This window comes from Scardinius erythrophthalmus, assembly GCF_964197995.2.
Source record: "Scardinius erythrophthalmus genome assembly, chromosome: 6".
Lineage (NCBI taxonomy): Eukaryota > Metazoa > Chordata > Actinopteri > Cypriniformes > Leuciscidae > Scardinius > Scardinius erythrophthalmus.
In genome coordinates, this window is record NC_138226.1 from 48,513,276 (window position 1) to 48,585,364 (window position 72,089).

General features: G+C 41.9%; 1 long non-coding RNA gene across 1 annotated transcript; it reads left to right on the forward strand.

Annotated features, from left to right (window-relative positions):
- The first annotated feature begins 30,623 nt into the window (after nt 1-30,623).
- Nucleotides 30,624-35,266, forward strand: LOC308692832. Its single transcript, XR_014030378.1, has 3 exons — nt 30,624-30,874; nt 31,343-31,448; nt 33,965-35,266. It is a non-coding gene; the product is annotated as an uncharacterized lncRNA (long non-coding RNA).
- Nucleotides 35,267-72,089: the final 36,823 nt, after the last annotated feature.

A 72,089-nucleotide genomic window follows, 5' to 3' on the forward strand; every position in this document is an offset into this window, starting at 1 on the left:
ACAGGAGTTGGGTCATCTGAAGTCTTCACAGGTGTTGTCGATGTCTCTTCACAGGAGTTGGGTCATCTGAAGTCTTCACAGGTGTTGGCGATGTCTCTTCACAGGTGTTGGGTCATCTGAAGTCTTCACAGGTGTTGGCGATGTCTCTTCACAGGTGTTGGGTCATCTGAAGTCTTCACAGGTGTTGGGTCATCTGAAGTCTTCACAGGAGTTGGGTCATCTGAAGTCTTCACAGGTGTTGGCAATGTCTCTTCACAGGTGTTGGGTCATCTGAAGTCTTCATAAAAGGCTGGATCCAAACTGGAGCTGAGTTTGCAAATAGAAAAAAAAACAGAAGCAAATTGAAAATAATTAGCGAAGCTGCTGTTCATAACATTAAGCAAGAATAATCATGTGCATTTGATCTGATATAACTGTAGAAGGGTAGGAGATTCATTATATAATTGCAAGGATAAAGAGATGCGTCTATAACAGGGAAAGGCAACTTCGGTCCTGGAGGGCCACTGTCCTGCAGAGTTTAGCTTCAGCCCTGATAAAAACTCACCTGCCTGTATCTATCTAGTAATCCTGAAAACATTGATTGCCTTGTTCAGGTGTGTTTAATTAGGGTTGGAGCTAAACTCTGCAGGACAGTGGCCCTCCAGGACCGGAGTTGCCTATCCCTGGTCTATAATCTTGATTTAAACTGGGAAAGTGAGTCTGAGTCCCGAACATTATCAGGAAGGCTATTCCAGAGTTTAGGATAAATGTGAAAACGCTCTCCCTCCTATAGTGGATTTAGATATTCTAGGTACTATCAGAAGCCCAGAGTTTTGTGATCTTAAAGAGTGTCGTGGATTGTAAGGCGATAGATGATTAGTCAAATACACAGGAGCTGAACCATTTAGGGCCTTATCGGTCAGTAGCAAAACTTTGCAATTGATAAAGAATTTAATAGGTATCTTGCGTAGAGATAATAAAATTGGTTTTATATGATCATATTTTCTTGACCTGGTAAGAACTCTAGCAGCTGCATTCTGGACTAACTGTAGCTTGTTTATTGAGGATGAAGGACAACCAGCTAGTAATGCATTACAGTAATCTAATCATGAAAGCATGAACTAACTTTTCTGCATCAGAAACAGAGAGCATGTTCTGGAGCTTAGCGATGTTTCTGAGGTGTAAGAAGGCTGTCTTTATAACATATGAAATATGATTTTCGCAAGACAAGTTGTTGTCCAATTGTCCCAGGTCTTTAACTGTAGAGGATGGAGTTACAGAACATCCTTCAAAGTGCAAATTGTATTCTAAGAGATTCTGTGTACAGGTTTTTTGTCCAATAAGTAATACATCAGTCTTTGCTGAATTTAATAGAAGAAAATTACAGGTCATCCAATATTTTATATCTGTAACACACTCTGTCAACTTAGATAATTTAGAGAATTATCTGGTCGTGATGAAATATATAACTGAGTGTCATCGGCATAACAGTGGAAATTAATTCCATGTTTTCTTATAATATTACCAAGTGGCAGCATGTATATAAGAGCAGAGGGCCAAACACAGATCCTTGCGGCACTCCATAAAATACCTAAAATGCCTAATGTGTTGCACAGCTGCTCTCTGATCCCACCTCCTTTTTTCCTGGACCAGCAAACATGAAGTGTGTCACAGACATGTTATACACTTTAAACGCATGAGAAGCATCTGACTTGAGCGCCACTGACACTGCTCTCACTCCAGAAGACCTTTTGATCTTTCTAAGTCAGGAGACGGAGTTTACCAAAGTTTGATAACTTCTCTAACCTTACTAGGAGGACAAGGACTCTCAGACATTGTTTTGTTGTGAAACAAGTAATCTCTGTCCCCATCTAGTGGACACTTTGAGTCACTGGTGTTTTCACCTTCGGTAAGATAAAAATTAAAACTGTTGTGTTAATCTGTGGAAGTATAGGAAATTGATTTCTTTTCTTAATCTGTTCCTAATCAAAAATCCTTAGATTTAAGTTATTTTCAGTGTATCTTCCGAGAATCTTCACTGTGCACAGTATTTATTGAAGAAAGGAAAATATTACACAGTACTCACTTTTCATTCACTCTGTGTTGCTTGGACTTCCTCATTTTGAAGTTCAGTAGAAGATCACGATGTTTAACCCCTAACCAGACCTATTTTGGCAGTGGGCATAAATTACATACCCACAATAAAAAGGTTGCTGCTCATAAGTCATTCTGGATAAACACATAATCAACATATATATATATATATATATATATGGACATATATATATATATATAACATATATATATACAGAATATATATATATATATATATATATATATATATATATATATAGCCAACCCTTAAGAGTTAACAGTGCAAGACTTAGAATTACTCAGTCTAATATCCAAATATTATGAAATCGCAATTATAACAATAAAAACATTACAAAGTCTTTGATCTGGGTATTTGAACTGTGTCTGTGCAAAATCGTTTTGTCTCATCCTTTCATCTCTCTCTCTCTGTCACACACACAGAAGGGTACAGACAGGTGGTAAGTGTAAAACAGTATTTATTGAAGCAGAGTGGTGAAGCAGTAGCGGGAACCAGGCAATGGAGAGTGAATGGTGACTGAATGATGCAGATGGAGACTGAAGTGGGTTTCTGTACAGGTGATGAAGAAACTGGATCTTGACGACGAGTTGAAGACAGATGGGAGACAATCTCAGGTGAATGTTCGGGTAAGGAGTCTGTTTGTCATAGTAACATCGACTAGACCAGACCCAGCTGGCATTCGACTGACCTTAAACGTTTAAATGTGGTTGAAATTATGTCAGTTTATGAAAAAACATTCATTCAACGTCAAAACAACGTTGAACACTAAATGGTTGAAATGGTGTTGATAACTCACTACGTATTCAACATAGAAATAAAAATAAATTTTTGAGTTGTACTTTAAATCAACATTATTTTTTACAACCATGACTTTGAAACATTTTGTTGAAATATATCAGTAGAAAAATAACGTTCCAACATCCAAAAAATGCTGATCAATTAACTGTTGAAAAAGTGTTGATACATGAATGATACAAGTTGAAAGATCAACTCTTAATTAAATGTCTGTTGAGTCGTGATAAAAGTGCTTTCTAACATTACATCTTTTTTTATTTTATTTTATTTTAATTTTTTTATTGCATAAAAAAATAAAAATAAAATAAAAATAAATACACATCAGCCAATAGAGCTGGTAAGTCCCGCCCCTTTCGTAAAACCGCGCTGGACCTCAAAGTTGAAAAACCGTCAATGCAAGTGAATGGGAGAAAATAATTATTTTCTGATCCCGTTTAAATTGTGCCATGAATTGAACATTTCACGAGTTCACACTTACATATAATTTGAATGGGTAAGTTTAATGCGTATATGGCGTGCTGTCCGGAGGGAGGGCTCCGAGCTCGGAGTTTAGCCCGAACCCAGAGTACTCCCCCCGTATGTAAGTGTTTAGTACTAGAAGTGTGGAGAAGGGGTGGTGGAGGGATGCTGCAAAAACTGTCAATGGAATGAGGTGAGACTGCTGAGTATTTATACCTCTCACCATTGATTGCTGAGTGTTTTCCACTTGTGTTAATTATCTGAATGTGCTCCTCCCGAACCTTGTTAATAAAACATCATTTCACGAGTTCACACTTACATATAATTTGAATGGGTAAGTTTAATGCGTATATGGCGTGCTGTCCGGAGGGAGGGCTCCGAGCTCGGAGTTTAGCCCGAACCCAGAGTACTCCCCCCAAAGTTAAAGCAGAGGACAGCCGCCGGACTAAAAATCCCCCAAATGAGTGCCGAGTTGGCGGGCTGGTATCTCAAGAAGGCCTGGATGCTTGACCGGGAAGGCCCGTAATGGTGGCTCTCTGCCCGGCTGACGTCCCCTGTTGGTCTGTAAACGGGAGCGGTTGTAGTTTACGGAAACGGGGAGGTGGGTGCTTGCCTCTGAGATTTCCTCGCACTGCGTAGCTGGAAGAAAAGAGAAAACATTAGTACTCTACTGGGAAAGTTCTCACTCCGTCCACTGTGAGACCAATGCTCGCTGGACGGAAAGGAAACAGGAAAGTGAGTGCTTGCCCAGGAGATTTTCTCACATTGCATCATTGGATGAAAAGAGAAAACGTAAGTGCTCTGCTGGGAAAGTTCTCACTCCGTCCACTGTGAGACCAATGCTCGCTGGACGGAAAGGAAACGGGAAAGTGAGTGCTTGCCCAGGAGATTTTCTCACACTGCATCATTGGATGAAGGAGAAAATGTAAGTGCTCCACTGGGAAAGTTCTCACTCCGTCCGCTGTGAGACCAATGCTCGCTGGACGGAAAGGAAACAGGAAAATGAGTGCTTGCCCAGGAGTTTCTCATACTGCATCGCTGGATGAAAGAGAAAATGTAAGTGCTCCACTGGGAAGTTCTCACTCCGTCCGCTGTGAGACCAATGCTCGCTGGACAGAAAGAGGAGACAGTAAAGAAGAGACAGTAAAGAAGAGAATTTTTTTTTTTTCTCTCCTACTCGATGAGGGTTTGGTGAGCTTTTTTAATATGGAACCGGTTGGTCCTGATGTAGCTTTGGAAAGCATCGGAGGACCATCTCCCAAGGGCTTGAATCTGCTGTTGGGAGAGGCCTTTTTGGGCTGCTGAAGTTGCTGCCCCGATGCGGAATGAGTGACTTGAAAAATTCTTTGCTGGAACGCCTGACTATTGGAGAACAGATTTGAGGTGTTTCTGGAACCAAAAACGGGTCACGGGTTTTTTGGATTCATCTAAGAACAGGGGTTCCAGAGGAGATTTAGCCTGAGAACTTCTCCATTGCAGATATGCCAGAATTGACTGGTATGGTTGGATTTGCGAAGCGAGGTTAAAAATGTAGATGAAGTGACCTTTTTTGGTTTGGTCAGTCTTACTTTGTTTGATCAAATATGAAATGGTTTCGCCATCTAGTACTGATAAGTCTGAGATGGTGGGATGGATTTTTGGGTCAAATTTGGAAGTGATGGCGAGTTCTGAGCATCTAAGAAAACCGAAAAAGGCTAAGATAAACATGGCGTCGAGTGTGCGAGCGATATCAAGAGTTTGGTAGCCTGTGCGAAGGGCGCGAATACAAATGGTGAGAATGTCTAGCGTTATAGGTTGCCTGGCGTCGGGACGGGTAGGCTGGGATCTTTGAATCCCTTTAATCAGGAGTGAGGTTTGTGAATTGTTTATCTCAGAGGAGGGAGCGCCGTACATCAATTTATGAAAAAACTGGATGCCGCTTAAATAACCTTTGATGGACCCAACTTGCAGGCCCTTAGAGATATTAAGGTAAGAGATAAAAGAGGTGATTGAGAGAAGAGAAAAATCAGGGAAAGGCAAGTTATAAGAGACATGGAACGTTTTAAAACATCTCCAAGCAGAAACATAGGATTGAAGGGTCCTGGGAGATACTGCTTGGAGGATAGTGTCGAGTGATGCGTCGAGCAGAGGTTTTAACGGATGGGTTACGGGAATATTAGTTCTGAATAGCGAGGAACTGGAGTTGGGAATTGATCCGCCTCTGGAGCCAGCATCCTGAATTTCTGAAAGGATCTGTGCACGAATGTTTTGGGATACTGGTGGTGGTTCCATGGCGACTGCGTTGGACGGCACGGGCATCGGTGTTGCTGTGAACAGAGAATAAGGTGATTTTTGTAACATAGAGCTGGGAAGGGCGTGAGCCGGGTCTGCGAATGTCGGCGGCGGCCTCACGCTTGGGTGACCTGTTGTGGCTTGAAAAGGAAAGTTAGTTGCAGGATACGAAGGATTGTGTGAATGAGCTGTAAACGGAGGCGGGCCAGTGCTTGATTGAGCTGCTGGAGCTGCAGGCCACTGAAAGTGGGCGGGGTTGTAACCTGTTGGATGAGACTGTTGAAATGGATGTGCCTGTGCTGCTATCGGTGATAGCCTCGTGCTAATGTCTGCGACGGGAGCTGGAGGCCACTGAAAAGAAAAAGGGTTAGAAACAGCAGGAGTAAAAAACTGAGTGGTTGTGGGGAGGCCGCTGGGCCCGGCTACTTGCTGCGCTGTGGCAGCAGAAGCCATGGTGGAGGGCTGGGCCTCATCGAGAGGTGGGAATGCCATAGCGGAATCTGGTGCGCGGCCCAGGCTCGCTGAAGGCCTGTTGCTGCGTCTTGGTGGACGAAGCGATCCGGATCCTGTGCGGGAAGACGATAGTGGTGACTGGGCAGGCGATTTTTGGGCCCTACGGGCTTTGCTCTGCCTGTGGGTCGTCTTGGGAGTTGACTGTAAGGAAACGTACAGATCATACAGCTCCGCCTTGTTCATTTTCCGCGAAGCTTGTATGTCTGAATTCCCCAGTGCTTGTCTTAATCCGGCTACGGTCCATTTCCCGATAGGTGGGATCGTCGGGACGGCCGAGCGGTAGGAGGAAGCTGGAGAAGTAGATGGAAGTCTTGCCGGGGGCAGTGAAGACTGGCCACGGCGCCTTGGTGAGCGCAGGGCTGTTCGGGCCTGTGTGCGGCCGCGAGAAGAAGCCTGGCGCTCAGGTGCAACATCCGGCGTAGGAGGTATGGTCGTGGGACCGGTGGAATGCGCAGGTGCATCCTTGGCAAAGTTTGCTTCTTCGTCGGAGGAAGAGCTTGAGCGTTGAGACATGGCTGCAGAGCTGAGAAGAAGCTACTAAACTGCTGCAAAAACTGTCAATGGAATGAGGTGAGACTGCTGAGTATTTATACCTCTCACCATTGATTGCTGAGTGCTTTCCACTTGTGTTAATTATCTGAACGTGCTCCTCCCGAACCTTGTTAATAAAACATCATATGTTGTCTGTGAATTTTTTATATAACTTTTCATGTTACGAGTTTGACAGTATATTGTATGATTATTCGGCTAGCAGTTGTGGAAAAGACATAACGAGAAAGACTACATGTCGCCTATGTGACGTCACCTGGCGCGGATTAATGCACAGGCTTGCGTAGGCTGCAGCCTAGGGGCCCCACGTGTGCAGGGGGCCTCGGATTGGCCAGACATTTTTTTTATTTTTTTATATTTACTTAAGCGCGAACCAGGCACGGCACGGCGCCAGGATTCCAGTTTGGATGGGCCAGAGCAATTGTGAACGTTAAATTAAAAACGTTATCCAATCACTGTTTAACCTAATAAAAATTACTGACTAAAATACTGTTAAATTATCTGTGAGTATACATAATCTAGATTTTAATAGCTTGATGCTCTTTAAAAATTTTTGTTGCATTGTAAAAAAGTTTCGGTGCATAGGACGGACATATCCGCGATCGCTCTCCATGGTTCTGACCAAAGAAGAGCGCTTTGGAATCTCCATTACGCATCATTACCTGGGCTGCGTTTCCTGATAATGTTGTCTCTTATAGCGCGCTACGAAGACTCAGGTATAACTTAACTAAAGGTATACTACCACTAAAGGTATACCATTGCTAGGCGTCTTCAGGGCTATCATCCACTCGCGAGGCAGAGGCGCTGAGAGGCAGACTCTTTCTTTTCTCAGATCCTAACTCCTGCTGTCTTTTCAGGGCCATTTCCAAAAAAGTTGCCTACTGTCTGTCTGTCAAACTTCGTCCGCGCGAGCGCGAACGCGAACGCGTCCTTCGCAAAGGCGCCCGCGCGAACAACCGGCATGGACCATCCAAGAGGGTGGGCGGTACTTTCTAGACTAGAGCAATTAAATTATCTTGTTGACTTGTTCCCCCTTTTTTGTTACATATACATGGCTAAAATGTGCCTAATAATATTTCAATAGGCTAATGAAATAATATTGGCATTATAATTTTTTTGTTTTTTTCAATAGGCTATTTTTGGTGCCCCCTCAGCACTTGGTGCCCAACGCACAGTGCGTGACGCGCGTGGTGGGAGCGGCGGCGCTGAATATATATAGCAGACAATGTAATAAGGCGCCGACACGATCACTTGCAAAGCACGTGAACTGGAGGGCGCCGAAACTCAGCTTGTGCCTCACAGATTTGAGAAATATAGGCTAGCTATCTATTATAGAAAGCTTGAAATGTCTACTTTTAAACGAAAATATAATATTCAAAACCAAAATAAATAGGCTACTCTCTGAATATGCAATCCATTTGAAATGTGCATTTCTCTCTGGCGTTCATGGCGAGACCGCATCGTCAACTTCATCTTTACAGCGATACAGAAAACACCAGTTTATTAATAATTAATTAAATGTCTCCTTACTACTTTAGACACATTCATAATCATTACTTTTTCCAGTTCTTTGTGGCAAGCTTTATGCATGCGGTCGTGCGCTTGAGTGCGGCTATATTACGTAAACGCTCATTATCCTGTATCTATAAGTAATTAAATTAAAGGGGCGATTTGTCCACGAATGGCTTAAATGAACAACTACTAGTCGACTAGAAATTTTTTTAGTTGGAAGTAGCCCTTATTCCACATATTTTCGATCCTGCAGGCCATTCTGGGTTGAGCGAGCGACCCTGCGGAATGAGTGAGCGGAGTGGAATATTCAGAAATGCGCTCTCCGCTCACGAGCTCTGATCGGAACAAACCCGAACCTCACTGTCTGCTGAACTTGCGTAGAAACATCAAAATAGACATAACCAGCTTTTTAAAATTGTTTTTAAATATTTAGACTATTTTAGCACAAATTATGAGCTTATTGTCGATTTTTTATAATTAAAGAACATTTTTTGGATGGGCCTGTTGAAAAATACATAAACCTCTAACAATTACACCTCTGTTTATGTTAGTTTTGGTTGTACTGCCAGTGTTTCTTGATCATAATTAAATGGTTGATTATAAGCACTGGGCGTTTGTATTTGTGGTTTGTTTGTAATGTTCAATTTTTCATTTTACCTACGTGGTGTGGTGGTAATTGTCTTTGGTCCACCACTTGAAGGAATCTAAAGAAAACACTGTAGTGTTGGCTATCTCAATGTGTGAGTATGCCAGTTCACCGTAGTTGCGTATGGCACTAAATAAATTTTTAGGAGGGGGGGGGGGCTCACACAAAGAGCAGCCTAGGGGCCCCTGACCACCTTAATCCTCCCCTGGACGTCACACCATAAAGTTGACTTACCCGTGGTTTTCACCAACCTCAACGATTTTGTCCTCTCCCTGAAAGAAGGCGATGAAGTGCACCAAAGACACAGCCATGTTTAGCGGGATCCGTGAGCTAGTGTCCGTGTGCGAGTGTGGTGACGTTTCAAACGCGTCGAAAGCAGCGAGAGTTGTAGTCCACAAAGTGCTCTCACACAAAGTCTAACCGTATTAAACGTCTACCCGCTAAACTCTAGCATTCTTTACACGAAAAGTTATATAAAAAATTCACAGACAACATATGTTCAATTCATGGCAAAATTCAAACGGGATCAGAAAATAATTATTTTCTCCCATTCACTTGCATTGACGGTTTTTCAACTTTGAGGTCCAGCGGGGTTAGCGGAAGGGGCGGGACTTACCAGCTCTATAGAGAATTATACTTTGAGAGCAACTCCAGTCTGTGTGATCATTTTTGAATATCGTTCAATACAAGAGCTTGATTGGAGGACGTCGGTTGTCCATCACACAACTGTGATTCTATTGGCTCTGACGGATCCAGACAACACCCGATTGCGCATGCGCGAAGTGGGTCTGTGTCGTCATCGTCAGGCAGATTCTGACCTGGACCATTTCGGAATGAATTTGGGAGTAACAGCTCAAACGGTAAGCAAAGTTTTTGAAGTCACATTTTATAACTAGAAAATTCCTAAATAAATGTTGTGTGTGCCTGACTCTGGCCCATATATTAATACGTATTGTGTTAATTAATATTGTGTGTATGGGCAAAGACTAGTTTAACCGCCAACCGCCGTTCTCTCTGTGTGTGTGTGTGTGTGTGTGTGTGCGTACTAGTTTAACCGCGAACCACCGTTGTGTGCTAGGGAGTGTGTGTGCTAGTGTTAGGGATGTCTGTTGGTTGAACGTGGCACATTGACACACTTTCCATCCACAAACTTTAAAAATAAGGTTGAGATTTCACATTCGTCTTCCTTCTCTTTTCCAGAGATTTGGAAGAACACGACTTGAAAGTCTCCTTCAACGGTGATGTCCCCATACCTAACCAAACCCAACCATCTATTTGAACCTGAAAGTGATTTAACCCTTAAAACAAAAACAAAAATTATTTACATTTTTGTAAAATTTAAATACAAGTTGATGTGGAAGATATTATTTAAAAAATGATGAGCACAGCCCTCATTTGATTGAATGTTTTTATGACTTATTTTCAAATTGAATGATTTTCTTTATAAAAAATTTAGGCTTAAAAATATTTAGTATTTATATTTTACACTCCCAGATGTATCACAAAAAATGGAGATGACAAAATGCACAATTACGCGCATTGGTGGAGTCTAGTGTCTCAGATGAGAATCCAGAACTCAGCAGTTCAATATGACACTTTGCTGATTCTTCAAACTAACCTGATTTTTCACATGAGCACATGTAACACATGAAAGTTTTTTTTTTTAATTATTATTATTACAAGCAAAAAAAAAATAAATTGCTCCACTCAATCGCTTGGAGGACAAGATTGAGGGAGCAGAACTGGTAAGTTTTAAATAATTAATCTTGTAAAGTGCTGGCAAAGTTTCGTTATGACAATTGGCTTGTTCACTTTGGTGACCACTACAAACTCCTCGTCCTCATCATGTGCCTGCTTTGTGGAGGTCTGGACTCTACTGACCACTTTTCTGGTTATATTTTTAATTTCTTGTTTCTTGTTCTTTTCAGAGTAAACATCTGAAGACGTTGGGAGGCGTTGATGCTGCAGACCATGTGAAGAAGTCAATGGCTGCGTAAGTAACTGTATGTTTCTTTTTTGCATTAGTTTACAGTGATGTTCCTTGTCATATACTGTCATGCTTGATTGCTAATCTCAACTTGATTGCAATATAATATTCTAATATAAATCTGTTTTACCATGGCAGAACTATGACAAATAAAATGATGGCCATAATGAGCCTCAGAGGAAGAAGTGGGAAGGTTGCCTTCATGAAGACCCGTCTCTACAAGATTCACGAGTTCACACTTACATATAATTTGAAGGGGTAAGGTTTAATGCGTATTTGGCGTGCTGTCCGGAGGGAGGGCTCCGAGCTCGGAGTTTGGCCCGAACCCAGAGCACTCCCCCCGTATGTAAGTGTTTAGGACTAGAAGTGTGGAGAAGGGGTGGTGGAGGGATGCTGCAAAACTTTCAATGGAATGAGGTGAGACTGCTGAGTATATGAAAGCGCTATATAAATGCCTCATTCATTCATTCATTCATTCATTCATATATACACCTCTTACCATTGATTGCTGAGTGCTCTCCACTTGTGTTAATTATCTGAACGTGCTTCTCCCGAACCTTGTTAATAAAACATCATGTCACGAGTTCACACTTACATATAATTTGAAGGGGTAAGGTTTAACCCTCTGGGGTCTGAGAGGTTTTTGGGGTCCTTGAGATGTTCTGACATGCCCTGACATTTGTGCTTTTTTCAGTTGCTTATAAACATATTAATGGCAAAGGTGTAAATTCACTCTATTTAGCACAAACAGGGCTACCATAATATGTGAACAACTTGCATGTACATGTTTGTATTTTTGAGAGAATAATGTTTATGCATGGTTTTTTAAAAAACAAAAAACTAAAGTTTCTGAAATAAGGCCATAAAACACATTCTAAATATATGTAAATAAGACTTTTGACTAATGGATGTCATTGCCTACTGTTTTTTCTTCAAAATTATGTGAAAATCATCCTGCCTAATCATTCACATAACACAATACATTGATTTAAATCTTGTAAAACACTTTTTGTTTGGAAAGGCCATATGCGGGTGGGCGTGATTCACACCTGCAGAGTCAATGGGGCCCGCATAATGAGGCTGCATACGTAATGAGCCTTTCATTCAGGTGTGTGACTGAGCCACAAGAATGCAAGGACAATATATAACTGGTTTGTTGTTGTTTTTTCCACAAATTTTGCTTGCAAATTGTACAATATCCAAGGTAAACATTTCTAGTAATTGTGCAGTTAACTTTTCTCATACTGTCAGATTTGGAATATATTCTCTTCCCAAATGTGTCACTAATAAAGCATAATAAAATTATTTAAAGAGAAGGCTTATAATGACCTTTTAAGATTTTGTTTACATCTATCCTTATATATATATATATATATATATATATATATATATATATATATATATATATATAATAATACATTGTATTTATAGGCGCCTTACATGACACTCAAGGACACCTTACAAACACAAGAAAACAATCAACAGTAATCAAATACTCATTATTACAACCATGGATACCAGTATTACGATATAAAAATAATCACATAAAAGCCTGCCGGAAAAGATAGGTCTTAAGGCGAGATTTAAAAACATGAAGACTTTCACTGTTTCGCACATCCTGTGGCAGCTGGTTCCATAAATAAGGAGCTGCATGACTGAAAGCTCGGGACCCCATAGAAGTAGTGCGAGTTCTAGGGAGAACAAGTGTAAGTGAAGAAGACGATCTTAAAGTTCGAGATGGAGTATAAATATGAAGAAGGTCTAATAAGTATGACGGGGCAAGGTTATTGAGTGCTTTGTAAGTAAGAAGAAGAATTTTAAAATTAGTACGATATTTTACCGGGAGCCAGTGCAAGTGTTGTAATACGGGAGTAATGTGCTCAGCTAGGGGAGTTCTGCTGATGATTCGTGCAGCCGAGTTCTGTACTAGTTGGAGTTTGTTGAATACCTTTGAAGGCAATCCATAAAAAAGACTATTACAAAAATCGATACGGGACGTAACTAGAGCATGGACTAGAATTGCCGTGCTCTTCACTGAGAGTGCCGGACGAAGCCGATTGATATTGCGTATATGAAAATAAGCAGAGCGAATGACACTGTTTATATGTGCTTCAAATGAGAGTGTACTGTCCAAAATTACCCCCAGACTTTTAACTTGTTTAGATAAAGAGACTGGTAAATTGTCAATTATCACAGATGAACATGTAGATTTCGACAAATTGTTTTTTAAGCCAACTAGAAGAATTTCTGTTTTACTGGTGTTAAGTTTAAGAAAATTTGAAGTAAACCATTCTTTAATCTCTGCCAAGCAATCTGAGAGGACAGATGGAGGAAGATTAGCAGAAGGTTTAGAGGACAGATAAAGTTGGGTGTCGTCAGCATATAGGTGGAATTGAATGCCAAACTTCCTAAAAATATTACCAAGAGGTAAGAGATAAATGATAAATAAGAGAGGACCCAGTACTGAGCCCTGCGGGACACCTGTATTAGCATATGAGGTCTTTGAACAGAACTGCTTCAACTGTACAAATTGAGTACGGCCCGTAAAGTATGATTGAAACCAAGTCAAAGGGGTACCGATAATTCCAATAGACTCCAATCTGTGCAACATAATGCTGTGTGATATAGTATCAAATGCTGCACTTAGATCAAGCAGAATTAGTATAGATAAAAGTCCAGAGTCAGCAGCTAACAATAAGTCATTGGAGATCTTAACTAGTGCAGTCTCAACACTATGGTAAGGACGAAACCCAGATTGAAATTGCTCGTAGAGACCATTATGAGACAGATTATTCTGGACTTGAGCTGCAACACACCTTTCCAAAATTTTAGAAAGGAAAGGAAGAGTTGAGATGGGACGAAAATGATCAAAGTTACTTGAATCAGCCCCCGGTTTTTTAAGTAAAGGAATTATAACAGCAGTTTTCAATTGAGATGGGACAGTTCCAGAAGTAAGTGAAGAGTGTATGATTTCCGTAATTAAAGAAGAAAGAGAAGACAAGCAGGCTTTAACCAAGTACGTTGGAATAGGGTCCAGCTGACATGTGGTAGATTTACTCTTATTAATAGTAGGGGTGCACGATTCTGAAAATGTCACGATTCGATTCGATACCGATTTTTAGGCTCAAGATTCGATTCAAAAACGATTCTCGATTCAAATAAACGATTCACAGTATGTAAATGTTAGGGGTGGGAATCTTTAGTCACCTCACGATCCGATTCCAGAACGATTCTTTATCTACTCCTCCCCCCTCCCCTCCCTATTAATTAATTAGTTTACATAGGTAATTAAGTATTTTCTTTAAAAAATTACAAATTAAAAAAAATAATTAAAACAGTTGTATGTTAAGAATTTTAAACTAATATAACTTCAAAACATACAAGTAAGTAGCAAATAATAAAGTGGAGCATAGAAACTTCACAAACAAACAAATAGTGCTTTCAGTAGCCTATAGATTATCTGAACGTTTTCCATTCAAACGAGTGATCTTTACTGTTGTTTTTTACTATGACATCATAGACTGCGGGAGATCTATTAAGCTGAATCCACGCACTGATCTCTTTTGAAATATAAGAAGTAAAGTGGTTTGTCCTGTCCGTTTAATCCTTTAAGACATAACTGGCTGTGTTTACGTTAATTTTGCACGCAGTCGCGCAGCCGCAAGCGCGAGCATTCTACACAAACAAAGCGCGCGTCAGCATTTAAAATTGAAAGCAGCCTTCTGTTAGTGAGGTTCATATTTTAAATATACAAGTCCACTGCATTCCTAGCCACATAAATGATGACTTCGTAGAGCATTTGTAAGGAAAATAGCCTACCGAAAGGCGAGACAGCACACTTCAAGTGTAACGTAACATCAAACAAAGCGCGCGTCTCTCACAGCGCATCCTGTGCAATGAAGCCTGTGTGAATGTCCTTGTAATTCGCTTCTACCTTTCCGAATTTCTGAAAGATTATTTTACGGATAGTTTGATTGGTGTATGTATGTGTGTGAGGAATTGGAAAAAAGCATATTAGGGGTGTTTCTAAAGCAAACTCAGCGTCATCGCATATCTGGTTAAAAACTAAGCTCAGAATCGATCCAGAATCGTTGGAGAGAGAATCGCGATTCATTGATGAATCGATTTTTTCTCCCACCCCTAATTAATAGTAGTGATTACTTCCTCGATAGTTGGAAGATCAAAAGAGGAAAGCATAGAATTAAGAGGTTGATCAGAGCAAGGGTTAAATTGACAGCTATCAAGCTTTGTCACTGATATTTGTTGATGAATGTTTTCAATTTTCGTTATGAAAAAAGACAAAACTTTCACAAAGATCAGCAGAGTAAAGATGTGAAGGAAAAGAATCAGGTGGTTTTAAAATATTATTTACCACAGAAAAAAGTGTTCTTGTGTTCCCTTCACCAGAACTAATCACACTGGCAAAGTAATCAGTTTTAGCTGAAGTTACGGCAACCTTATAATTTTTCATATGCTCAGAATACAGTTCTTTATGCACCACAAGTCCAGTCTTGACATATAATCGCTCCAGGCGTCGACCTTTAACCTTTAACATGCGTAGTTCAGGGGTAAACCAAGGAGCAGAGTTGACAAATGAAACCGACCTGGTTTTTAATGGAGCACAGTCATCTAAAATCTTTTGCAATCCAGTATTGTAATGCTGAACCAGGTCGTCCGGGGTGGAATAGTGAACATTGCTACAAAGGTTGGAAAATCCTTCAGCAAAAACCGCAACATCAATGTTTTTTATGTTCCGGAATGAAATAGAACGACGTAGATTATGCTTAAAAACAGGTAACTGAACATTAAATGACACCAACATATGATCTGATAAGGACAGATCAGAAGTAGTACAATTATGGGGAGTTAAACCTGAACAACACACAAGATCCAGGGTATGACCTTTTACATGTGTAGGTGAATTAATAAATTGTTGTAAGCCAAAGCCATCAAGACATGATAAAAAATCCCTTGTAGATACACTACCAGTATTATCAATATGAATATTAAAATCCCCGAGCAGAATCACATTAGGAGACAATGAAGAAAGAAAGGTTAAAAACGCAGAGAGTTCATGTAAAAAAGCAGAGTTGGTCTTAGGAGGGCGATAAACAGTAGCGAGTATAGTAGGAATTGATCCAGTAATTTGCAATGTAATAGATTCAAATGAGGTGTATTCTGGCATAGATATTTCTGAGACTTTCCATTTATCATTATGTAATATTGCTAAGCCCCCACCACGGCCCGATGTACGGGGTTTGCAGATGTAAACATAGCCCGGGGGAGTAGAATGGTTGAGATGACAGAAGTCATTACTTTGTTGCCACGTCTCAGTCAGACAGAGAAAGTCAAACTTACGATCCGATAGCAAATCATACACAACAGGACCTTTGTTTGACAGCGATCGAATATTCCATAATCCAAAAGTAAGATCATTCTTACCGGCTTTAGTGTCAGCAGATCTGGGTAGCTTTGCTAACACATTGTGGTCCGTTGCCCGAGGATATTTCTTTGAGGGACGAGGTTTAGAAGACCAGAGAGATGGTATCACTCTTGAAGTATCAGATATGTAGCCTCGTCGGGACCCCCGATGTATGTATTTGCGTCGTGGTTGATATGCAATGTCCCGATGAAAATGTAGAGCAGGATGTGGCTCGCAGAGGTGAAAGCGCAGTTGAAACAGTTCATCAGCCGTGTATTGATGAATTAAAATCACAGGGCGGAAGCCAGAACAAATGATAAACCAGACGAATGCGATCCAGGAAAGCAATTTAGTGAGCTTCATATTCCCACTCTGCGACTCTGTCTGTGCGACAAAGCGAGCCAACAGTCAAACAGCTCCATATATTTTTTTTTTTTAAGGTTATACAATTACAACAACATTTAAAATTGTAACAGTATTTCCAGTGTAATCTTTCTTTGTATTCGCGATTCATATTAAAACAGTATTTTTGCCAGCTGTAGTAGCTCCACAACAGCGCCCATCTGTGCGTTAATTCATTCCGATTAGAACAAAGCAAACTGACCTATAGCGGGATCCGTTTGCTCCTCGAAATGATACTTCCAGAACTTCTGAGGTACATTTTTGCAGGATTATTTTCAAGATAGTATTATTCCTCACAGCATCGTAAAGTACATACGTCTGAAAGTGAACTCGCGGTGTGTGTTATCCAGCTGATGTGGGCGTTTCACAGGTTTGTATGGATCGGCTTACATTTGCGTTTGAATAGCGCGCGCTCTCCGTGGGCGGAGCACATTATAACGTAATTAGCTGAGATGAGAACGACTGACATCTCTCTCTTTGCATACATATTACATAAACTGTGAATATTTGTTTTTTATAAAAATTACTTCATTTTAAAGTAGAGAATTCAAGCTTCATGTCTGTATGCCTTTATGCCTGTTTGACTGAGTATTCGCTGAGTTATGGTTCATTTTCGGACGCGTTTCAGAATGGACTACACTGAAAGAGAGGAGGCAGAACTCGCTTCGTTTTTATTTTTCTTTATTTGGCAAAAAGCACAACACTTTGTTTTTATTGTGAGTATACACAAAAATAATACACATTTAACAGAATATATTGATGTATGAAACTCCAATGAAAAATCAAAGTCAACAGAGTATTCATGAGTTTCTTTTACACTGCTAAAAAAAGCGAGCTGGTATCGCCGGCGATACCGCCGACCTCAGGGGGTTAATGCGTATTTGGCGTGCTGTCCGGAGGGAGGGCTCCGAGCTCGGAGTTTGGCCCGAACCCAGAGCACTCCCCCCAAAAGGCTAAAGAGCAGAGGACAGCTGCCGGACTAAAGACCCCCCAAATGAGTGCCGAGTTTGGCGGGCTGGCATCTCGAGAAGGGGCCTGGATGCTTGACCGGGTAGGCCCGTAATGGTGGCTCACTGCCTGGACTGACGGCCCCTGTTGGTCTGTGAACGGGGAGCGGTTGTAGTTTGACAATGACCGATCGGGAGGATTCGCGCTTTTCCGCTAAGCCCAAATGCTCGCTGGACAGAGAGAGGAAATGGAAAAGAGGAAAATTAGTGCTTGCCCAGGAGATTTTCTCACACTGCATCCGCTGTGAGACCAAAAGCTCGCTGGATGAAAGAGAAAACGTAAGTGCTCTACTGGGAAAGTTCTCACTCCGTCCGCTGTGAGACCAATGCTCGCTGGACGGAAAGAGGAAACAGGAAAATGAGTGCTTGCCCAGGAGATTTTCTCACACTGCATCCGCTGAGAGACCAAATGCTCGCTGGATGAAAGAGAAAATGTAAGTGCTCTACTGGGAAAGTTCTCACTCCGTCCGCTGTGAGACCAATGCTCGCTGGACAGAAAGAGGAGACAGGAAAGAAGAGAAAGAGGAGATTGAGTGCTCTTTAATAGAGAAGTACTAAAGAAGAGACATCACTGCTGCGGCAGTAGAAAAAATTAGCTGGAGAAACAGAGCTCCTGTGGGAGCATAGGAGACATCACTGCTGTGACCGTGGAGAATTTAGCCAGAGTAAAAGAGCTCCAGTGGGAGCATAGGAGACATCACTGCTGTGGCAGTGGAGACATTAGCCAGAGTAAAAGAGTTCCAGTGGGAGCAGAGGAGACATCACTGCTGTGGCAGTGGAGATATTAGCCAGAGTAAAAGAGTTCCAGTGGGAGCAGAGGAGACATCACTGCTGTGGCAGTGGAGAAATTAGCCAGAGTAAAAGAGCTCCAGTGGGAGCATAGGAGACATCACTGCTGTGGCAGTGGAGACATTAGTCAGAGTAAAAGAGCTCCAGTGGGAGCAGAGGAAACATCACTGCTGTGGCAGTGGAGAAATTAGCCAGAGTAAAAGCGCTCCAGTGGGAGCATAGGAGACATCACTGCTGTGGCAGTGGAGATATTAGCCAGAGTAAAAGAGCTCCAGTGGGAGCAGAGGAAACATCACTGCTGTGGCAGTGGAGAAATTAGCCAGAGTAAAAGCGCTCCAGTGGGAGCATAGGAGACATCACTGCTGTGGCAGTGGAGAAATTAGCCAGAGTAAAAGAGCTCCAGTGGGAGCATAGGAGAAATCACTGCTGTGGCAGTGGAGACATTAGCCAGAGTAAAAGAGTTCCTGTGGAAGCAGAGGAGACATCACTGCTGTGAGAGTGGAGACATTAGCCAGAGTAAAAGAGCTCCAGTGGGAGCATAGGAGACATCACTGCTGTGGCAGTGGAGACATTAGCCAGAGTAAAAGAGCTCCAGTGGGAGCATAGGAGACATCACTGCTGTGGCAGTGGAGATATTAGCCAGAGTAAAAGAGCTCCAGTGGGAGCAGAGGAGACATCACTGCTGTGGCAGTGGAGACATTAGCCAGAGTAAAAGAGCTCCAGTGGGAGCAGAGGAGACATCACTGCTGTGGCAGTGGAGACATTAGTCAGAGTAAAAGAGCTCCAGTGGGAGCAGAGGAAACATCACTGCTGTGGCAGTGGAGGCATTAGCCAGAGTAAAAGAGCTCCAGTGGGAGCATAGGAGACATCACTGCTGTGGCAGTGGAGACATTAGCCAGAGTAAAAGAGCTCCTGTGGAAGCAGAGGAGACATCACTGCTGTGGCAGTGGAGACATTAGCCAGAGTAAAAGAGTTCCAGTGGGAGCAGAGGAGACATCACTGCTGTGGCAGTGGAGAAATTAGCCAGAGTAAAAGAGCTCCAGTGGGAGCAGAGGAAACATCACTGCTGTGGCAGTGGAGGCATTAGCCAGAGTAAAAGAGCTCCAGTGGGAGCATAGGAGACATCACTGCTGTGGCAGTGGAGATATTAGCCAGAGTAAAAGAGCTCCAGTGGGAGCATAGGAGACATCACTGCTGTGGCAGTGGAGACATTAGCCAGAGTAAAAGAGCTCCAGTGGGAGCAGAGGAGACATCACTGCTGCGGCAGTGGAGACATTAGCCAGAGTAAAAGAGCTCCAATGGGAGCATAGGAGACATCACTGCTGTGGCAGTGGAGATATTAGCCAGAGTAAAAGAGCTCCAGTGGGAGCATAGGAGACATCACTGCTGTGGCAGTGGAGATATTAGCCAGAGTAAAAGAGCTCCAGTGGGAGCATAGGAGACATCACTGCTGTGGCAGTGGAGAAGATTAGCCAGAGAAACAGAGCTCTAGTGGGAGAATAGGAGAAATCACTGCTGTGGCAGTGGAGAAATTAGCCAGAGTAAAAGAGCTCCAGTGGGAGCATAGGAGAAATCACTGCTGTGGCAGTGGAGGCATTAGCCAGAGTAAAAGAGCTCCTGTGGAAGCAGAGGAGACATCACTTCTGTGGCAGTGGAGATATTAGCCAGAGTAAAAGCGCTCCAGTGGGAGCATAGGAGACATCACTGCTGCGGCAGTGGAGAAGATTAGCCAGAGAAACAGAGCTCTAGTGGGAGAATAGGAGAAATCACTGCTGTGGCAGTGGAGACATTAGCCAGAGTAAAAGAGCTCCAGTGGGAGCAGAGGAGACATCACTTCTGTGGCAGTGGAGGCATTAGCCAGAGTAAAAGCGCTCCAGTGGGAGCATAGGAGACATCACTTCTGTGGCAGTGGAGATATTAGCCAGAGTAAAAGCGCTCCAGTGGGAGCATAGGAGACATCACTGCTGTGGCAGTGGAGAAGATTAGCCAGAGTAAAAGAGCTCCAGTGGGAGCATAGGAGACATCACTGCTGTGGCAGTGGAGGCATTAGCCAGAGTAAAAGAGCTCCAGTGGGAGCATAGGAGAAATCACTGCTTTGGAAGTGGAGAAATTAGCCAGAGTAAAAGAACTCCAGTGGGAGCATAGGAGAAATCACTGCTGTGGCAGTGGAGGCATTAGCCAGAGTAAAAGAGCTCCAGTGGGAGCAGAGGAGACATCACTGCTGGGGCAGTGGAGAAATTAGCCAGAGTAAAAGAGCTCCAGTGGGAGCAGAGGAGACATCACTGCTGTGGAAGTGGAGAATTTAGCCAGAGTAAAAGAGCTCCAGTGGGAGCATAGGAGACATCACTGCTGTGACAGTGGAGGCATTAGCCAGAGAAACAGAGCTCCAGTGGGAGCAGAGGAGACATCACTGCTTTGGCAGTGGAGAAGATTAGCCAGAGAAACAGAGCTCTAGTGAGAGCGGAGGAGACATTACTGTTGCTTCATTACCAGAGAATTTGAGCTCCTCCAGGACCAGAGGAGACATCACTGCTGCAGCAGTGGATAAACTTACCTGGAGAAACTGAGCTCCTGCGGTGTGTGGCTGAACAAAGGGAGGAGGAGAGTGGGGCTTAGCGGGCAGACGCTCGTCTTCTTGTGCTTTAGATCAAAGACGCGAGAAAGAGGAGGCGAGATGAAATCCTTGCAGGATTATGCACATTGAAATTTAAGTGACCAAGCAAAGATAACAGTTTGCGTTTAGAACAATTTTGATTGTCTGAAGTTTATTTAGTTTAGTACAAAAGAGACGGTTTATGGTAAAAGACGAAGCTTGCATAAATGTAGGCATCTTGTATTTATTTAACTGTGTTTCAATTAAGGATTACTAAACTCTTGGCATGAAACACATTGCTTGTATAGCCTACACTTTTTTTTTTTTTAAATAGATTTACGAGATTTTGCAGATAAATTGCAGGACAGTGTTAACGGTTCTTAATGATTCTGTGACCAATCTGCACATAACGTGCGACCTACTGTATGACAGTAAATCATTTGTACAGAAACAATTTAAAACGTGCATTCCCCCGATCAAATTTGTATACAGATGGCATGACTGGCTCGTGACTCAAACAACTGAAGCAATGCCAAGCTCAACCAAGACAGACACGAGAAGGGCCGAGCTGAGCACTCACTGAGTTGACCCGGCAAACGTTGAGTATGGACTGGCCGGGACTGAATCTGCGGCACGGCACGGCGCGGCTTACTTTAGGGCCTGCTGTGGCGGCCTGATGAAGGAGGAAGACCCTTTCCCTCGCGTGAAGAGGGCGGTATTGCCTTACTAACCATTTCTCTATGGCGGGAATTATTGTATGGACCGGTGTAGAGAATTACACGGAAGGAGATCGCGGATGTTTCGCCCGCGGTTATGATCCCGTTTGTTAAGGCTGACGCCCGCGATGTTGGTCAGAGGATTGCGGCAGAGGTTCTTCAAAGACAAGAGATTATTCATCGGACGGGAATTGCTCGATTCGGACCTGTTAGGACGATACTGTCTGGCTACATGCTGCAAAACTTTCAATGGAATGAGGTGAGACTGCTGAGTATATATACCTCTCACCATTGATTGCTGAGTGCTCTCCACTTGTGTTAATTATCTGAACGTGCTCCTCCCGAACCTTGTTAATAAAACATCATTAATCTGTGATGAGTTTGCTTTAACATAGTAGTTTTGTAACAGTGTTTTTTAAATAATTGAATATAGTAAGCAGAATAATAATTCATGAGAAATAAAGAAATCATTCTAGTTGGAGGACTCTACAGAGCATGCTCTAATATTATATATAATACTCTATTCTGGGCTCTAGACTAACTTCTCTACCGGCAGCACTGGTTACTACCAACTGCCTTTTGTTGCTCGCCCAAGCACATGATTATCAATGACCTTGCACATTAATAAATACTAATATACTTGAAACATGGGCAATTCCACAAAAGTTGATATTTGCAAAATATTTTAATTTGACAGGTTAACGTTTGCTAATACTGATCTGTCCCCCCCCCCCCCCTCATCAGATGCTGTCTTGAGCTCATTTGATACAACTACAACAAAAGTAGACGAATACATGGCCAAATACTTGAAATATGCACCAGAGAGGATAGGTGGAGGTGGCAGAAAGAAGTAACAAGAAGGGAAGATTTAACCAGCCGTGTTCAATGTTTGGGCCGTTTTTCTAAAGGTTAAAGTTTGACACATTTGTAAAATGATGTTGTGTGAAATGTTGGCACACTTGCAGCCATGCAATAAAGCATGTTTCTTACGTCAGTGAAATGTCTTTATTGATCTTCTTCCTGGTCTTGCTTTGACCAATAGGCTTCTTCCTAGCTGACTGTGCGTGTCTGCAAACTTAGTGTTTATGTATCCATTTCAAGGTGTTTGGTGTTATTGTTGAACACATCAATACTTTAGTGAAAACAGTTTAACAAAATAAACTATGTTGAAAAGCAGGACTTTATAGTGACGTTGAAATTTCAACATTGATTGGATTTGCAAAATCTAAACCAAAATCAATATTGATTCAATGTTGGCGAATTCACCTATGTAGAGAAACGTGACGTTGGAATGACGTTGCTATTTCAACGTTGATTAGATTGACGTTGGAATGACGTTGCTATTTCAACGTTGATTAGATTTGCAAAATCTAAACAAAATCCAACTGTTATCCAACACTGACACCTGACGTTGATTCAACGCTGACTCTACGTTAAAATGCCAGCTGGGGACCTAGAGGAAAGGGTGAATGGGGCATATAAAGGGTGCTTCTCAATATCCATCCTCGTCTCCTCTCTCCTCCGTCCTCCATCCTATGACCCGGAAACCGATCGAGCTCAGCCATCTTGAAGGACATCTCAATTCTCTATTTGCACCGCGAGGAGTCGAGGATCGAGGAGTGAGGAGGCTTCCTGAGGAGTCATGAGCGAGGATACACAGGTGCATCCTATGCGGAAAAGTTTTATCGACTAAAACGTGACGCACGTATAAATTCTCCTCCCCCTTCACATCGATCACAATAATTTTGATTTATACTTTACTTTTGCAGTTTATATAAACCACACACCTAACATATTTCAACAGGGTATCTTTCTTTATTATTCTTTATTATGAATTTCTTAAATAAACAAATTTCAACAACATGAGGGCAGATCCTCTGAGCGCTGCTGATGACGCGGTCAAGTGACGCTTGAGTGATCAAGGATTCCAAAGTATAAAAAAAGCTTTCATTCGATTCCTCCGTCCTCGCGTCTTTTCCTTGCAGCCTTCCCTCGCATCCTACAGGGGGCGGAGCTGAGACGCGAGGAAAGGAAGCGAGGAGAGGAAACGAGGATGCACAAATAAGAATTGAGAAGCACCCAAAGGGTGTGCTGATGAGGGAGTGCAGATGTAGCTGGTCAATTTAGGCATTTGAGTTTTTTGTTTTATTTAATTTTTTTAGGTGTAATAAGAAATGTAGTATATACTGTTAACTTCAGCAAAACTTGTTTTCAATGTACTGTTTGCAATGGTTCCGATCGAGAGTTCCTATCAATTGTTGTATGTGGGGCTTTAATTAGTGGGACACCTACGGAAACCATATCGCTTCTCCTATAAGCGTTCGCGCTCAGACGCATGGTGTATGCAGACGGGGAAGCGGAGGTAGTTTTTCTCTCTTCTATTTGTCTTGTATTGACTGATTTTCGGTAATGAAATCACTTTATTTATGATGTCAAAACACTGTTAAGAGGTTATGTTAGTGTTGTCACGGTACCAAAATTTCAGTATTCGGTACCGATACCAGTGAAAATCCACGGTTCTCGGTACCAATTTCGGTACCAAAGCTTAATTTAGATTAAATTTACATAATTATATTAAAGTGTATATCACAGTTACAAAGATGGAAACTGTAGTATTAAAAACACTTTACAATAAGATTCCATTTGTTAGATAACATTAGATAAAATGACCTAACAAAAAAACAATAGTTATATACTTTTGCAATTATTCTCCTTTAGGGGTTAATGTAAAAATAAATTTTTAAAATCAAAAGTTAACATTAATTCTGTTAACATTATTTAATGCACAATGAATGAAGTGAACAAACATGACCAATCAAGTGTTTGTATTAAATAACATTCACAAACATTAATTAATGTTGTAAAAATATATTGTTCACTCAATGTGTTATGTTAGATAATGCATGAAGTTATCCAGCCAAGAATAAGACTAGAACTGCTTTTCTGACGGACTGATATTAATGACGGCTTTTTATTTCTCATCTCCATAAATATATCTAGTAGTAAAGCTAATGCAAGGGCTAGAAAGTACTCCCGTGGCGTCTGTCGTTGCTATGCATCCATGAACGCTCATGGATCAAACGAGCGCGCCGTTTCTATTATGAGCGCGCTTGCCGCGTGCCATTTGAAATAACGTATCTGCACGCCATGGGCGTCAGTTTGGTTTGAAATGTGCTGGGGACAGAGACGCATTCGGAAGTGCTTTTTCAGAAGTGCTGGGTACAATGACGCATTCATTTTTTTCTCTCTCTCTTTCGCGCAGGTTATGTTTTGAAAGACGATGTTCTGTAGCTCAGGCATGGGCACGGCCCCACTTTTCAACAGGCTCACCCAAAACAAAAAAAAAACAAAAAAACATTTTAAAACGCTGGTTATATTTTGATGTTTTTGCGCAAGTTCAGCAGACAGCTATAGCCGCGTTTCCATTACAGATTTGCGCAAATATTTTGCGCTATTATCTAAATAGGCCTATCGATAAAAACTATTGCGAAATGACGGCGTTTCCATTAACCGATGTTATGCGACTAAAACGTCTTTTTTTTCTCGCGATAAGTCATTCCAAAAATCACGGCAACGGACGTTATAATATCACAGCCACCGCATTAGACATTATTATTATTATTAATGGAAGGAGATGTGGCGTGTTATCCAAGCATTAATGGCAGGGAAAGACCCCCGAACGACACATATAAGGAGTTTCTGGGTATGTCGCCCTCATTTCTGCTCCAATTGTGGCATTTCTTTGAGATTTAGTATCCAGTATTCCTATAGGCTAATTATTGTTTCTTTTATGAATTTAATAAAGAATTCTGTCTCGTATTCTGTCCAAACGATCCATGTAGGCTACTTTTGTGTCTATTTGTTTTTCCTTTTTTAACCCCTAATTGAAAAACGAAAAATGAACGGTTGTTGTCTTTTTAAAACGCAAAGTTGAACACCAAAATTTTAATTTGAACTGGCTACACACAACTGCTGTGCTTTGTTTATGACTTTTTGCCCCTTTATTAAACATTTAAAATATTCACAAATTAATATGGAAAACATGTCGATTTGACTGGTTTTCTAAGGCCAAATTAGAAACTGGAATTGATGTCTTTCCCGCAGTGCTGAATGAGAAGAGCCATTAATATAATTAATAAACTATTTTTTTCTAAGTGTCGGCTAAAAATCACATCTCCATCTCCGCTGTTAAGCAGATACACTTTTAGAGAGAAATGCAACTTTCATACGGAACCGGGTCCGTGTAACGCTTTGCAGTTCTTTGTTCAATTTGCACTATCAAAATGAAACAAATGAAAAATTGGCTTCAAACTTTCATTTTTCATTTCTTTGGAATAATTCACAAACGGATAATTGTTTCTCAGTTTAATTTTCAATTCTACAAGCTGGGTTGTTGCGTCCGAGTCTGATTTTTGAACAAACATAAAAAAATTACTCATTGCTCTGATTTTCCATTTCTCTGTGTTTTGCTCGCGGTTGGACCGTACCAGTTTCACTGAGGGGTGGGGCGGGGGGTGGGGAAGTGGATGCATTAACTATATGCATTAGAGCGCTGTAGCTCACTTATTATGTGTAGGCCTATGGCATGTCTGAGTCTGACCATGATTTAGCCTATCGTCTACATGTCAGAACCAAACTGTGTGACTGCGCGCATTAGAGCGCTGTATCGTTGTCTGAGTCTGACCATGATTTATCGACATGTCAGACAGTGGCAACACGCCAGCTTTCACACACGACATTCTTCTCTTCTTTAGCTAATTCCTTTGAGGCAGTTTCTTTCTATCGAGTAATTTTAATAACGACGGTCAAGAGCGTATTATTGTAACACTTGAGTGGTTGTTATTGCGCAAGAGCGAATCTCTTCCTTTTTTACAGTCTATGATCTCTTCACAGACGAATTTCCCTCTCACACACGAATGTTGGGTCGCGCTTTCAAAATTCGCTCTGCATTCGCTGACTCGCTGAGATATTGCGTGTGCACGCTCAATCTTGTTCCTTTTGACTCAATCTCAATCCTTTTTATATAATTATCTAACCTCTTTTATTTAATGTGTTTATAAGTTGTCGACAAACAGAATAAGCCATCACTGATTAAATAATATAAGGATTTATTAATAGCTATTATAAGTCATCATTAGTAGGCTAGCCTAATTATTGTTTTAGGTTAGGCTACTTATAGGCCTAGGCTATAGGGTGAATTCGGGGTTTTCCAAGTCACTCCAAGACACATTTCTAGAGAGAGAGAGAGAGAGAGAGAGAGAGAGAGAGAGAGAGAGAGAGAGAGAGAGAGAGAGAGAGAGAGAGAGAGAGAGAGAGAGAGAGAGAGAGAGAGAGATCAGATAATACTAAAATGCTAGACAATAATGATGTTGGATAAAAACTGGTCTCAATTGCAGCTCTGGTTGTAAAATGGGTAAATGTATTGGCTATATACAAATACAGACAGATCAAAATATCCAAATTGCAAGAACCACAGGAATTTCAGATCTTAGTATAGAAAATCCATGCAAACAGGGGTTCCTGAGGGCCACAACCCTGCAGAGTATTAGTTTCAACCCTGCTCCAACACTTTTTAAATAATATTCTGATTTATATACATATCAGAGTGATATGTTCTGGTTCAGCATCATCATTAAAATCAATATCTGCTCAGAAATCGCTTAGAAAAGATTTGATGAATGAAATATGTGCTTTTGAAGGACAGTCAGATTCACTAAGGTATAAAAGAAGGGTTTGACTTAGTTCCTGGAGGGCCAGTGTCCTGCAGTGACAGTGACATGAGGTGTCCCATATTTGGAATTTGTGCTCTGCACTTATCCCATCCAAGTGCACACACACAGCAGTGAGCAGTGAACAAACACACAACTGTAGTGGGCAGACATTTTTTTGCTGCAGTGGAGCTGTTGGGGGTTCAGTACCTTGCTCAATGGTCTCACCTCAGTTGTGGTACATTCTCTCCCTTCACCGACAATTTCTTCCAGTACTGAGACTTGAAGGCATAACCTTTGGGTTATAAGTCTGAGTCACAAACCATTAGACCACGACTGCACCGTAGCTATCTCCAACCAGCTACAAAACCCCACCCTGGAAGTTTCTATAATCCATGAAGAGCTTGATTATCTGGTTCAGATGTGTTTAATAGGGGGGTTGGAACAAAACTCTGCAGTGACTCACCAGGAGATGTGCACCTGCTCTGTAGGCAGGGTGAAATATACTATTTTTTATAACATTCTAAACAGAATAGAGAAAGAAAGGAATAGATCTATATTTTTTTTAAGAAAGAGAAGGATTTATGAAAGAAATAGGGGGGTAAAGAGCGAGAAACAAAAGGTTAAAAGTCCAGTAAGCCTTAATATTACATTAAGCAAATTTGAAATCAAAGGTTTAATAAAAAGAGCAATAAAAGGAATGTGGCAAGAAATGTGGGATATGGAGGAAAGAGGTAGCCTGGCAAGCTTGTATTACAAAGAAAACGGTGTGTGGAAATAGAAGGGACGATATACAGTAATTTCTTGTATCTGTATAGGACATACCACACTCAATCATAATTGGGAAACATGATACAGGCCTCTGTAGTACATGTGTGCACACAGAGACAGTGATGCATGCTTTATTTCAGTGCATCAGATATAACAATGATAGGTTAAAGTTAGAAAATCAAATCAAGTCATATAAATGGTTTATCAATTAAGAATGTATTAAGAAATTCGGTGATAGGCTCATGACTAGTGGAAGCTTCAAAGATGTTACTATACTTTTTAAAGGCACCAGACCTAAGAATTACTTTCTTTTTTGTGATTTTTTACTCCACATCATAGCTCCACATTGATGCTGTACACTCCATCTCAGTAGGTGGCAGAAATGCACTATAAGTTTGTTTGCCAACCGCCACTAAATCGACAGAAGAAGAAGATGACGAAGAAGACCCATGAGAAGACCTGCTCAGAACCACAGCTCAGAACAGTAGGTGGCGATGTGTGCTCCTTCTGACTCTTGACAGAAGAAGAAGCTACGCAACGCAATCTGTGCCGCGTGCCACTGCATGCAAAGTTAACGTTAAAGATGGATGACCTGTACCCGCCGCAGTTCAGCCTATACCACGGGGCAAAAAGGTTGACAATGTCAGCCCGAGATCTGTCGAGGGACCGATTGGAGTGTATTTTTAAGGTGATTAACTGGTTGATTTTAATATTTTCGTGCATTTTTTTGTCTTTAACTTTCATTAATGTTAGCTTGATAATTAAGCTAGCGTTAGCCACTAGCCAGCATATGCAAGTGATCGCGCGGGCGCTTCCTATATTCGGTTTATATTGGAACGTAAAGTCTTCACTGGAGGGTTAGTAAATTAACTAACGTTATTTTGTAACTAAGGGTATGTTTAACGTTACACAACAGCCATGTCAAAACTATCCCCGTTCACACGAAAATGCCACCAAAAAAAAATGCTGTATTATGCATGCTACACCATAACGTAGTTGGCGATGTCACTTTTTTAAAAAAACATCCGGCGAACATGCTCGTTCACAAAATTACGTTTTGTTGTTTATGGATGTATATGGAAATGGCATCGTTCTCAACCTTGCACTTCAAAAGCTTGCGTTTTCAGGCCACCAAAACCTCGTGGTCGTGACTCGTGTAATGAACGGCCAAAACGCATAAAAGGTTAAAAAAATTCGCGTGTAAACGCAGCATTTGCAGAGTTCTCCTTATAATGCAGTCTTTTATCTTCATTACCAGCAGGCCAATATCAGCCTTCAAATTCGTGGGCAGTATTTTTGTTAAAATGAAATTTATTTCTGTTTGTCCTGTTAAAGTTGAATCTTAATTTTTTGCCTCATATCACGGTAAAATTAGGCCTACGTTTCCACTGAACTATATACTTGATCATTCCTCACTGCAGTACAGGAGATCCGCTGGGAGGAGTTGGATCTGGATCTCGTGTTCTGCTACTTAATCATGAAATAACTTCTACATTCTTGAGTGTGTAAATAACATTCAGAAACTGTATTTTATATATATATATATATATATATATATATATATATATATATATATATATATATATATATATATATATATATATATATATATATATATATATATATATATAAGTAGAATTATAGACATTTAGTAGTGACATTAATCTAACTTTATTGTATCCTTCTCTTTAGGTTGAGCCAGACAGTCTTTATTTAGAGGACGACATAACCAGAGAAACATTTTTTCCAGATCATTCTGGACAGTTTCAGACCACACTCATGAGAGACCGGGGATCATTTGCTGTGTCAGGGACAAGCAAAGAACAAGTTTTGACACCAGTTGCAGGCCCTTCAACACCATTATCCTGTCGCCCAAAAGGGACCCCTGCCTTTACACACCCATCTAATACGTTTCAAAACCCTCTCCGAAGGGCCAAATCAGCAAGAAAACAAATTTATGTAGCAGACATTGAGGACAGCGGGAAAATATCTCCATACAGTATGTATAATTAGCCAGATCTTTTAGTTCATAAATTGTACTTCAAATGCTGTAGCTTATGTTAAACTGGATTCGTGGTTCCCAACCCTGGTCCTGGAGTACCCCAATCACTGCTTATGTCTCCTTAAAGTCCTCATGAATTTAAAATGGAACATACTTACTTTGCTAGCTCAAATTTCTAGTTTGAATATCCTTAATCACGCCACTCCAACCGTCAGTCTGCTATGAGCCATGGATAAAGAGGAGCTAAAATGTAACCCCTTTTCAATACTCCGTTTCACTCAGAAATGCGTCACAGCACTGAAGTCTGTTGCAAGATCCGGTGGACTTTAATCAAATGCACCTGATTCAACTCATCAGCTCATTAGTAGAAACTCCAAGACCTCAGAGTCAGATGGGTTTGTCAGAGAAACATAAAACAAATGTGCAGTATTGAGTGTACTCCAGGACTAGGGTTGGTAACTGCATAACTAGATTATTAACTTTTTTTTCTTTATCACAGCTACAGTACATGTCACAATATCCGAAGGCCAGGGTGTGCAGGCAGTGGGACAAACTGTGCAGGAATATTTAAATTCCGCTGACAGCTACAGTATCTGCGATGCCAAAGGGCTGGCAATTGCGGATACATCAGAGACCAAAGGTATTTGACTGCAGATGTCCACATGTTTATCAACTGCCCAAAGAGTCTATCTGAGGATGATGGTGGTGGTCACCCTAGTTGTACATAAGTTTGTTTTTTAACTGCATGCAGGCAAAAGGGATGTGTTGGTTAAATGTTTCAATTTGTTTAAATTATCATTTTAAGCAAACTATTGTATATTCTGGTACACAATGTAAAATGTGGTATGTGCAAAGGTCATAGACTAAAAAAAAAAAATTTAAAGTACTGTATTCTAGTGTTAGGCTGTTGTAAGTGGGTGCACTGCAACACGATATCTGAAAAAGCCCAACAAAGAACATAGTGCAAGAGTTAAGGTGTTCCTCACATATTGTGTGTGCAGTTTTGTGAATTTTGTAGAAATTTGAAAATTATAACTGTTTTGAAAATTTAAGTAGAAACCATGAAATATAATGTGGGCATTATTTAATAATTTTGTTGCATTTTTAGATTTGGAATTTTGGAAAACATCAAGCCGGAAGGTGTACGCCACCAGAACAGCAGACCTGGCCAAGCTCAAGACGGGAAGAGTTGAAAGTGCCTCCAAAAAGAAAAGGCAAAAAAAAAAAAAAAAAAAAAAAAAGATTTTCAGGAATCAAAATTACCTTTTATGCAGTAGAGGCATAACCATGTAAACACCACTCACTATATGTTGACTGCATCATCACAGCTAGTATTGTCACTGTACCAACATTTCAGTATTTAGCATGAGGCAGACTTTGCATGATGTTTTAGATTGGTAAGGTTAGGTATACCTAATGTCCCAGAATAGCCCTGTGTGACTGATAAATAAATGATACAAATTAAGGGCTGCTAAGATGACACCATTTTCTCTACATAGAATTTAAACGCTAACCTGTGAGAAACGCTGATGGCGTTCACATGCACATTAAGAATTGGTTCTATAGTTGTGTTTGAATATATGTGCATGCACAGTTAGATTTGGATTTAGAACTGATAAGAGAATCTAAGATTTAACCTGAGCGTTTAGATAACTGTGTAAAACAGAGCCAGAGCCTTATGTGACTTACCAGACAAAGGATGATGTTATTGGTTTTAACTCACTAATACAGTGATCAATGAGTGAATGGGAATTACAATTACTTACTAATTTAACACTATCAGTGATAAAAGGAAAGCTTCTCAAAGCCTTTAAAGCAGGCAAAGTTAAGTGACATGCTTAAATGTATGCAGTCATGCAACAATACACTGTATAGAAAAATCGTATCTAATGGTTACCTGCAAGTCTAACAGTAAAGCTGTAATGAACTGCTGTGATCTCCCTGATCAACTGTTACTTACCACCTTTCCTTCTTTCCTCCTTTCCTTCAAAGCAATGTTTAATATTTAGAATTCTAACACCAGATTAGCGTTGCACTGATAGACAATAGTATAGTGTATTTACTATAGTTGGAGATAGGGGTGTCGCAATATACCGGTATTGACGATAATCGGGATATTCAAAGCATGAAATATCGACATCGTGTTAATTTAGAGCAATACAATATACCGGTATTGGCGATATTGGCGTTTTCTAGACGCAGCGCTCGTCCGCGTCCGCGCCCGCGCAGCTAGAGTGAAACACTCTTTCCACACCCGAAAAAAGTAAGCTGAGCTCGCCAGTATTAACAACAGAGTTCTTCGGCTTCAAAGAAAACAGCACCTTAGAGGTGGTCGCACACCGGACGAGAAGCGCAGCGCCACGTCTTTAAAATTCGAACACATTCTGTATGAGTGTACACACACCGGACGAGAAGCACAGCGCGGTTCTATTCGGCGTCTGTCCGCGGCGCCCAGCAACGGCTCAGGACCTTGTTCAAAATCCTGCCGCGACACAGAGCGCAGAAAAAAGTGTTCAGATCACAGACTCAGCAACTATTGTATTTAATTGTACAGTATAATCATAACATAGTACAGACATTATCTCAATTCCATAATGTCCTTAAACATAATGATATTGCTGGCCATAAACTGAGAAAGTGCGTGTCTGGTGTGCAATACCTGGAGTTGTCATAGACGCGACGCGGCTATTATTTTACTAGTCATCATGGAATGGGAAACGTGACATTAACTGTTAACAGGGGGTTTCTGTGTTCATATATTTAATAAAGGGTGATTATTAAAATTAAGAACCCCGTTTTCTTTACTCATCTTATTTTTGTATTTGTATTTGCACTTGATTTTTTTATTCAAATCTGCTATCTGCATGACTTTATTGGCGCCAGTGCAACAACAGGTTTAAGAGCTTTTCAGTTCTTCAGGAAACCTTCAGACAGTGTTTGGCTTCAGTTTGAAACCAGATAAACTTCACATGCTTGTCTTCCTTCACAAAAATTTGCCATAGATTGAGTCCCCCCCCCATATAGATTCTATAGATATCGCGATATATCGATATTGTGAATTCTTTTGGCCACAATAACCGTGGTGTGAAAAATCTAACATCGTGACAGCCCTAGTTGGAGATATTGCCAATAACTGATGTCTTTGTCGATAGTCAAGATGATATTGGGGTTGTTTTCTCATTGTATATTATTATTAAGCTAGTATTAAAATTGGCCTGGCATAGTTTTACTTCAGCATCATAGCAATAGCTTGAACATTTGTGAAAACGGCATCGTCATTGGTCAGCATTTTGTTTTCTTTGTATAGTCAACATAAAATGTTAAGCCTAATAATATAATGCAAATGACAACAACACTAACAAATTCTTATTATATAAAAATGTATAGCTCGTAAGTCTATAATGGGTTCATGCAATCAGTCAATGAAAATTAAAAGCAGCTTCATTTCAAACACCAACAGGAAAAAAAAAAAACTTGTTTAACACCAAAAACAACTGAAGGAAAACAGATTGAAAACAAAGACCATAAACCTAATAGCTTGCATTGGCCACATGCAATAACATAAAGCATCTATTCATGGTGGTATCATTTTAAAGTAACATTTTAAAATGTGTAATAATAGAAATAAGGAAGATGCTTTTTACTTAACATCTTGATAATGTTAATGTTTCAGATAGACTGCAGTATTGTCTGTGAAGTAATGGACATGTCTTTTTCACTTTTTTTTCAGAGTGGACCCCGAAGAAAATGAAGTTCTAGATGGCCTGCTTGACGTTGAGCTTGAGATAAAAAACTCTGCATCAAAACTAGCTGAAAACATCGATGAGAAATTTAACGAGCTAACCATTTCAGTCAACCACATTAAGGCTAATGTCTTACAGGTAGTGCAACAGATTGATGGCTTAGCAGAGGTGAAGGAGAAAGTTTCTCAAGTCTCAAAGTCACTGTCCATTGCTTCCTCTCTGCGAGATGCGTTGGCATGTAGGATATGCACAAACATCCCAAATTCTGTGCTTGTTATAACGGCATGCTGTGGGCAGGTTGCAGGGTGTGGCACCTGTATCCAGACCTATCTAAATGATAATGACAGCTGCCTTTTATGCAAGGCAAATATGTTCGCAGGCAAACTGGTGTTTTTAAGAGGCCTGAGTGAGGTACTGGCAAAACTGACAAATACAGTGATTTAAATGTGGTCTGGCTGACAGTTTGGCTCAAAAGGTCAGAAATAATGTTGAAAACATTTGTTATTTTATTTTAGCACCTTGCTTTTTTTTTTTTTTTTTGTTAAGAATCTTGGGCATGGTGTTCAGGGGTTAGTATGGCATCTGACTGAGTATTTTTTTCTTTTTCTGAATCACATTTTTGTATGCGTATATAGGGGCATAAGTTAAAAAAAGCCAGCTGAGTTTATCTGTGTAGCTCGGTGCCATATGCAGTGTCTTAATCGCCATTACTGCTTAACAGCAGTATCTGTTCCTGTTCTTGAATAGGCCGTTTAAAGAGAGACACTCTCCCTTTTCTTCAACAAACACTTGTTATATGAACCATAGCACATTTTTGCTTTCCTAGCAGAATATGCTGGCTAAGGGTCATTTCACTGTTACAGTTTAACAAAAATAGCTCAGATACTTGAAATAAAGTCTGGTTTGAGTGTTTCCCCATTATTGTACATCTTGTGGGGCATTATAAGAAACTGAATTCTGACTTTACCAAATGTTACAATGGTTCACAAAATAAACCAGTTCAACTTGCAAATGTACTTATGTCTTATGTTACGTGTGACCCTGACCCCATTTTTAGTGTGTATCTTGTGACAAAACAATGACAGTGACATATTGTATATTAGTATGACTTACTGTAAATTGCTGTCAGTTAAAACGGCTCAAACATGCATTTTAGTCCAGGACCAGTTTAAGCCTTGTCTGTGAAATCAGGGGTTAAAGTATTCTGCGAAAACTGTTTGTTGTCAGCATTGTTTGTTTTATGGATTAATAATTCTTCAGCATTAATGTGTAAGTTGTGTTTTATTACCATTAGATACAGAGTTATACAGCAATGCATCTCATAATCTTGCATGATTGTAGCGTTGCTGTCCTGTTACTAGAACCTCTTCTAGTAACTAAAAAAAAAACTGACAACTTTTAATGAGACTTTAATAAGAAATTACAATTTGAAACGTAACCAGTAACGATGTCAGACAAAAATAGTGAAGTAAAAACAAAAAAAATGTTTCCCTCTGATATAGTGGAGCGGAAATCTTAATACTCTCAATAATGTACTAGGCTACTACTTTGTTTAATTTGAACAACAACATAACACCACACTAGCCTATTGCTCCAGTCTATGTGTAATGTTTGCATATGTCTCCAAACCCTCCCAGAATAGGCCACTGTGACCTAAAAGACAATCGTAAAACATTTCATCACAACTACAGGTTGACAACAGCAATGTTTCCCTCTGCTCCTGAAGGTCAGGCTGACCATCGAGGGGGTCTCGTCCAAAGGACGCAGGATAAGTCAGAGTTCCTCCATTACTAATGTATTCAGCTGCAAGTTCCTCAGCAGGTGGAAGGAACTGATGTGGTATTCGAGCGGTCCTGAGATGGGCTGCAAAAAGAGCATCGGGTATGCCCTTGGATGGGATTGTATGTGCATTCCAGGCAGGGATGAAATTATGTAGCCCAACCATGCAGCATTTTGAAGCAATGGCTGAAACACAGTGCTTCCAAAAGGGGTCATCAATGTCCAAAAAACCATTGTTGACCAAGGCACACAATGTGTACTTAATTGGGTAGTTTATTCGCGAGTTGACTTCGACCCACTTTCTTTCAGCAGCGTGGTTCTGTCTTGACTGACTTTGAATGAAAGGGGGTCTATTGACATTAGTGCGAAAGTCCCTAAGATTGTCTTGTTGATACAGACATAAATAAAATTCACGTCCATGATCAACTCTTAGCTGATCAAAAAGGCCATGTCTCAAGCAGATTTCTCTGTACACATCGTCATAAATTATCAGATTATTTTTGATCGGCATTACAGAAAATCCCAAAATTTTCCCACTGAAACCATCAGAGGCAACAACTTCAGTCACTCCAAAATCCACAAGCTTTTCGTTTTGGTCCATGTGTATTTTGTGACCGGCATACTCAGCGTAATAGACATGTGGATTAGTTTGGCGAGCAGTTCCCTCTCTTCGCATCTGCGTGTACTGCGGGGTAATTTGTGCCAGTGCACGCCTTACAGCTCTTTCACCTAGCCTGTATCCTGAAGCTCTCAACATCCCGGTCATCATCTTTCTACCGTACACAGGGCCGCTAACAGTAACTGCTGGTCGAACGACTGCATCCACACCATCTCTCCCTAGCCGTGCATAATCGAAACGATGAATGTTCCTCGTTGCGCAGAATTTAGAAATGGAGGAAATACTGGAACCTCTCCCAAGTCCATATTGCTGCTGTAAGACCTCTTGAACTTGTGTGCATGTGTATCCCTGCTCCTCTACTAACCTACGAATTTCACTTTCATAATCATCAAGCGCACTCCACTCACACATCGTTCAGAAAATCTGTTGTTAACCGCAGTCACACAGTTTGGTTCTGACATGTAGACGATAGGCTAAATCATGGTCAGACTCAGACATGCCATAGGCCTACACATAATAAGTGAGCTACAGCGCTCTAATGCATATAGTTAATGCATCCACATCCCCACCCCCCGCTCCACCCCCCAGTGAAACTGGTACGGTCCAACCGCGAGCAAAACACAGAGAAATGGAAAATCAGAGCAATGAGTAATTTTTTATGTTTGTTCAAAAATCAGACTCGGACGCAACAACCCAGCTTGTAGAATTGAAAATTAAACTGAGAAACAATTATCCGTTTGTGAATTATTCCAAAGAAATGAAAAATGAAAGTTTGAAGCCAATTTTTCATTTGTTTCATTTTGATGGTGCAAATTGAACAAAGAACTGCAAAGCGTTACACGGACCGGATTAGCCTACATAATCAGAAGTTATTAGCTTTCGATTCGAATTTGTTCGTTTTAAAGTGGACATTTCAAGCTCTAGCCTGGCTATATTTTGTTTCAGTTCTCGCGCTCCAGTTTACGGGGATCATGAAAGTGCGTCTGATTGTTTCTTTTATTTTATAAAAGCACGGCGTTTTCTTGTTATTGTGAGTTTACACAAATAAAAGTGGTTGAGAATAATGTATTATTATTTTCTGTCTGACCAGAAATGATAGAGTATTTTAAGTTGTTTCCACTGTTAATAGGAAAATGCAAGTGTTCGCGGCCGCGCCTCCGTGTCATGCAGTGCGCGCTCCACGCTCAGCTTATTTGTTCCTTCCTTTTTTGCATAAAAGCGTCTTCTAAATATAGCCTATTAAATGTTATAATAAAATAATATAAAATTATTATTATTTGCGTAGCTGTATGGACTTCAAACACACTGCGTCTTCTAAGTCAGGTGACTGTAAATGCGCAAAAACTGTTTCCATTGCAGTTTTGCGAAATATTCCTTTTTCGAATTGCCTGAAAAACCACCTCATGAGAGCGTAAAAACTTTTTTTGCGATAAATGGGAGTTTTTGCGAAATTGACGTGTTTCCATTAAGCGTATTTTCAATTCGCAATTTCAATTTGCGCAATTGAAGGGTAATGGAAACGCGGCTCGGGTTTGTTCCGATCAGAGCTCGTGAGTGGAGAGCGCATTTCTGAATATTCCGCTCCGATCGTTCATTCCGCAGGGTCGCTCGCTCAACCCAGATGTCCTGTTGCCTGGTTCGAAAATATGTGGAATAAGGGCTGCTTCCGACTAAAAGTTTTTTTTCTAGTCGACTAGTAGGCTAGTTGTTCATTTAAGTCATTCGTGGACAAATCGCCCCTTTATATTAATTTAATTAGCCTATAGCCTACTTATATAGCCTACAGGATAATGAGCGTTTACGTAATATAGCCGCACTCAAGCGCACGACCGCACGCATAAAGCTTGCCACAAAGAACCGGTAAAAGATTATGATTATGACTGCGTCTAAATGTGTCTAAATACGCTGTGAATGTGCATTAAACGCTGAGTTTCAGTTCATTTATGAGACGAACTCCAGCCGCGCCTCCATGTCGTGATTCTGCTATAGGCTATTTACTTTAAATCCAGGCAACTGGTTCATGAAACATTGATTAAAATTAAGATATAATTAATACAAAACGAAATTAAATTTAAAGAAAGCAGCTGTTCTGTTTGAGGTCTCTGTGAAAGTTGTAAAGCAGTCTTTTAGTGCCGCTTTCAGAGCGCTGCACGTCCGTAACCGAGAACTGACACGTTGTTTTTTCCCTCATAAATGCGAACATGAAAAATAAAATAAAATTAATATTATAATGCTTTTTTGTTGGGTCAGACAATGATTACCAAATTTCTCTCTCATATTGCTCCTCATAACCACTGACAACGGTCAAAAAAATCGAACCAAAAGTCAAATTAATATGGACGGAAGTTAAAAGTGGTGGGTACAAAATGACTCATGACGAAATCTGGTGGGTACGCGTCCCCCCCGTCCCCCCCGAAATCGACGCCTATGCTGCACGCGCAAAAACATCAGCACCACATCAGCAGCAGCACCGCCGATCGCCATCAGCGCTTTTATGAAGAGGACGCAACTGCACGCGCTTCGGGCATGCGCATCAAGTACCGAGTTTGAGAAAACCTGGTACCGTGACGTTTAAAAAAAAATTTGTACCGACTTGGTACCGAAGTACCGGGTCTTTTGACAACACTAGGTTATGTACTAATGTGTATCAGTGTGATTCGATTATTTTCTTTGTAAGTTGCTCTTTTAACCGTCTTAAAGTTAGAGCCTCATTTTCAAGTGCGTCTTTCAATGCAGGAATGAGAGAGTAGGCCTTCTCGAATGTCCCTAATTGTGCCTCACTACTCTGTTTAAGGTATGTTTTTCCAATTTGTGATCATTTATTTGACTGTTTACTATGTAATGTGTGAGTTTAACTTGATAGTTGTGTACCTCCAGCATATACTAGGGCTAATTTCATACTAAAATGCCTTGTGGTATATCTTCATACAATGATACTGTTTGTGTAAAAAAGGAACTTTATTATACACACAGTAGTTCAACAATCAGTTGAACTGATTACATTTATATGTGCATTTAAGTGAGTTTATAACATGTTTGTATGTTAACTTTTTCTGTTATTTAATTTCCATTTACGTTTCCTATGAGTGCTGTCCTGCTATGTGGGGTAATTCAGCACCATCATCTACATATGTTAAATGCTATATAATGCCCTTGTTAAAGTGTTCGCGCTGTGACTCATGGTGTATGCAGATGGGGAAGCGGAGGAATGAGAGAGTAGGCCTTCTCGAATGTCCCTAATTGTGCCTCACTACTCTGTTTAAGGTGAATAAACAACTCCCGAGTATCAGCACTTCAGACGTTGTGTGGTCGTGTTTCCATGGTGTCCTGTCGTTACCACTTGAAGTCTGCTACACAGATGCAGCGAGTCAGTACTCGCGTGATTGGTGATGATCTGCAGCAGGTGTGGTGATGGCTGACTGAGTGTAGGTGGGGACCAAGAGGGATGCTGGGAAGTGTAGTGCTGTCAGGTAACAGAGTTGGTGACTGAGCTGGTGACTGTGACACTCTGGGCCCTATCTTGCACCAAACGCAATTGACTTTGTACATCAACACATGTATCATTCCTATTTTGCACCCACGCACAGCGGACTTTTCCCTCCACTGACGCACGTCAGTAAATTAGGGAATGAACTTGCGCTCCCGGGGGCGGTTCAGCGAAAAGAGGAGGCGTGTTCCGGAGCAAACGTTCCCTGGTGCTATTTTGCAGTTTTAAAAAACAATTCATCCACAGGCCAGGAGAAACCTCGTCTAAAGTCAGTGGCGCGTTATTCAGATGCTATTTTAAGGGCGCATGCTTGGCCATAATCAATGTAGCGTGTGCACAACGCACATACACTTTGCTTCTCTCATCTACACAGACGCAGCAGTTCCAATTTAGCAAACCATACATAATTACAAGGAAAAATATTCCACACGAGGGAAATTATTGTTAATCATTGCTAATCTGGATGTGTTTCTCCATCCCCAATGTCACTTCTCTGTGTTTTACGGCCCTGACGAGAACGTCGGTCTCCTCGGCTGTGAACCGCTCCTGGTGTGCGTCTGGCAAATCCGCCATTATAATAGCAATCCGCCATGGAACAAGCGCGCCTGCTCTTAAAGGGAATGTGAGATGATGCTCTGATTGGTTTATTTCACGTTACGCCCAAACCACAACTATGAGTAATGAAGCTACTTCAGATCAACACATTTTAGATTTGCGTCAGGCGCAAGAGTCATTTATCCCGCCAGATAATAGCAACAGCGCCCGAGACCCGCCCACAAAGTTACTTGCGTTTCAGATCGTTAAAATAGGGCCCTCTCTCTCTCTTTCCCTCCCTCCCTCTCTCTCTCTCTCTCTCTCTCTCTCTCTCTCTCTCTCTCTCTCTCTCTCTGTGTGTGTGCACATTGGTTCTGCATTTTGGATTATTTTATTTGACAAATTATAAGAGAGCAGTTTTTATAGTCTAACAAATTTATTGTCCAAATGTGTGTGTGTGTGTGTGTGTGTGTGTGTGTGAGAAAGCATGATCATTTTGCATTGTGGATGTCTTTTGTTTAGAAACAGAATGGCAATGAAAACACCAAGGCTTTAAAAGCAGTTCCAGCTTTATTAAAAGCGAAATCCAAATTGTATATGCCATAAAGTAAAACATGTGGAAAATATGTTAAAAAAAACAAAGCTTTTAATTAGCCTACATGTATACGCCAAATGCATGAGTACAGAATGCAACACTTTTTATACGTGGCTCTTTCTTACAAGAAAATGACGTCTATGAAAAGTTTCAGTCTGGGTTCAGGCCGCATCATAGCACTGAAACTGCGCTCGTTAAAATCACAAATGATTTACTTTTAGCTTCTGACCAAGGCTGTATCTCAATACTAGTTTTACTTGATCTTAGTGCTGCGTTCGATACTATAGATCATACAATACTCTTAGATCGATTACAAAATTATACTGGTGTTCAAGGACAAGCATTAAGCTGGTTTAGATCGTATTTATCTGACCGCTACCATTTTGTTTATTTAAATGGAGAAAAATCTATCATAACTCCAGTAAACTATGGAGTGCCGCAGGGATCTGTGTTAGGTCCTCTATTATTCTCAATATATATGCTGCCACTTGGAAATATTATAAGGAAACATGGAATTAGTTTCCATTGTTATGCTGATGATACTCAAATCTATATTTCATCAAGGCCGGATGAAAACGCTAAATTATCCAAATTGACAGAGTGTGTTAAAGATATAAAAGATTGGATGACGCGTAATTTTCTTTTATTAAATCCAGACAAGACAGAGGTACTACTTATCGGTTCAAAAAAACCCCCACAAAACCTCTCACAATACAACTTTAACATAGTAGGATGTCCTGTTACTTCATCCTCTACAGTAAAAGACCTGGGTGTTATATTAGACCGCAACCTGTCTTTTGAAAATCATATTTCATATGTTACAAGAACAGCCTTTTTCCACCTTAGAAACATTGCTAAGCTACGTAATATGCTATCTGTTTCTGATGCAGAAAAGTTAGTTCATGCGTTCATGACCTCGAGACTAGATTACTGTAATGCGTTATTAGCCGGTTGTCCTGCATCCTCAATAAACAAGCTACAGTTAGTCCAAAATGCCGCTGCTAGAGTTCTAACTAGATCAAGAAAATATGATCATATAACACCGATTTTATCATCACTACATTGGTTACCTATAAAGTCCCGTATTAATTACAAGGTATTGCTACTGACTTATAAAGCCCTAAACGGCTTAGCTCCAGTCTATTTAACGGATCTTCTATCGCCCTATAATCCATCACGCTCTTTAAGATCACTAAATTCGAGGCTTTTGGTCATACCTAGGATATCCAGATCCACCAAAGGAGGGAGAGCATTTTCACATTTAGCACCAAAACTCTGGAATAGTCTTCCGGATACTGTTCGTTGCTCAGACTCGCTCTCCCAGTTTAAAACTAGATTAAAGACGCATCTCTTCAGCCAGGCATTCATATAATACTTTTAATCTTACAGTTAAATCCGACCTCTAGTTTATAAACGCCAGAGGAGAACTGGCCCCCGACTGAGCCCGGGTTCTCCCAAGGTTTTTTTTTCTCCATTAGGTCACCTGATGGAGTTTTTCGGTTCCTTGCCACTGTTGCCTTTGGCTTGCTCAGTTGGGGATATTTGGGGATATTTAATTTAATTAATCAATCAACGATACTATTGATCAGCATTACCAAACGTAGACGTTCCACTAGAAACAAACATTGATGTATTGTTCTAATTTATTACTGTGAAGCTGCTTTGATACAGCCTGTGTTGTGAAAAGCGCTATATAAATAAACTTGACTTGACTTGACTTGACTTGTTAATCAAACACATTAGTAGACATCGATTACATTGACTACATCTACAATAATATAGACTAAGCATGCATTTTTTTTTTCAGATGCAGATCTTTAAATAATTGCTTGAGAAGTTATAAGGTATTTAATTTGATTATTCTTGGAGTTAAACCATCCTGACATGTTTTCATGATTGAGCGGGTGGCAGCGGGATCATCTGTAATCTTTAAATCATGGCAGAACAACACTGGTTCTTGACCAAGACCTATTTTTTACTGCCACAGATATAAAGACTTGTTTGGCTTCAGCTCAAATGTGAGTTGTTCTTCCACTTCAATCATTTCCTTACAGCTTTCGTTTTTAGTGTTGGCATGTGAATCTCCAAAAAAGAAGAGGTGCATCTTCAAAATTAACTTTGCATGTTCTCCAGATTCAATCAAGGATGACGTGGCTATTTTCCAGTTGTGTGAGATCTGGGACATCTTCTCCTTATCGTATCCAGCATTTTTATTGATTTTCTTTTGCCATGTCACTGGTGTATTGCTGTCATTATTTATAGTTTTCATATTCTCCCAATTGTCTAAGGATGGGCCTATAGTTACTGTCAGTCCACCAGGAAGGAAGTTAACAACATCAGGATGAACAGAATAGACACCAACACACTCATCATTGCTGAGGTCGGTACCTTTATAGTACTCAACTCCCCAATCTGAGACTGGCTTTAGGAAGAAGCAGTCGTTTGACAGGCCCCAGTAATAGAGGCCGTTTCTGCAGCTGGGATGGAGCTTGTATTCTTCAGCATCTGAGTCTTCATTCATGTTTGTTGTTTCTCGGTAAGTGCCCCTTTCTTGGAAGATGATGAAAAACTTGCCAGAAGTTGAGAAGTAGTGGTCTCCTCCCTGGCAGTTGGGATGAAGGCTGTGAACTTCAGCACCGCTGTCCGTCGTCAGGTTCTTGACTTTGCGGTAGGAATTGCCCTTGATGATGTAAAAGGAGCCATCTTCATCTCCAAGGTAATGGTCTCCATTTTTGCAGGCAAGGTACAGACTGAAAATAGAGATGTCTGAACCTCTATTGATACTACCTATCTTCATATAGCAGCCGAGATCAGAGCGGATTATATAATAGTATTTGCCCACTCCACAGATGTCAATGCCTTTTGTTTTGCTCTTGGGAATAATGCCGTTCATCGTGCCTGAACCTGCAACACAGAAAAAAAAAAAAAACATTCAATCTCCTGTAGCAACATTGGCTATGAATCATGGCTCATTGAATCAGAACACAAACGCATGTTCCTTCTTGCTGTCCCACTCTGGACCCCCGAAGATAAATCAGTTGTGTTGGCTCCAGTTAGTCTGCAACAACTGGTCTTTAGAGACATTTTATTGCACCTTGGAGGATAACCAGTCAATATATTCCCTTAACTTTGCAAAGTTCTGCATTCCAAACCCCCTTCCCCTCTCTGGACCACAGAGAGATAACAAAACCTCCTCCTGCTACGTGACATCACACCCCCACACACACACACAAACATCCTTTGAATTTAACTTAGAGATATTCTTTTTGATATACAATTCCATTATGCATGTTGATTAGTTTTGTGTTATTCTATAGTGTGATTCCCTAGTGTGTAGTTTTGAATTCTAAGTGGGTATTTTAAGAATGATACACTATATTTGTACCCTAACTCCCCCCAGACCATAAAACTTTATGGTCCTAATGGAATGTCAGCAGCAAGGAATCTCACTGAGATTCTGGCAGGAGAGCAGAATTAACGTGTTCATCCTAGATATTTTATATGTATAACCATTGGAGAAATATGCAAACCTGAATGTAATTTCTCTTTTCCACGATTGTCCTTCTCTGTGATATGTTTTTGTATTCTTGTAAACCTTAAAGGAATAATGTTTCAGAGGTGCACACTGTTGCGAATTCATAGGTATATGTCATGTGGTCTTTTTAAAAGTCCAATTTTCATTCCCACTTGTAAATGCACATCACCTTTTAGGTTAGTCTTATTCCCAGATTGTTAGTAGAACTCTTAATGCTTATTTTACAGAATAAGAAGTCATTTCTATGCCGTAGCGTTTAAACATACCAAATGTGGTCTTGAATTGAACCTCCATATACCCGTAGGAAAGATATGGGTACCAAATAATGATAAAATGCATTTTACTGCAGTTATAATTGTTTAAAGTAGAAATGGCATGATCCTAAGACTGTCATAAAACATGCAAATCGAACTCCTAAGTGAGACAAAGGAAATTTCTCCCGCCTGGAATTTCGCGTTCCAATTGGCCCAAGCGCCAGGGAGGAGGAATTTTCGCTACCCTAGAAAAGCGGAACACTCCGCGTTCCGTTCAGTTGAGTCCGGTATTTTCTTTCGTCTTGTTTGTTCCTGCTTGTTCGAACCTCCTCATCAGGGAGACCATCAATGGCTCCCGTTTAGGGGGCTTTATATTTTTTAGTTTTAGTTTCGTTTCGTCTTCGAACTTCAGCCGACAACTTCAACTCAAAGTGAACCTTTAAACTGCGCGCCCCGAAGACACGAGGAAACACGCCCCGCTCTTAAAGGAGCTCTTCTTCAGCAAATACAAAGAGAACCATGTGCATGCAAGTATCGATTATTGAATTGAACTTACAATATGATTTCTTTGTTGTCTCTTACGGGTTACTGTCTGTGATTTTTGCCATGCTGAGATCATCTCGGTGATCTCTCTCATCCTGAAATTTAGTTTCACTTCCTCTCCTTCTCTCATCTGTTATCCGTTTGGTCTTGTAATGTTTTCATCCGTATGTTTCTGTTGTAAATATGTATTTACTCTGTGTATACTCGTAGTTTCGATGTAGTATTAGTCAAATTATTAAAGACCCATTATATCCTAGATTGTCTCTGTATAAGTGTTCATTTTACAAGTCAATGAAACGATGATCAAGCTACGCTTTACAAATGCGCTAGGCTACTGTTAAGTAACCTACATTTTATAAGAACAAGAAAGTAATTTTCCATGGCCAGGAAAATATAGCTTTCTTCGAATTATAAGAAAGAGATAATTTTGTTGAGAAGTTGATGGAATTAATTTTACGACCAGTTTGCGGGACAAACAACTGTTTAATTGATACATTAATTTCCCTTAAAATTATTCTGATTAATTGATATGAAAGAGGGACATTTTGGTATATTAATGATTGAATTATAATTCATTGTAATTGAACATTGATGTATACGAATAAGTCTAAATTTCAGCTTCAATAATTTATTAATATTGTAAGAATATAGACGAATCAACCCGATTCATAATTTTGATTCCCTATAATCATTTGAGCTAAGTCATATTCCTTACAGATGGTGGAGATATTTTAGGCACGTTTCAAACTTTGTTTATGAACAATATTCAGTTTCAATCTGTTTATTTTGAATAGCCTATTAATAATTTTTGTGCACATATTTTATGAAATTATGAAATCGTGAGATAAGTCGCAACGCGAACTCACTCCTAACTGTCCAAGGCAAAAAGCCGAAGTCAGTAGGCCTAACGTACATTTTAACAAGTTGCTAAAATATGCCTAAACAATTTTAGCACTGTTAAATGCTACGTACACTGCAGTAGCCTAATATTACAAATGTCCTGTTAAGAGATGAATAAATATCTCTGCAGTTGATACATTTCTAATATTTGTTTTAAATCGCTGTGAACGAAGAATTCTCACGTGCGTATTACCGGTATTAATAAATATGTTTTGAAGCGAGCTTCCTTCTAAACATACCTTGCATGCAAATATCGTTATTGAATTCGTGGTTAGCCCACTGATATTCAACAAAACGGTAAACTCCTGGTTAACATTGACCTAGCTAATCAATCGAAAACCTAAATACACAAATCATAAGTGATATTTTTGATAAATGTGTAATATGGGAGTCTAGCAACAGACGGAAAAATTCCTGTTGTCCACATTTGAGTATTTGCGGGGAAGAAACCCCGCCATACTCTCCTGTGCAGTATTAATAGCACCAAAAGGTCCGCCGAGACCTCTGTCTAATTTGTGATTGTTGCAGAAAATCAGCGCGTTACGCGAACTGAAAGCTCTTAGCTGTGAATCACATTGAAGTGGTGTAATTCCATTTACTAAACGCCGGAGGGCGTTCTTTAAGTGTTTAGAAGTTTCAAATTACCCCCGCCTTCTGATTTCCGCCTGCATGAGCGCAACAACGCCATCTCGTGGCCAGTTATCAGATAACGCTCTCTTTACGGCTGAATTCATTTACCTGTGAATTAATGTTTAAACTCTAAATAACTATTCGCATTTACAGCTTTGCTCGTGCGAATATTATTTTGTGTTAGACAATTTTCCTGCTGTTAACTGATACATTTACTCTGAGTTTGGTTCAAGCAAGATTTGAATTAAAACTTAGATTAAATCTCAGCCATTCCTTTAGAGGAAACAACGGCACCTAGTGGCCGCCACCCGCGAGGTCGGTTCACTCAGCTCTCTTTCCAAGTCCTGTTGGAAATTGTTTACTTCCACTTCTCTCTTTTGGTTATCTTAATAATTATTGATGAGACTTCACTGTTACCATTAATTATTATGGGATATTATTCTGAGTTCTTCGTTTCTTTACATGCTCATTTAAATTTGATTTGAACTTGTTCGAATTTTAAATTTAAATTGAGTTGTCTATTCAGCCACTGATATCCACTTGGAGGAAACAGCACCATCGTGTGGCCTTGTGGATACTAAGTCGGCATCATTATTTTCCTCCTTTCACTCTTTTATATAGTCTTTCTCTCCTGATTATCTTTATAAATAGAACTGATACTTTAGTGTATCCAAATTATTATAAGATATCATTCTGATTTTTACATTTCCTTACATGCTTATTTTAAATTTTAATTTAAACAAGTTTTGAATTTTTGATTTGAATTAAGTTTTCTGCTTGCCAGGTTAAGCACAGAGAGGGAGCACGCCCCCTTGTGGTGAAAACCCACTACTGCGGCCTGCCTCTTCTCCTGGGTTCATCCTGTCATTTCTTGTTGATTTTTATTTTCAAATTTTATTTTATTCTATTATTTTATTTCTACTTTTTCCTATCTCTCTTTTGGGTTAGGTTATTTTGATAATTACCATCATTATCATAATTTCCTTTTCATTTTATTATTATTTAGTAAAACCTTTGACTCCTACTGCCACATAAATAATCCATTTGGTTTAAACAAACTAGCCTTAATTCACTTTAAGTTTCACTTGTTTATCCTTTGTGTATTTATAGGTGGCATTCACTAGAGCACTGTGGGGAGTTGCAGTCATCTCGGGTTGGTTCCCGCGAGTGAGGTTGCCCAACTGGCGTTACTGACACTTGCCGTTACGTGAGTTTCAGACACTTCCAAATCCCGTACCATCGTTGCGGCACGCAACTGCGACATTAGCAATTTGCCACTCCAAAGGTCAACCGCGCCAGCCGACACACACAAAGCAATTTTGGGACAATAAACCTGAACTGGGGCCTAAAAGTGGGCCACTCCTCAGGAGAGTTCCGGGCGAAAACCCACTTTTGCTGTGTTGTCTGGCCGGGGACACCTTGGTGTTGCCAGGTTGTGTTTTAAAGTCGCAAGTTGTCTGAGAGGGCGCAGCGAGGTACAGGGAGAAAACGAAGCTGCCTGAGGACACTGCGGTCAAGTGTTAGGAACCGTCGGAGGGGTTGACTGAGCCGCGGGTCCCTCCAGAGCGGCTTCAATTCACCACAGGTAAACTAAATTTAATAAAACCCATTCCACTTACTATAAGCCACAAAAGATTAGACATCCCCTCGGGTATATTCTAGATGTTAGGCCCACCTTTATCTCTTCTCTAAGCCATACCATCTTCCTAGGTTTCCTACCCCGATAGCCCCCACTCACCTGTTGGCCTATCTTAAACCCTAGCAGTGGTAATAGCTTAGGTCTCTTTATCCTCTTGAACACGTACTGTGTTACTATTCTGTTTAGTTAATTTCAGACCTAGTCATCACTAGTGTTTTGTTTTACCTCAGTCTTTTCTATCCTTTGTTCTGTTGTGATTTGGTTCTTTCATTTCACCTCGAGACAGTAACCTGTGAGAGCCACCAAGGAAGCTAAATAGTAGAGTGACAACCAGCAGCCAGTGTCACCACGTGACCCGCTAGGCTACTGCCTGTCAAATCTCCATTGTAGGTCCCTTGTCGACCCAAGTTAATTGGAACTGTCTAACTGTGCATCAGTTAGCCCCAAAATTCTCATAAACGGCATAGCCCGTATGAGTATAGCTCGTTAACCTTAGAACGAACTTGCATTGGTCTCTTTGTGTGTGTGCTGTGCTTCTCTCACCTACAGTGAGCCAGGATGTCCCGTTCATCCAGTCCAGCAGTCCACGGGGGCAATCTCTCAACATGGTTGAAAGCAATGACTACCCCCTTCCTGCCCAAGGACGCCAGTGACCTGCAGCATCTGAGCCAAACGCAACTGGACACCGAGCTAGACGAGCTGATAACACACGATCCTACCCAAAGCTACAACTACAAAGACTGGGCCAGGATCTTCAGCAGCGTCACCCACAACGTCGTCGCCCAGGCGAGGCTCAGCAAACGGCGCAACATCGACCTGGAGCAGCAAGCAGCAGCGCTACAGCTTCAAGTGGAGGAGGCCCGGAAAGACCAGGCCCGAACCCAGAGTCGTCTAGATCAGCTCCTCCTCGAGACCCAGAACCAGCGTGAGAAAGAGGAAGTCACAGATCCAGAGCTACAGAAAGAAGTAGAAAGACTTCGAAATGCCCTGCAAGATCTGCGCCTCGACACAGACCAAAGAGAACAGTTGGAGAGAGAAACCAGAAAAGAACTCAACGAAAAACTCCAACAAAGTGACGCTCTCCTACGAAGAGCCGACACTGAACTAAAAGAAACAAACGCTAAAGCCAGGGCCTGCGAAAAACACTTGCAAGCGGCCCGAGCGAAAATCAGCGAGCTTACTCTGCAGAGAGACGAGCTCCAAGATGAACTTGACACTGTTCATGCAGAACTGAGACATTCTTACAGACTACAGAGTGACTGGAACAAAGAAACACACATCACAGAGTTTCTCCCAGCCAGCCACCCCAACCCTTTCAGCCAAGAACTCAGAGCTGAAAAGGGAGATGTAAGCCCACGGCTCAAGACATCACCAGCCAGCTTTCAAGAACACCTGTCAGCAGCAAAAGGGGGAGGACCCTTTCAGACAACCCATGCCACTAACCACGGCACGACCCCCCGAGAACTTGACAAGCTAGCTCGAAACATTAATATGTTCGATCCACATTCTGCAGAAGGTTGTGACATTCATGCTTATTTAAAAGACATTGACTTTCACTTGCAAACTGTCGCCAATGTGACAGCTTGGGACAATTTGTATCTGTTAAGAATAACGGCTAGCAGTGATGTTCGTAGCTTCCTAGACCGTCAAACTGAGGCTGTCAAAACGGACATCCAACAATTACGGCAAGCTTTGATCCGTGAATTCTCTGATCCAGACTCCGATCAAGGTTTCATCGTTGCTGTAGACCTCAAGCAAGGTCGGCGTGAACACCCCCAGATCTACTACAACCGACTCCGACAAGCCTTCTTCGGAGCACGGAATGAGCCCGGGATGGAACAAGATGTTACCTTTGAAACTCTTTTCCTGCGGAATCTCCATCCAACCTTATCCCATCATATTGGGGTTTTGGCCGATGCACGGACCATGTCTACCCAACAGCTGCGTGACTTAGCCCATAAAGCTTACACCAAGCAAAAGACTATTTCTGAAAAGACTGTGAAAAACCCCACAATCTATTCTGTTTCTGAGCACTGTTCAGAACTGACTTTAGAGGGTGCCCCACAACACCACAGTCACAGACATTTTTACAGAGAGTCACGACCGTTCCAAACCAGCAGAGGGCAACACAATCGCGGTGGTGCTCGTCCAAAGCACCAGAGCGAGCGCTCTGAAAGATTCCGGGAAGCTGGCCGGCGACCCAAGAAGAGCCGACCTCCACCGTCCAGGACAACAAGCCCCGACAGAGAGTTGAACCACTCTCGACACGACACTGGTAAGCTCAAGCCTGAGCTCACATCAGATAACCACAGTGCAGCCACGTCTGAAACAGCAGAGATCCTAAGGGTGCTGAAAGAGCTTCTTCACCAGAAACGTTGCAAGAAAGACAAGAAGGACGAGCCAGACACCTTATGCCTAAGCATAAGAACTGAAACCAAACCGTCTGACCGCCATCTGACTGAGCCAAGCACCCCGAACACTGCTCGTCATCCACAGATCACAGAGCTAACTGTCACATCACAAGGTGACAGCATCACCAAAGCTCCACAGCTGACAGCTGCACACCCTGAACGAGACGGCACACTTCCTCACACCAGGTACCAAAATACCAAGGTACCAGGAAACGCTGTTCTGTCTAACTGTCTCCGCAGCAAGCTACACGGGACCGGTCCTAACCACCCGACGACCGTTACACCTGTCCCGATGCCAATGTTCCTGGGCAACCTCATTGAAAAGGGCACAGGCCGAAAACTCTACCTGAACATCACGTTGGAAAAGGAAGTGAGCATGGAAGCCTTAATCGACACAGGATCAGACATTACGATAATTTCAGTTCAACTGTTCCAAAGACTCCAATTTGAAGCTAAGAGACAAGACCGAACTCTTACACCTCAAACTTGTGAACTGAACGTACAGTCATACAGTCAACATGACATCCGGCTCGAACAGGTAGCTCACATTCACCTGACAATTGGTCCTTTGAGTCTACTCCATCCAGTGTTCATCTCAAAAATGGACACTTTTCCGTTCCTCATCGGCAGAGACCTTCTAGATCGTTTTGAACCGTTACTGGACTTGAAACAGCTCAAGATCTGGGCTCAAGTACGAGAACTTCACTCCCTCCAGTCACAGCCAGACGGTCAGGTCACAAAGGTCACGGGAACTTCCGCAGAGCCAGACTTTCAGGTCACAGAATTCACAGGAACTCCCACAGCCAGCCCTGAAGACACAGACTCAGCACCAAAGCAAGGTTCAACTGTGCTACCCTGCACCTTACAGCCCACCAAAGACTTTGACACTTGCTCCCTCAATGTCATGACTGAACATCAGCAGCATGACCTCATTCAAGCCAGTGCCAAGCCTGGCACACTAAACAACAAGCTGTGGTCACTTTCAACCCGCCCACCCACCCTAAAGAAAGTGAAAATTAAACACAGCATAAGAACTTTACAAGCTCAACTGCCTACCTCCGAGCCACTTACGCTGGCTCCGCTGTTTACAAAGAAACCATAATGGACATGCGGGCTTCTGTCACCTACAAAAAGACTTTCCTTATCCACCCTCACACGCCGTCAGACCTCACTGACAACCAGTGCCTAAGACCAATGCATGACACAACGCACATGCTGCGCGTACAGAGCAACATTATGAGTTGTGCACCGATTGACATCACAATGCCAAGGCTTGTAAGGCCACGGTACACAAAGGGGGATAAACTGCTAATGTTTGTCTATAACGCACCATGTGCTGCACACCGCGGCACCAGAGACACTGACGAGACACTGAAGCAAGCGACAAGCCGGCAGCAAGATGTGGCAAAACATGGGCCAAGGCGAACTAAACCCAGTCGCCGCCCACAAAGTAAAAAGACTGCCCTGTCAAATCAAAGACAACCCTTGCTGGCTTCCACCTCCCCTTTCTCTCTCTCTCTCCCTTTTGTCTATACCAGGTTGCTGCTGTGGTTCGCCATGCTGTACTGTCAGCTAACCAGAGAACAGCTGCCACTGAGAGAACAACTGAGACTCCGGATCACCGACAGCAAGACCTACCCTCAGCAAGTGCATGTTCGACTCATCCAGGCCTGCCCGGTCTACAGAGCACACTACCCCAGCTCCGTAGCCCAATACATCTGGACAAGTGTCCGACGGACAGAGGACTCCCTCTCTCACGCCGAGGCCAAGGTCGAACACATGTTCAACCGACTTGAGAAAGTGACTGTTGCACAATCGGGACCCCTAAGCACCAACCACCACTCCAGCCAGTTCCTGGGAGCGTTGCTCGGAACCGGAGCTGCCGCCAGAACTCTGTTTAACATTGGTATGTCCAGTGTAAATGCAACGAACCAGACAATGAACCCCATGAAGCCGCTGTTTACTGTCTTACAGAGTGACTTTGTCCACACTCAGCTGGTTACAGCGCCAACGACAGACATGCTGTGGGAGGTTAGCTCCTCCAATGACAGCAGAGCCACAGGTGTAATCCCACCGTACCTGATACTAAGCCTGATGCTAACTGTGCTGGCTTCCGCCATCAACACGCCAGCTGACTTTCTACAAAAACACCTGGCCTACTCTCTGGGTAGCGCCATCTCACTCTGCGTCGATCCCGAGCAGAGAGAAGTGTGCTTTCTCCTAAATCTGCCTATCATCGAGTCAAGCCGAGTCTACAGACTTACAGACATTTGCAAGGTCAGGTTTTGGGAACGCAACACCCACATCAAGATACGCACTCCAGACGTGGTGGCCTACCACGACAGCGACACACAACGGTACTCAGCTCAAAACCTGCACCTGTGTACTATGACCAAAGACATTCATTATCTCTGCCTTAGCAAACCCTTACTCAGAGACAATGCTGAAGAAATCTGCGGGTTGCACCCCCTGGTCAGCAAAGTCACCAACACACAAGCAGAGATTGCAGGTGAAAGGTGGCGTGCTAACACACCTGTGCACACCGCCACTGTCACTCACGACCAGCATGACACAACCAGCCGTGTCAACATGCTTAACCAGAAAATGGGACTTCAAGTATTGAAAGGTGTCATCCTACACCTTGATGGCCTGACAGGGTACCAGCTTCCCAGCAAAGAGTACCAGACAGCACTGAAACTCCCATCCTCCAAGAACTTCAACTTCACCTTAAATCCAGAACTGGAACTCTGGATTGAGATAAGGGGGTCCCAACTCACCGACCCTGCTCCTGTCAACACAGCCCTCCGAGCACTGTCTCGACTGCCTGTTCTGAACACTTCATCTGCGGTCCAAGCCTGGACTGCCGCCGACATTGGGCTGTACATCCCTGCAGGTAATCAGCCACACCCTAACACTAGGTTGGCCTCCATCCTGTACAGAAGACTCAACGAGATGCGATACAGCCAAGCTCACAAAAGCTGTGTCCAAAGGTTTAAGATGGATTCCCCGGAAAGGGGGTGCCAAGTCAGAGACCACGCCGAACCTCATCGAGCTGAATCCTCAGCTCCAAGAAACACCTGCCTTCCTACTGTCATGATCCACCTGCTACACGGCCACCATGATTCACCTGCCATGTAACCATTGTGATGATTGTCGTCCGATGATGTCCGCACAGGGACTTCATCAGACGAAAAGGGGGAATCTGTAGCAACATTGGCTATGAATCATGGCTCATTGAATCAGAACACAAACGCATGTTCCTTCTTGCTGTCCCACTCTGGACCCCCGAAGATAAATCAGTTGTGTTGGCTCCAGTTAGTCTGCAACAACTGGTCTTTAGAGACATTTTATTGCACCTTGGAGGATAACCAGTCAATATATTCCCTTAATTTTGCAAAGTTCTGCATTCCAAACCCCCTTCCCCTCTCTGGACCACAGAGAGATAACAAAACCTCCTCCTGCTACGTGACATCACACCCCCACACACACACACAAACATCCTTTGAATTTAACTTAGAGATATTCTTTTTGATATACAATTCCATTATGCATGTTGATTAGTTTTGTGTTATTCTATAGTGTGATTCCCTAGTGTGTAGTTTTGAATTCTAAGTGGGTATTTTAAGAATGATACACTATATTTGTACCCTAACTCCCCCCAGACCATAAAACTTTATGGTCCTAATGGAATGTCAGCAGCAAGGAATCTCACTGAGATTCTGGCAGGAGAGCAGAATTAACGTGTTCATCCTAGATATTTTATATGTATAACCATTGGAGAAATATGCAAACCTGAATGTAATTTCTCTTTTCCACGATTGTCCTTCTCTGTGATATGTTTTTGTATTCTTGTAAACCTTAAAGGAATAATGTTTCAGAGGTGCACACTGTTGCGAATTCATAGGTATATGTCATGTGGTCTTTTTAAAAGTCCAATTTTCATTCCCACTTGTAAATGCACATCACCTTTTAGGTTAGTCTTATTCCCAGATTGTTAGTAGAACTCTTAATGCTTATTTTACAGAATAAGAAGTCATTTCTATGCCGTAGCGTTTAAACATACCAAATGTGGTCTTGAATTGAACCTCCATATACCCGTAGGAAAGATATGGGTACCAAATAATGATAAAATGCATTTTACTGCAGTTATAATTGTTTAAAGTAGAAATGGCATGATCCTAAGACTGTCATAAAACATGCAAATCGAACTCCTAAGTGAGACAAAGGAAATTTCTCCCGCCTGGAATTTCGCGTTCCAATTGGCCCAAGCGCCAGGGAGGAGGAATTTTCGCTACCCTAGAAAAGCGGAACACTCCGCGTTCCGTTCAGTTGAGTCCGGTATTTTCTTTCGTCTTGTTTGTTCCTGCTTGTTCGAACCTCCTCATCAGGGAGACCATCAATGGCTCCCGTTTAGGGGGCTTTATATTTTTTAGTTTTAGTTTCGTTTCGTCTTCGAACTTCAGCCGACAACTTCAACTCAAAGTGAACCTTTAAACTGCGCGCCCCGAAGACACGAGGAAACACGCCCCGCTCTTAAAGGAGCTCTTCTTCAGCAAATACAAAGAGAACCATGTGCATGCAAGTATCGATTATTGAATTGAACTTACAATATGATTTCTTTGTTGTCTCTTACGGGTTACTGTCTGTGATTTTTGCCATGCTGAGATCATCTCGGTGATCTCTCTCATCCTGAAATTTAGTTTCACTTCCTCTCCTTCTCTCATCTGTTATCCGTTTGGTCTTGTAATGTTTTCATCCGTATGTTTCTGTTGTAAATATGTATTTACTCTGTGTATACTCGTAGTTTCGATGTAGTATTAGTCAAATTATTAAAGACCCATTATATCCTAGATTGTCTCTGTATAAGTGTTCATTTTACAAGTCAATGAAACGATGATCAAGCTACGCTTTACAAATGCGCTAGGCTACTGTTAAGTAACCTACATTTTATAAGAACAAGAAAGTAATTTTCCATGGCCAGGAAAATATAGCTTTCTTCGAATTATAAGAAAGAGATAATTTTGTTGAGAAGTTGATGGAATTAATTTTACGACCAGTTTGCGGGACAAACAACTGTTTAATTGATACATTAATTTCCCTTAAAATTATTCTGATTAATTGATATGAAAGAGGGACATTTTGGTATATTAATGATTGAATTATAATTCATTGTAATTGAACATTGATGTATACGAATAAGTCTAAATTTCAGCTTCAATAATTTATTAATATTGTAAGAATATAGACGAATCAACCCGATTCATAATTTTGATTCCCTATAATCATTTGAGCTAAGTCATATTCCTTACACTCCACAACAAATGAAAGCTGTTACTTTAGTCCTTCAATAGATTGAGCTCATCAAAACGTATATACCTTACAAAAAATAAGTTTATTCAAGTGTGCTTTAAGTATACTACTTTTAAAATAAAAAATAAAAAATAATATTTTGAGACTACTTTTTATCCCCTTGCTCAGCAGGGATCACTGGTGACTCCAGCTTCGATATTTGACCACTGTTTATGATTAAACTGGTTTGCAGTGACATTAATTTCTTAATTTATGCCAGGAGTGCAAAATTATTTATCTATTTAATTTATTTATTTTTAATAGAAATCATCACTCACACAACATTCATTCTCGTCTCCTCCGGTTTATTTGTGCTCAAATACATATAATATACAGAATCCGCCAGGGCAATTATTACAGTGATGCGCATATTTGGAGAAATAATGATTAATAATCACATGTTAGTAAACTATTTTCGTCATACAGAATACCAATTCTATTCATTTTCCACTGAATTATGTGATCTGAAGAGCTCAAACAGCTAACGGAGCTAGATGTGTATCTCCTCTTACTGATTTGCGTGACTTTTGACCTCAAAGCTATATCATTCGCTGTACAGCTGTCAATCATCTGACGTGCTTCAACGTGACCTTCTGCATGACGCGTCCTGTGTGCACTTCTTCATTCTGGACATCCGTGATAAACAAAGCGAAAGTGACATTTCTTCACCGAAACAAGTTCTAATAAATGCACGATTTAAGTATGTGTATTGTGTGTTATTTTTGTGCGATTTGGGGTATTTTTATATGAATAAAAAATAAAGGTAAGGAGATAAATAAAGATAAGCATAGCCCATAGCTTCATATAAAATGCTAAAAAATAACATATTTCAAATCCTTTTTTGACTTAAAACCATTTTAAATCGCGACCGGAATATGATACAAATACTCTATAGTGTTTTAAAGTGAGCTTTAAATAAAAGTGTAATATTAATAAATTAAATTAATAAATGTGTCATGAAGCATGAAGCTCGAAGCTACCTATTGTGCTAATGCACCTGCTGCAGGAGCTTTCTATTCCATTATATATATATATATATATATATATATATATATATATATATATATATATATATATATATATATAATTTTTTTTTTTTTTTTTTTTTTTTTTTTATTAATTCGCATTTAAAGTTCCAATAATAGTTTTTTTGTTGTCTTGTTTTCTAACAAGACTTAAGTTAATGGGTGGATTTTTCGTGTTTAGGGGGTTATATTAGTTGTCGATGGCCAAGCATTATGCCAGAAGAAAGGCTATAATGGCTGCATTCAAACAAAAGAATAAGGATAAAAGAATAATGAAGATCAAGTCTCATACCGGCAGAGGTGTGAAAGTTTGGTCGATTTAAATGAAAAGAATATGAATGGGGACAGTTCTCCTCGCCAGACATTAGTCAGAAACTGTAAATGGGTGTTTAGAGGGCAATAAAATATTTGATGACAAACTTGTTTGCCTTCTGTGAAACTTCTCCAAATCCTCCCCTGACATGGTCTCACAATAGGCTTCATAAAATGCATAATTTTAGAGATATCATTCTCACATTTGAGATGAAGCATGATCACAGTTGTGGCTACACTTTAGTTGTGGCTATAAGTTGCTATCCTAAATTCACATATCTTTATACATTTAATAAATAAATTCTTAATTTTTGTTGTTTTTGTTTTTAAGTTTGAGCTTATATATCTCAATATTAATAACAGTCTGGTTAATTTTGAGTCTTGAACTATAAACTCTCAAGGGTTGGCTTTCTAAATATATGTTGGTTATGTGTCTATTCAGAATGACTTATGAGCAGCAACCTTTTTATTTTGGGTATGTCATGTATGCAGCACTTGCCAAAATTGGGGGTGTTGAGTAAGGGGTTTTAAATACTTCTCAGAAATATACTTTATGTACTTCTCAGAATATACTTAAAATTGCACTTAAGTATACTTGACTTATACTGACAGGATGAGATACCTGAGGAGCCATTAGTGCAATGCACAGGTTCTGACCTTGGTGAGACACAGGAGGAGCCCTGCCTGGAATAACCCCACAGTGCCCAGAGCCTCCAGGCACCAGAAGCTCCATCCTCAGGTAGAGTAAACCAAGTACAAATGAAATGGACAGCAACCAGCAAGAATAGGGAGTGGCAGCAGTTTGGTGAAGGTGTTTCCCACATAACATCAAATATGTGGAAGGATGATGCTGAGAGTTACCTTCAAGCCCTGACTATAATCATTGTACAGAGCTGAACGGTTTGGTAAAGAGGATGAGAAAATTGTCAAAACTCCATATACCAAGAACCGGAGAGCAGAGAGAATTCATGACATTCCTGTCCTGTGACAGGAGCTACACATTCTCAAAAAGCATTAAAAGACTGTAGAAGAGGAGGAGAAGCCACCCCTTATCGAGCTTCACAACATTATTGGGAAGAAGCTACATACCTTGCGAAGAGCAGAGTGGCACAGGAGATGGGGAAGGGAGAGAACGCTCGGGGTTACCTAACTGTAATTCTTGTTCCCTGAAAAAGCGGAACGAGATGCTGCGCTGTTCAGCGCATTGGGGACGTCTTTAAACGTGACCAGCTGTGAATATAGTGTGTAAACACGTCAATAGAATTGACCTGGAAGTAATATAGCATCGATGACGTCATTGGCGCGCACACGCGACGCAAGGCTTTAAATAGATGAGCCACAGGTGCATCGTCAGATATTTTGTTTGAAGAGCAGTCCTGGGATATCTTCTGTACGGCAAGGCAGCGCAGCATCTCATTCCGCTTTTTCAGGGAGCAAGGGTTACAGTTAAGTAACCCCGAGCGTTCCCTTTCAAAAGCTACAATCAATGATGCCCTGCTCAGCGCATTGGGAACGAAAATGCCCACGCCTCGGTACTTGAAGGTGTCTGGACCCCTTACAGTTATGTCGGTGTGTTCACAAGAACGCAAGAAGGCCTCAAACATTAGCCTATGATGTCGACTCAAGGACGTGAGAGCCCGGAGTCGCATGAGATGGTAAAACCATCTTTAGAGTCAGAAGTTTGTCAGGCGCTGATTCTAGAGGTTCAAAATTCCCAAGAGTCCCATTAAGGGATCTTGGTTCTTACGGGAGGCCTCAGTCGTCTGGCCACACGAATGAAATGAGCGAGCAGAGGATGTCTCCCGAGTGGCACCCCGTCAACCAAGGCGTATCAAGCCGAAAGAACAGCCACATAAACCCTGAGAGTGGCATGTGCCTGTTGATATTTTTTCCTGCAGGAAATCCAGTACTGAAGCAATCTGGCAGTTGACCGGATCTGCATTATGTACAACACACCACCTTTCAAAGACACCCAATTTGTTGGCATAACTCTTTCTAGTGGAGGAAGCCCTAGCACTTAGAATGGTCTCAACAACGTTAGGCGAAAGCCCAGTGTCCCTTAGTTGGTACCCATCAGGGGCCAAACATGAAGGTTCCACAGGTTGGGCCTGGGATGGAATATCGTGCCCTCCGTCTGAAACAGAAGGTCCCTCCTCTCCGGAATCGCCCATGGCGAGCCATTGAGGAGAGATATTATCTCAGAGAACCAAACTCTGTTCGGCCAACGCGGCGCTATAAGTAAGAGTCAAGACCCTTGTTGGCGAACTCTGGCTAGAACTTCCGGGAGTAGAGCGACTAGAGAAAACGCATATGCTTTTTGGGCCATGTGTGCACCATTGCGTCCAGACCCAGGGGGGCTGGGTGACTCAGAGTACAGAGGACATTGTGCTGTCTGATAAGAGGCGAAAAGGTCCACCTCCGCTTCGTAAAATCTGGTCCAAATCTGTTTCACTGCTTCTGGGTGGAGTTTCCATTTACCCATTGATAGTTTCTGTCTGGACAGTAAATCTGCTCCCACATTCAGATGCCCTGGAGTGACAGGAATTTGTCCTGGGCCCAGAGAATGATTTGTCTCAGTTGTGCCCGCATCGTGATCGAATCCCAAACGATCCCGACATAAGTCGTTCTCTGGGCAGGAGAAAGAACATTTTTCTTGGTGTTGAGTCTCAGCCCCAGGGAAGCTAGATGAGCTAACACGATGTCTCTGTGTTGAAGCGCCATCTTTTTTGAAGCGGTTTTAAAATGCGAATGCCCTGGAGTCTTAATGGAGCCAGTGCTGCATCCATGCATTTTGTGTATGTGGGGTGTGACAAGGCTAGGCCGAATGGAAGAACCCGAAATTGGTAAGCTTCGCCCCCGAAAGCGAACCTCAGGAACGTCCTCTGTTGTAGCAATATTTCTTTTTGAAAGTACATGTCCTTCAGATCGATCGTGAGGAACCAATCGTGATGTTTAATCTGCAACACGATCATCTTGACAGTTAACATCTTGAGCTTTAGCGCTTTTACCATTTTGTTTAAGCCTTGAAGATCTAAGATTGGGCGCAACCCCCCATCCTTCTTGGAAACCAGGAAGTATCTGCTGTAATAGCCTGACTCTCTCTCTGGAAGAGGAACATGTTCTATGGCCTCTTTGCTCAGTAGAGATTGCAGCTCTTGTGACAATATGTGCGCCAGCTCGGGCTTCACGGAAGTGGAGACAAATAAATTGGATTCTGTATCCTATTTGAACTGTGCTTAATACCCATGCAGAAATGCCTGGCAGAAGATTCCACGCTGCCAGACTCTCTGATAGTGGCACTAGTTTAAACACTTGTTTAACAGCAGCAGGAAGCAACGGGACATCTAACATTTTAATGGCATAACATTAAGCCACAGATGCCTCTCCGTGTTCACCCAAGCAGACATTGAACAGCCGATGGCACGGGCCGTTTGCTTGGTAGCACGAAGAGACAGATCTATGGCTCTACAGAGCTCAGAAAAAGCTTCCTCATTAATTGTCTCCCTCGCACTCAAATCCTTCAAGAGGTCAGCCTGGTATGCCTGTAACACCGTCATGGTGTGGAGCGTAGCACCAGCCTGACCTGCAGCTTGGTAAGCTTTACCCACGAGAGCCGACGTTGCTCTATACGGCTTCGAGGGGAAGGTAGGTTTCTTCAGCGAAGATGCAGACCCAGGCAAGAGATAGCTCTCAAGCATCTCTTCAACCTGGGGCATCTCGGCATACCCACATGACTTCGCTCCCACGATAGTTGAAAAAGTCAACGTTGAGGGCACAAAGATACGCGAGGTATATGGTTTTCTCCATGATTTAGATAATTCATCATGGAGGTACTCGAAAAAGAGAGACTGATGTTTTGGTCCCTACCCCTTGCCACCGGACAGAAACCTATCCTCTAGCTTACTGCGTTTGGGGGTCTCTTGTTCGCGAGGCCAGTCAAGCTGTAACCTGGCCACCGTGCGAGTAACCATCTCAAGTAATTCCTCGGCGGATTTATCATCGCGCGAGGAACGCTCAGAGAATGGCTGCTCGAAGTCCACACACCGAAGAGATTCATCATCGTCCCTCACGTGAGCCGAAGAAGCACCGGAGCACGCTTCGGTATCACGCAAGGAAACGTGTGGATCTGGTGAACGAGCAAGCGAAAGGGACGGACCCGTCTCTTGCTCGTCAGCCAAATCCATTTGGAAGTCCCACGATGGTAATGCGGGTGCGGACCGAAAGTAGCCAAGACGAGCACGAAGCATTTTGACAGCGAATAATTCGAAATGCTCGCACTCGCTTGACTCCAATGCAGCGACTGCATTTTCCTCCCCCAAACATACAAAGCAGTAAGCGTGTGTATCCAGTTCTGACATAGGATGAGAACATGGAGGGACACAGAGCTTACTCTGCTGTTGACTAATTTTTAACTGGCTGATTTTTTTAACTTGAACTCTTTTCACTTGTTGTCGAGATGGGAAGTAGCCCATCATTTAGATGAATAGTAGCCATGAGTCGCATTGGTGTGACGTCAAAAGAGTAAAATATGAGCAGAATATGCAAGAGAGCACAAAGTACAGAGTAATAAAACCAAGGAAAACATACTTTTTAAGAAAGCATGACCATAAGTTTAAGTTTTGTGCAAAATAACTTTTAACGTGTTTAAAATTTTTATTCATGCTTGTTATTTCTTGATTCACGCTTATTATATTTTGATCCATGACCACGTTGTTTGCTATTCTGATCATTTTGCATAATTTTTTTCAGTTTGTGCAATATATTTTTACATGTGTTTTTAAATTTTTGATTCATGCTTCTTATTTTTTTATCTGTAGCTGCAATACTTTAGACTAGAGATGCACGGATGGGCTATTATTTCATCCGCAACAGCATCACAAAACTCATCATTCGTCCACCATCCATCCGCACCAACGTTTTTGACCAATTTTCAAAACCGCACCCGCCCGCCATCCGCTGATTGAGCGATGCAAGGCGCTGCATAAATTTTTCATTTGACTGGTTCAACCGCCCGCCACCCGCCAGAATTTTATTAAAATATTATTTTTCATCACGTCATCCGCCCGATCCGCGGTTTATCCGCAGAGTCCGCGGCTGTAATCGCCAACCGCGCATCTCTACTTTAGACGAGATATTGATCCCATAATTACCCTTTCAAAATAAACTGCATTTGGATCCTCAACCTTCATGTCTGAGAGCAGTACATGACAGCACCAGCACAATAACACAGTCAGCTAAATATCATCTAGTTATTGTTATCGCTAAAATATTGAGATATATCGCACTGCTACTTTCCACACACTCTTTTATCTGTAAAACTAACGCTGTGCGCTGGAATTCACACTCGTCTTCTGTAAACAGTAAGACTTCTTTGATCTGATTGGCCATCTCACTCATTTTGACATTGACGTTAGACTGTTGAGGCAGAGCAATCTAGAAATGTTTAAATCTTTTTGTCATCCAACTAACGAACAGAGCTACGTGTAAGAATATCAAATACTAGTGAGGGACCATTTGGTCACTTATCATTTTTGGAGAGACTTCTAAATGTGGTGGTTATAGCATATACTCTACATTTCATACATTTATATGTATCATATCTTCTACATTTAAAATTTATAATGAAAGACTGCTATACAAAGAGTAAAAAACATCTTAGACCTACCTAATTCAGAGGAAGTCGCCTCTTTTCCGAGTTGCATAGATGTTGATAGTGAAAGCGTCAGAGTTAGAGCCGCCTCTCCTTTAGCTGTGGGTTTAAAAAAACATTTATAAATATCTGCTATTTAGCATAAGCCTAAATTAAATTTAGCGTTAGCCTTAATTTACTCATTCAACTCATTAAAATGATAAGATAATACAAATAAAATGAGAATTCTGTTTTTTTATTTATTAATTCATAGCTTCCACAAAATCATTAAAGACTCTTCTGTCTGGGGCAGGTCTACAGCATTTATCGATCTTAGTTAATATTAAATTCAACATTTACTAAAACATTATTAAAATCAAAGGTTGTATTTGTTAACATTAGTTAATGCACTGTTAACTAACATGAACAAACAATGAACAGATGTATATTTATTAACTAACATTAACAAATAACAAATGTAACAAATGCATTGCTCATTGTTAGTTCATGTTAGTAATGCATTACATTAAGGTTCATTATTAAACATTAAAGTGGTACCAAGGAAATAATATAGTTGTGGCTGCAGTTAAATTAATACTAATCAAATGGAACTCACTAAAAAATAAACTAGAAAATATGAGAAAAAAAGATAAAAGTAAGATAAGATGTATCCAAAATGCAAAGAATAAAACCCCAAACAAACCTCAAATACAATATAATATCCAGACAGGCTCTGCCACATGGAATTTACAAAACACTAAATAATATTACAAACACCATCCATCAAAAATAATCACAGATAAATAAGCACTATTTGTCTTAACCAGCATGGATGGCCAATATAGTTAAAGAAATGAAAGAGATATCACAGAGAACAGCGATAACCCTTCTTACCTTGGCACAGGCCAACAGAACTGTGACTAAACAAAAGCTCCAACTCAGAGAAGAGAAGCCGCAGTCTCACGTAGACCTGTGAAGCGGACGTGATATCACTATTGGCAAGTATCCACTGCCCTGTCCCAAATTACACCCTCAGCACTTGTTGTTGTTTTTTTTTTTCTTCTTCAAGGTTATACTTGTAACAGATACAAATGTTTCACATTTACTACCCTAAATAATTCCATAGCATAATAAGACATTAATAACTTTCATAATAAAAATAACATCTCTTTTCTCTATGTGAATTTTAATTCCATTTAACATATTCAATAAATATTCCACATCAATCCAAAAGCATTAGCCTTAATTTACTCATTCTACTCATTGATAGGATAAGACAAATAAAATGAGAAAATGTGAATTCTATTTTATTTTATTTCATTTATGGCTCCCAACAAAATAATTAAAGGCTCTGATCAGGGGTAGTATTAAAAAAAATACAAAATTATATTGTAATATTGCCCTCCCCACACCACCAGCACTACACTACACCAGTGCAGCATACAGCATCTCATCAGCAGCATGACACAGCATGACACAGCTTATGTTACCAATCAACATCACAATGCACTGCAAATGATAAAAGGGAATAATATAGTTGTGGCTGCAGTTAAATTAATACTAATTACATGAAACTCACAAAATAAAAAAAATAGAATATATGACAAATAAAGATAAATGTAAGATACATCCAGAATGCAAAGAATAAAACCCCCAAATACCCAAAGTGCCTTAAGTGACCCTCTTTCTTCAGGCTCTACCTCTGAATCAGCGAGTTGTCCCAAAAGTGGTAGTTGCCTGCACAAAGCTGCATAATATCTGCCTTGGAGTTGGAGATGCTGTGAATGAGCTGATGCAGCATGATGCAGCAGAAAGCAGAGGATCATCTAAAAGAGATAAACAAATAGAAATTGTATATCCAATTTGAATAAACTAAGAAAATTATGAATATAAAAATAAATTCTGACGTCTAATTCTAATCAACCACATTTACATGATATTCAATTTTGTTTTATTTTAATATATATTGGACGAATGAATCTGTGAAAAAATACAATTTTATTAAATGTTAACTATTGTACATACTGTGATGGATTTTTTTCATTTCAACATTTATTTTTCTTGCAGGAACAACAATCATATGTTTTTGAATTTTAGAAATGTTTAGTTTAGTTTACATTTAGTTATGTTTCCAAACTCTTTGGCGAAGACTTTGGTTGTGTGAGTGTAAAAATAATACATATGGGAAATGAAACTAGACAGATGTCTAAACTTAAAAACTTGTGATTATGAAGTTTTTTACAAATTGTAGGGAAATTATGTAATGTATCATGCCATTTTCGCCCATTCTCCTTTACTATAAAAACTGTTGTATTCGTGTTTGCTGGTGGGATTCTCTCTGAAATTTGACTGAGATCCTCCGGCAGTGCTTCTTCTTGGGGGAGATTCTCTGAGAACTGCTCGGGAAACTCTCCCAGCCGTGATTAAAGCATTTAAAGGACATTAACTGAAGTCTGTCTGGTTATTATAGTTAGGCAAACAAGTTAGGGTAAGGAACTTGAAGCCAGTTGTCGACTGTAGACGCAAGAGCTAGAGTATAAAGATTATTGGGGGTCGGTTGTAGACGCCCCAGATATATTTATTCAGTTTCAACTGTAGATGCTTGGGTGTCTATTGGAGACTCCCCAGGTAATTAGGTTCCAGGTACGTAGTTAGGTTTAGGGAAAAATCTACCACAATACTCAATGTGAACATAACTGCATAACAAGAAGTTATCTTTTGTACACGTCAATTGATTTGCTCAAACAAGAATAAATTAACAGCTAAATCCAGTTCTCCATAAATAAATTAATAAATAAACATTTGTGTGTGTGGAAATCTCAATAAACATTAAACAATAAAACAAATTGTAAATATAGAATTAGGAAGAGAGAGGAATGGCTTTATCATTTATGCTTTAGAGACAGGAACTTTTTTTCCAAAGAAGACTCACAAATCCTTTTCACACAGAGATTCTGGAAAATACACGGATAATGTGTCCGGGATTTGTCCCGGTATCGTTTGATTTTGGTTCGTTCACACTGCCATTCATTTTTCTTGAATCTGTGAGTGCATTCACACACATCCCATAAAGATCCCAGAGACACGTGACGCCAGGATGTGTTGTAGAAAGGCCGGACTGTTGTAGTCGTGCACTTGGTGGATTTTTTTACGCAGTGTCTTAAAGGGGTCATATAATGGTACATGCACTTTTACAAGTTGATTGAACTGAAATGTGTGTTGGCAGTGCCTGTACACAACCATCATAAAATGATAAAAATCCATCCAGTGTTTTTTTTTTAAATCTTCTTATATGTTTTCCCCTCTCTCAAATCAAGCACGGTCGACGCCCCTCTCACGATTGTTGATTGACAGCAGCGTTTCAACACAGACCCGCCCTCGCTCGTGAGCGAGCTGTCAATCATAGACCACGCGGACAGGCACGGTCATTGTTGATACGCTGGAGCACTGTCTATGAGCAGAATGGGGTCTAAGCGATTGTGGTGTTCTGTTCTTGGGTGCAATAATGAACACAGCATCATTTTGATGTTCCTAAATCCGAACCGCTGAAGACGCAGTGGCTGAGTTTGTTTTCGAAGGGAATATTCCCCACGATCAACGTCAATGCTTTCATGTTTGGCGAATCATTTCACACACCAGACTGCTTTACAAACGAGGGTCAGTAAAGCTGGTTTTGCTAAGAAGCTGCTCCTGAAAAAAGGATCTGTACCAACTATTCATCTTCCTGCTGCATCTCCAGAAGAAGAAGCGAGTGTAACGTTTTATTAACCTTTATATTAATATTTATATTCGCTAGCACGCTTCAAGATGAATGCGGCTGTTTACACTCAGGTACATCACGGCATGTTTTCTATGTACGACGTTCTCAATATAATTAATAATCCCACGTTTATAATGAACAACGCGTTATGGTTATTGTGTTTTTGTGTTACAAACTGTGTATGCACAGAACAGAGGGGCGGGGTCAGAAAAGCTCATTATCATTTAAAGACACGTGCACTTAAACGGCGTGCTGAAAACAGAGCTGTTTTTGACCAGGGAAAATGAGTGTTTTCTTACAATACTAATGAAAAATTTTAATTAAAGTATATTACAAACTTTTAATTTAGACCCTAAAGAATCATATTAACTTGTATAAAAATGGCATTATATGACCCCTTTAAGTTTACTAATGATCTGCGGTTTCGATCTCAAGAGTCTTCCTGCCTCAAGACTAAAGATGAAAATTTGCATCTATGCTATAATCTGGCTCATTTACAGTCTGTACAGAAGTGTAAGATTGTTCATTAATATGCACTGTCCAGAATAAATAAATGAATAAATAAAAATAGGGGGAGGGCTGGAGACTGAGGCCATAGGAGGTGGGCTGGAGACTGAGGTCATAGGAGGTGGGCTGGAGACTGAGGTCATAGGAGGTGGGCTGGAGACTGAGGTCATAGGAGGGGGGCTGGAGACTGAGGTCATAGGAGGTGGGCTGGAGACTGAAGTCATAGGAAGAGGGCTGGAGACTGAGGCCATAGGAGGTGGGCTGGAGACTGAGGCCATAGGAGGTGGGCTGGAGACTGAGGCCATAGGAGGAGGGCTGGAGACTGAGGCCGTAGGAGGTGGGCTGGAGACTGAGGTCATAGGAGTAGGGCTGTAGACTGAGGTCATTGGGCTGGAGACTGAGGCCATAGGAGGAGGGCTGGAGACTGAGGTCATAGGAGGTGGGCTGGAGACTGAGGCCATAGGAGGAGGGCTGGAGACTGAGGCCATAGGAGGAGGGCTGGAGACTGAGGTCATAGGAGGTGGGCTGGAGACTGAGGCCAAAGGAGGAGGGCTGGAAACTGAGGCCATAGGAGGAGGGCTGGAGACTGCGGTCATAGGAGGTGGGCTGGAGACTGAGGTCATAGGAGGTGGGTTGGAGACTGAGGCCATAGGAGGTGGGCTGGAGACTAAGGTCATAGGAGGAGGGCTGGAGACTGAGGTCATAGGAGGTGGGCTGGAGACTGAGGCCATAGGAGGTGGGCTGGAGACTGAGGCCATAAGAGGTGAGCTGGAGACTGAGGCCATAGGAGGAGGGCTGGAGACTGAGGTCATAGGAAGAGGGCTGGAGACTGAGGCCATAGGAGGTGGGCTGGAGACTGAGGCCATAAGAGGTGAGCTGGAGACTGAGGTCATAGAAGGTGGGCTGGAGACTGAGGTCATAGGAAGAGGGCTGGAGACTGAGGCCATAGGAGGTGGGCTGGAGACTGAGGCCATAGGAGGAGGGCTGGAGACTGAGGTCATAGGAGGTGGGCTGGAGACTGAGGCCATAGGAGATGGGCTGGATACTGAGGCCATAGGAGGTGGGCTGGAGACTGAGGCCATAGGAGGTGAGCTGGAGACTGAGGTCATAGAAGGTGAGCTGGAGACTGAGGCCATAGGAGGTGGGCTGGAGACTGAGGCCATAGGAGGAGGGCTGGAGACTGAGGTCATAGGAGGTGGGCTGGAGACTGAGGTCATAGGAGGTGGGCTGGAGACTGAGGCCATAGGAGGTGAGCTGGAGACTGAGGTCATAGAAGGTGGGCTGATGACTGAGGCCATAGGAGGTGGGCTGGAGACTGAGGCCATAGGAGGAGGGCTGGAGACTGAGGTCATAGGAGGTAGGCTGGAGACTGAGGCCATAGGAGGTGGGCTGGAGACTGAGGCCATAGGAGCAGGGCTGGAGATTAAGGCCATAGGAGGTGGGCTGGAGACTGAGGTCATAGGAGGAGGGCTGTAGACTGAGGTCATTGGGCTGGAGACTGAGGCCATAGGAGGAGGGCTGGAGACTGAGGCCATAGGAGGAGGGCTGGAGACTGAGGCCATAGGAGGAGGACTGGAGACTGAGGCCATAGGAGGAGGGCTGGAGACTGAGGTCATAGGAGGTGGGCTGGAGACTGAGGCCATAGGAGGAGGTCTGGAGACTGAGGCCATAGGAGGTGAGCTGGAGACTGAGGTCATAGGAGGAGGGCTGGAGACTGAGGCCATAGGAGGTGGGCTGGAGACTGAGGCCATAGGAGGAGGGCTGGAGACTGAGGTTATAGGAGGAGGGCTGGAGACTGAGGCCATTGGAAGAGGGCTGGAGACTGAGGCCATAGGAGGTGGGCTGGAGACTGAGGTCATAGGAGGAGGGCTGGAGACTGAGGTCATAGGAGGTGGGCTGGAGACTGAGGTCATAGGAGGAGGGCTGTAGACTGAGTTCATAGGAGGTGGGCTGGAGACTGAGGTCATAGGAGGAGGGCTGTAGACTGAGGTCATAGGAGGTGGGCTGGAGACTGAGGTCATTGGGCTGAAGAATGAGGTCATAGGAAGTGGGCTGTAGACTGAGGTCATTGGGCTGGAGACTGAGGCCATAGGAGGAGGGTTGGAGACTGAGGTCATAGGAAGAGGGCTGGAGACTGAGGCCATAGGAGGTGGGCTGAAGACTGAGGCCATAGGAGGAGGGCCGGAGACTGAGGCCATAGGAGGTGGGCTGGAGACTGAGGTCATAGGAGGAGGGCTGGAGACTGAGGCCATAGGAGGTGAGCTGGAGACTGAGGTCATAGGAGGAGGGCTGTAGACTGAGGTCATTGGGCTGGAGACTGAGGCCATAGGAGGTGGGCTGGAGACTAAGGCCATAGAAGGTGATCTGGAGACTGAAGTCATAGGAGGAGGGCTGGAGACTGAGGCCATAGGAGGAGGGCTGTAGACTGAGTTCATAGGAGGTGGGCTGGAGACTGAGGTCATAGGAGGAGGGCTGTAGACTGAGGTCATAGGAGGTGGGCTGGAGACTGAGGTCATTGGGCTGAAGACTGAGGTAATAGGAAGAGGGCTGTAGACTGAGGTCATTGGGCTGGAGACTGAGGCCATAGGAGGAGGGTTGGAGACTGAGGTCATAGGAAGAGGGCTGGAGACTGAGGCCATAGGAGGTGGGCTGAAGACTGAGGCCATAGGAGGAGGGCCGGAGACTTAGGCCATAGGAGGTGGGCTGGAGACTGAGGTCATAGGAGGAGGGCTGGAGACTGAGGCCATAGGAGGTGAGCTGGAGACTGAGGTCATAGGAGGAGGGCTGTAGACTGAGGTCATTGGGCTGGAGACTGAGGCCATAGGAGGTGGGCTGGAGACTAAGGCCATAGAAGGTGATCTGGAGACTGAAGTCATAGGAGGAGGGCTGTAGACTGAGGTCATATGAGGTGGGCTGGAGACTGAGGCCATAGGAGGTGGGCTGGAGACTGAGGCCATAGGAGGTGAGCTGGAGACTGAGGCCATAGGAGGTGGGCTGGAGACTGAGGTCATAGGAGGTGAGCTGGAGACTGGGCTCATAAGAGGAGGGCTGGAGACTGAGGTCATAGGAGGTGGGCTGGAGACTGAGGCCATAGGAGGTCAGCTGGAGACTGAGGCCATAGGAGGAGGGCTGGAGACTGAGGTCATAGCAGGTGGGCTGGAGACTGAGGTCATAGGAGGTGGGCTGGAGACTGAGGCCATAGGAGGTGGGCTGGAGACTGAGGCCATAGGAGGTGGGCTGGAGACTGAGGCCATAGGAGGACGGCCAGAGACTGAGGCCATAGGAGGTGAGCTGGAGACTGAGGTCATAGGAGGAGGGCTGGAGACTGAGGTCATAGGAGGAGGGCTGGAGACTGAGGTCATTGGGCTGGAGACTGAGGCCATAGGAAGAGGGCTGGAGACTGAGGCCATAGGAGGAGGGCTGTAGACTGAGGTCATAGGAGGAGGGCTGTAGACTGAGGTCATTGGGCTGGAGACTGAGGCCATAGGAGGCGGGTTGGAGACTGAGGCCCTAGGAGGAGGGCTGGAGACTGAGGCCATAGGAGGTGGGCTGGAGACTGAGGTCATAGTCAAGTCAAGTCAACTTTATTTATATAGCGCTTTTCACAATACAGATTGTATCATAGGAGGAGGGCTATAGACTGAGGTCATTGGGCTGGAGACTGAGGCCATAGGAGGTGGGTTGGAGACTGAGGCCATAGGAGGAGGGTATGAGACTGAGGCCATAGGAGGTGGGCTGGAGACTGAGGTCATAGGAGGTGGGCTGGAGACTGAGGCCATAGGAGGAGGGCCGGAGACTGAGGCCATAGGAGGTGAGCTGGAGACTGAGGTCATAGGAGGAGGGCTGGAGACTGAGGTCATAGGAGGTGGGCTGGAGACTGAGGCCATAGGAGGTGGGCTGGAGACTGAGGTCATAGGAGGTGGGCTGGAGACTGAGGCCATAGGAGGAGGGCCGGAGACTGAGGCCATAGGAGGAGGGCTGGAGACTGAGGTCATAGGAGGTGGGCTGGAGACTGAGGTCATTAAAGACCTCTGAACAAACAAACAGAGTTTCTTTTCTCTTCAAACCAGATAACTGATTTTCTTTTTTTCTTTTTTGAATATTTTATTTTTCAGTTTTCAATTCCAGAATATACAAAATTATAGAAGAAAAATAAATAAATAATAATAATAATAATTTCGAGAGGCAGGGAAGACAACAGTAAGCACTGACAACAAAGAGCTTGTGAAGACTACAACCCGTCCATCATAGGAGCTGACAACGTGTCCATATATGCTAAATAGGGCTGCCACATCTCTGTAAAAGTATTATAGTTATTCCTGAGTATATATGTAATTTTTTCAAGTGGAAGACAGCTATTCATTTCTGAAACCCATCTTCCTATGGAAAGTTGAGAGTCCGACTTCCATGTGATAGCAATGCACTTCCTTGCAACGCACAGAGCCAGTGAGAGGAACCTCTTTTGAGCTTTTCTTAATCGTGTATCAATATTTGTAGTATCTCCTAATAAGCAGATTTGAGGATCTAATGGAAGATGTAGTCCTAGGAGTTTGGTCATGATGTCAGAGAAGTCGTGCCAGAATGTATTAAGTTTTGTGCATGAC